This window comes from Lactuca saligna, chromosome 1 (genome assembly GCF_052625555.1).
Source record: "Lactuca saligna cultivar CGN05327 chromosome 1, ASM5262555v1, whole genome shotgun sequence".
Classification (NCBI taxonomy): domain Eukaryota; kingdom Viridiplantae; phylum Streptophyta; class Magnoliopsida; order Asterales; family Asteraceae; genus Lactuca; species Lactuca saligna.
The window spans coordinates 107,572,768-107,644,856 of record NC_136417.1 but is presented as its reverse complement, the minus strand read 5'-3'; the positions used below and the strand labels follow the sequence as shown (position 1 = coordinate 107,644,856).

Sequence of the window (72,089 nt, the reverse complement as noted above, 5' to 3'; positions counted from 1 at the left end):
CTTGGATGTTCTTCAACATGAGGGGATTAATCGGATAGGTATGAGACAAGATGATGATATAATCAACAGTTCCAGTAGTGCATACGAGACACTTTTATGTTTGGTTTTGGTGGATCCTTTACAAAGACATGGGTTTTGCAGGTATACGTGATTAATTAAAGGTTCGTTCAAGTTTATGGTAGCTTATACCAACTTTACAGATCATAATTTATCAATACACAAAAGTCAAAAGTCTTTTTTGGGACACCTGAAGAACAAGAAGCACTTGCTAAGTTGCAGAGGTTTAGTGATATTAAAATTAAAATTGAAACTTTCTATCTTCCCTTTTAATTACAATTTTTTTAATTATCAGTTATCACCTTCTGTTATGCCAGGCTGAATCAATGACTGGGTTGGGAAACCCAATATAGCTGGAAAGGAGTTGCTAAGTAAAGGAGTCCGAGCAAAATGGGTGATCATTAAAATGGGATAAAAGGTAACATTTTATAAGTAAAAAAGAAACAACAAATAGAGAGCTAGTTCTAATTCCACCTTTTTGATGCAGTGGACAAAAGCTTGGATTTTTTTTTGTCCTTTTCATTCAAGAGTCAGAAAAATGCTCAAAATAAAAACTATAAAAACTTATCATCAAAAAAAGGTAGTAGAAGAGTGCCCGCATACAGGGACAATGATTGCCCACTGCATCAAAAAGGTTTTTTTTTAGGCTAATTTAGTAATTCTAAACATCTGTCTTTTTGTTGTGTAATTTTAATTCTTATCAGTTATGGTGGAGATACCTGATGAAAAAAAAAAAAACAAGAAGAAAAACCTGCCACTTTTGAGAAGAAATATAAACCTCCTCCTAGAGAAGAGATCTCAAAATCCAGGTACATATATGTCTCTTTGGTATTATGTATATAATGCAACTTGATTTTGAAAAGTTAAAAATAAAAATCGGTTATACTTTCATTATTTTACACTTAACATAAAAGGTAAAAACAGAAAAGGGCAACTGTTTTATCAAATTAGCAGTAGTGGCTTATTTGAGGATGATTGTTTTTTGAACAATAAAAAAAGTATAGTTGTTTAATTGTTGTAGAAAAAAATAGTTTAGTGGCTAAATTGATGAAGCCATGAAGATGCTTTGCTTTTCTGTATTTAAGAAAAAACATGTGGTGTAGTTATTAAGAAATTAATGTGGTGTAGTAATTTTGTATCCATGAATATGATGCTTATGGTTAATGGGGTGGGGTTATGGTGATGCAGGGAAGAGAAGAGAGAAGCTCTAAGAGAAGCAAGAAAAGTTATAAGTACCAGAAAAAATGTTAGCTGTATGGGCATACCTATAGAGACGACGTGTCGTTTCTATAAGCGTATCTATAGAGACAACATGTCGTCTCTACAGGTACATCAACCACAACGACTTGCTGTTGCTATAGGATAACGACTGTCGATTGCATCTCTATCTATAGAGACCACCTTTTGTCTTTATAGTTGTATCTATGGACACGACAGGTTGTCTTTATAGTGGTATCTATGGAGACAACATGTTGTTTTTATACATGAAGCTATAGAGACGATTTGTCCTCTCTATAGATATAGCTATAGAGACCAGCAACTTGTAGCGACGAACCAAAATTGGAGGACATGTCATCTTTAAAGACAACCTATTGCAACGATAGTTTTAGTGATGACCAAAAGGATATGTTGCGACGGGGCTATGGAGACGAAAGCTATAGGGACGACTTGTCGTCCCAAACACCTATAGAGACGACGTTTGAACCTATAGAGACGACAATGTTCGTCCCTATAGGTCCCATTTCTTGTAGTGTGGCTGTTAGATGTCATTTTATGCATCTTATAGGGTGGTTTTCATTATTATTTTAGCATCATATTTTGTACATTTGCGTGTCATTTATTTAAATAATGTTCAGCTCATGTCTTTCGTTAGAATTCCCGTACTGCTCATGTTTTATGTTGATTTCACATAGTTCGAGTGGAGCAGTGCTTTGGGAGTAGTTGGATGCGCGTTTGGAGCTTAAAATGGAGCTTGGGACTTATGGAGTATGTTGAGGAATGATTTCAAGGTGATTTGGTCAAGAAACATTCGATTGAATTGATCACACAAAGATAGAATATGCAATCGAAAGTTAAAGGATGTTGCTGGCAGCTTTGACCCCCTGTCAGTGTTTTGACCATATCTCGAGAACCGTAACTCCGATTGACGCGATTCAAAATGATCTGAAAAGTAGATGAAATTTCGGACGTCATAGGAACAACCTGTGATCGCAGGTTGTCTCATTGCGATCGCAAGTTTGGTCGCAGGTTGCCTTCGAGGTTCTTTTGTACCCAAAATTCATCCAGAAGTGAAAACTCAATACCTGCGATCGCAGGTTGGCCAAAAAGTGTCAAAATAGCATCCTACTTCATTAAAACGACAACAGATGTGTTTATATCAAAACCTGCGATCGCATGTTGTCCCCTTACGATCGCAGGTGCATCGTTTTTGCTGCTAGCGTATAAAAAGACCCTGATAGCCTTCTAGTAACCAAAAGTTGATGATTCCAGAGGTTCCAGACGATGGAAATACGTTTTTGGAGCCGTTTCTTCTCTGATTTCATCAATCTCTGAAGATATGAAGACTGTGGATCATCTCCTTCAAGTAGATTAGTAAGATTAGTTGTTTCATGTCTCTTTTCAGTTGTTTTTATCAGATTTTAGCCATGTCTGGCTAAACCCTAGTTTTCAGTTCTACAAAGACAAGTACTTTTCATGTGATTGATCATTAGATCTAGTTTTTGATTTGTGTTTCTATCTAGATTCTTCAGTTTTGAGCTTAATGAATGTTTGATTTGAATTCTTGTTAGTCTGATCACCTAGCTAGGGTTTTATCATTCCAGTTAATCAGTTATAGAATACGTAATTGTTCTTTTCAATTTGTAAAAGTAACAAGTATCAGATTGGTTATGTTTTGGGATTTAACTCTGGTATAAACTGTAAAAATCATATCTTTACGCTTCCGAGCTTGTGAGAAGTATTGAGTATTGCTGGGAATTTTACAAAGAGCTTAATGAAACTTTTCTGATCTTAATTAAGAGCTTGTTTAATTGAACAGTAAAAAGTTAGGGTTGATTGAAGAGCTTGTTTTGATTAACTAATTTCGGTAAAAGAGAAATTACTAGAGCTTGTTAGTTTTTCTCAGTACTAGCTTAGATAGAACGCATCTCAAATAATCAGATCTGGATCAGTTACATGATTAGGAAAGTCGTAGCAGAGCTGAAATCGTTTTTATTATTGATTTTCATTTAGTTTAATATCACTGCATTTTATTTTTTAGTTTTTAGTTAAGTTTAAAATCCCCCTTTTATAATTTTTGTTTTGACTAGATGTGCCTGATGCAAAAAGACATTGACTTTTAGGCTGTGTCCCTGAGGATTCGACCCTGCTTTCCTGTGCTATATTTTTAGTGCAACCAACAGCGATAATTTATTTTCTTAATACGTGCGCGACAGCGTGTTAACAGTGGCACTGAGAATTGCTTTGTATTTGATAACATTGGTGTAATAGGAAGAAAGAAGAGTAGGATTTTGTGATAAACAAATCGTTGAAAGTATGTCTCTTTCTCTTCCATTTAACACTATTTTTTCCTGGAAGTGCCAGATAAGATGGGGAAAAAGGTACATGTTTTGTATAATTCTTTGACATGCTACCATATATAAAAACTTAACATCCACTTGTATCACAAAAAGGTGGGAAACATAACAAAAAAAGACAACATAAGAAGAGGTTGCATGGGGGGGGGGGGGGCAATTCACTTGCTCGTATGTAAATGAATTAAGCTAACAATAAAGTTAAGGCTAAATGCAAGAAATAGCAACATACTTTCATTTATTTGTGTATTATTGCATCTTAATTTTACGGAATCTAAAAATTAGAAGGTGTTTGGCTTAGCTTTTTAAATGATTTTTGACTTTATCTTTTTGAAAAAGTCCCAAAAGATGTTTGGTAAAAGGAAAAGGACTTTTGTAAACGACTTTTCCCCTAGAGTAATTTGAGTCTTTTTGAAAAGTCACGATTACCTGACCTTTCCTAACTTTTCACCAGCTAAAAATATTAAATTACCAATATACCCCTCATCTACCCTAAACATGTCTTTTTTTTTTTTGTCATTTTACATGTAAAAGTTAAACTAAACACTTTAACTTTTGACTTTTTCCCTTCAAAAGTTAATCCAAACACATTTTAAAAAATAACTTTTGTAAAAAGTTCTTTTACAAAAAGTCCTTTTACAAAAAAGACTTTTGTCCCACAAAAGCTAAACCAAACACCCCCTTAGAACCTCAACGCCATTTTTTAATGCACGCCCCCGAGTCCCTTCTTTCTCACAACTCACATCCTCGAAAGAGAACAGAGAACGAAGAACGACTCTCATCATCGACGGAGCCTATGAGAAAATTCGATTAAAACCCTAGCTTACCTTTTCTTGATATTTTATGCATTCGCTCATTGTCAAACCAACATTAACATAGTCAATTTTAGCAGAATCGAGAATAATTTTCACCATTGACGGGGCCTCCAAGAAAAATTGATGGTTTTGTACCCGTGTATTGGTTCAGTAGAGCATTATCAATGAGTAATGCTGATAGCCAGTTTGTGTCTCAACCCACTTTACATTAAATTTCTAATTTTGTAAGTTTTGAATTTCTATGATTAGATTTTGGTTTGAATTCCAAATGGATTTCCTTTAAAGTTCTTCCTTTTTTCATAATCGATGTCATCCTTGATCCTTAATAGGTTTACTTAATCTGGGTATTTTGTCTTATTGCTAAAAATTAGTACTAACGTTCATTTAAAGATGCCTTCAATGTGTATGATGTAATGCCTAAGAATAAGTTTCAATCTCAGATAAGGAATTTAAAGATAAGAAAGATGCATCCATGGATATAATTTCTGTTGGAGAAGAATGTTCAAGGAAAAAAGATATTGCTAAAACAACTGCTTCTCATGTTTGAGAGATTGACCGAAAAGCAAGAAAGTTGTGAAAATAGCGAATATGATGATAAAAGGAAGTTTTATAGCCTCATGTCTTTCATCAATAATTTAGGAGATATCAATCTCACCCAAAGAAGGCTAACGATATTTATAAGCCAATGGTGAGGTTTCTTTCTTTCTTTCTTTCTTTCTGGTTTATCAACTTAATTTCTTTTAAAGACTTCATTCTTATGATTTATGACTTTTGGGTAGTTCTTTTATAGTATGAGAATGATCAGGATGCAAGCAGTGGAGTGATTTGTTGATTGCCCAAATCATAGGAGACCTTGCATGCCCTCTTGCTTGGGATGGGATGATACATCATAGAAACTTAGCTCTTTCTTTGGTGTATTTTTGTAGTTTTTTGGCATAGTGTTTTGTTTAATTTGTATGATGATAAATGATATTGCTAAAACAACCTCTTGTCATGTTTGAGAGATTGACCGGAAAGCAAGAAAGTTGTGAAAATAGCGAATATGATGATAAAAGGAAGTTGTATAGCCTCATGTCTTTCGTTAATAGTTTAGGAGATATCAATCTCTCCCATAGAAGGCTAACGATATTTACAAGCCAATGGTGAGGTTTTTCTTTCTTTCTTTCTTTCTTTCTGGTTTATCAACTTAATTTCTTTTAAAGACTTCATTCTTATGATTTATGACTTTTGGGTTGTTCTTTTATAGTATGAGAATGATCAGGATGCAAGCAGTGGAGTGATTTGTTGATTGCTCGGATCATAGGAGACCTTGCATGCCCTCTTGCTTGGGATGGGATGATACATCATAGAAACTTAGCTCTTTCTTTGGTGTATTTTTGTAGTTTTTTGGCATAGTGTTTTGTTTAATTTGTATGATGATAAAAGATATTGCTAAAACAACCGCTTCTCATGTTTGAGAGATTGACCGGAAAGCAAGAAAGTTGTGAAAATAGCAAATATGATGATAAAAGGAAGTTGTATAGCCTCATGTCTTTCGTCAATAGTTTAGGAGATATCAATCTCTCCCAAAGAAGGCTAACGATATTTACAAGCCAATGGTGAGGTTTTTCTTTCTTTCTTTCTTTCTTTCTGGTTTATCAACTTAATTTCTTTTAAAGACTTCATTCTTATGATTTATGACTTTTGGGTTGTTCTTTTATAGTATGAGAATGATCAGGATGCAAGCAGTGGAGTGATTTGTTGATTGCCCGGATCATAGGAGACCTTGCATGCCCTCTTGCTTGGGATGGGATGATACATCATAGAAACTCAGCTCTTTCTTTGGTGTATTTTTGTAGTTTTTTGGCATAGTGTTTTGTTTAATTTGTATGATGATAAAAGATATTGCTAAAACAACCGCTTCTCATGTTTGAGAGATTGACCGGAAAGCAAGAAAGTTGTGAAAATAGTGAATATGATGATAAAAGGAAGATGTATAGCCTGATGTCTTTCGTCAATAATTTAGGAGATATCAATCTCTCCTAAAGAAGGCTAATGATATTTACAAGCCAATGGTGAGGTTTTTTCTTTCTTTCTTTCTTTCTGGTTTATCAACTTAATTTCTTTTAAACACTTCATTCTTATGATTTATGACTTTTGGGTAGTTCTTTTATAGTATGAGAATGATCAGGATGCAAGCAGTGGAGTGATTTGTTGATTGTCCAGATCATAGGAGACCTTGCATGCCCTCTTTCTTGGGATGGGATGATACAACATAGAAACTTAGCTCTTTCTTTGGTGTATTTTTGTAGTTTTTTGGCATAATGTTTTGTCTAATTTGTATCGGAAATAGAAAAAAATGTATAGGAAAAATAAGGAACTTTTGTTGAGTTGTAGAAAGGATCCCCTTTTATCATTATTAGGTAAAGATTGGACTTTTTTTAACACAAAAACCCGTGTACTTAATTACACATTTTGAGAAAAATAACAACTGATCATATTTTTTAAGGAAATTTTTAGAAAAGTCTCAATATTTTGAGAAAAGTTATGTGTTAGTCGTAAATTATTTTTTTTAATAAAAATCCATGTTCAACAACTCATCTACACATGTGGCATGTCAAGCTAAAAGAGATGTTGATGTGGTATGAATTATGACGTGGCAGAAGATATGGCATGCTATGTTAGCCCAATTCACAACCTTCATAAAAAAAACAATATTTTTCGGAGAAAAAATCAAAACTTTAAAAATACATAAATTTGTCTTATGGTTATCATTTCCTCTAATAAATTATATTTATTTTGGTTATTTTGAATACTAAATAAGGTTGTTGAAATAAGAATATAAATCATCTAATTTTCTGATTACAAGTTGAGAAAAAAATCAAAGAAAATAAAATTTGTTTAATGAAAAAGCAACAAACATACAACAATGAAAAAACATAACACACAATTCGCTATCTTCTAATTCAACAACAAAAGCAACGGTAAAAAATGGCTTTCAACATATTGTCGTCGATAACAGATATGGTCACATGGTAGTGTTTTTCATTGGTAATGATGCCCAATTAGAGAGGTCGATGTCATTTCACAATCCATATTGTGCAGTCTAATGACTATGAAAACTTGGATCTAATAATTTTTATAGTGGCATGGAAAAAGTATCACTAAAAGTATTCTACAGCGGCACAAAAAGATATGTCAATAAATGTCATTTGTGTGTAGCCATATGGCTAAAGTAGTTAGTCTATATAAGACTGAATTTCAGACCATAATAAGTTTTTTTAAAAGATACTCATGATTGATTCATTAGTTTATGATTTATATGGCATCCATGACTAAATAATTACTATTAGATACTAAAATTCAGTTATTTATAAGTGTTCATTCGAAAGTCAAAAAGTGCATATCTATTTAGGACTAAAATTCAATCTTTAAAAAGTTTCTCATCCAAAAGATAAATTTGTGTAGTTGTATCAATGACTGAAATTCAGTTCCTAATTTTTTTCATACATAATCAAAACTAGCACAAGTCTATCAGCGACCGAACTTAGTCCCTAATGTGTTCCTCTATTCGAGAATAAAATTCAATCCCTAATGTGTATCACACCAAGCCTAAAGTAGCGTAAACAAATAAGGGACTAAATTTTACTCTCAAATAAGTTTGGTTAGTCTCTAATGTTTCACACATTCAAATCAGTCCTATATTGTATCTGAGACTAATTCATCAGTCTCAGATGCATGGTATCCAAGACTGATGTAACAACCCAAATTTTCAAAATAAAATTTTCATTTTTAATTAATCTTACCATTATCCATAAACCATGAAATCTCAAAACAACTGTTTTCAAATCCACATTCATTACAACTTTATTTAGAAATATCAGATCGTCCCATACAATGTCAGTGAGAGAGTTCATATCGCGCCGTCAAGCCTTGCCCTTGCCCTTGGGCTCAGATGTACCTGAAACAAATCGAAAAACTGTAAGCTAATGCTTAGTGAGTCCCCCAGATCATACCCCACACACAATCTAATCCACATAACACATATCATATTAGCTATAAAGCTACACATATCACATAAGCCATGCATACAACATATAGGGAAGCCCTGGAAACCCTCCAGGGTCATACACTTAATTCCACGGGAACCCCCACGTGGCATTATCTGCCATGGGAACCCCCACATGGTCTTCTTGCCTTAGGAACCCCCACAAGGTCATACAGCCTTGGGAACCCCCACAAGGTCTTCCTACCAAACAAGACATAATGCAAACTATATAAGCAGGTATACTAGGATTTCATGGAAACTCTCCAAGGTCTTATATCAAATGCCACGGGAACCCCTACGTGGTCTTCCATGCAAATGTCATACTATCATAACGTATAATCAATCAACCATCCACATAACATAAAATGGGTTGGCCTTGGTGCCTTAGACCCATTGGTAGGGTGAGAAGACTCACCTTTCAGGTGCTGAACCGACAAGCGAGAATTAGATATGTACCACGTGCTCCTCCCACTCAGCTGTCTATAATCATTATGTGATTAACTTGTCATAATCCCATAATTACCCTTAAGGTAAACTCTAGTAAACTATGGTCAAAGTCAAGGTCACCGGTCAAGGTCAACAGTCCATGTTGACCTCAACTCGTCGAGTGCATCCAACAACTCATCGAGTTTATGACTAATTCATCTACTCGACGAATTACCTGTGTAACTCGTCGAGTCCCTCCTTGTCGACAACCGAAAACTCATGAGAATCGTAAACTCATGACAAAAGGAAACTCTTTACACCCAAAAACGGGCAAACCCTATTCGACTCGTCGAGTCAGCTAAGGGACTCGACGAGTTTCTTCAGTCTTCTTCAAGTTCATCCCTTTTTAGTGGGATCTAGGGTCCCAAACTCCAGATCCAAGTCCTCCTAATGCAGATACCATGTAAAGTTGCAAACTTTACGTGCATGAAGGTCCTTTAAGGCTATAACTTCAAAACTAGGCTTCTTACAAGGTTTTTGTGCATGGGAAGAGACCAAACTGCATAAAGGAAGAAACTTTATGGTATTTGAGACCTAAAGTGGTCCAGATCTGGAACCCTATCCTTGTTATAAGTCCAGATCCAAGTTTGACTCCATTTTGCACCAAAAATGGCCATTTACTTCCAAGAAGAGAGATCTAAATAACTAGAGGTCAAGGTTTCAACTTTATACCTTAGGACGATGGCCAATATGAAGTAGATGTGGGATCTACTGTTCCTTTCATTATGCTTCTTCTTCAAGCTCCAAATCCCTTCACAATTACTCCAAAATTGCTCACAAAGGCTATTTCTCTCACTTAAGAGGGGTTTACAGCCGAAAACTCTCTAGTCTAGGTAATAAGGTGCTAAGGGAGGCCATAAGGTCAGAATATGTTCTTTATATAGGGTGCAAATGCTTAAAAATTAGGGTTTCTCTTTACAGCTCCTACTCATCGAGTCGGCTTGCCGACTCGTCGAGTAGGTCTGGATCCCGCATCAACCCTTAACTCTCTTACTCGACGAGTTGAACTCCCAACTCGCCGAGTCCATGCACAAAACCTTAAACTTTAATAAATAATTAGGTAATGCGTGGAACAGGCATTACAAATCTCCCCCACTTGAACTAGAATTTGTCCTCGAAGTCTGTTGACCCAAATAAATCTGGGTAGTGGTCTCGCATCTTGTCCTCTGGCTCCCAAGTCCATTCGGAGCCCCTTCGTTGCTACCATTGCACATTAACCAAATTCACTTCCTTGTTCCGAAGAGCCTTAGTCTTCTTATCCAGAATCACAACAGGCTTCTCAATGTAGTTTAGGCTCTCATCCACCTGAATGTCGTCCAGAGAGACGACCGCGGCCTCGTCCGTGATACACTTCCGAAGTTGTTATACATGGAAAGCTTTGTGAATCTGACTAAGGTCATCCGGTAGCTCCAAGCGATAAGCTACCTTGCCCATCCGGGCTGTAATCCTGAAAGGGCCTATATATCGGGGCCCTAACTTGCCCCTCTTCCTAAACCTGATCACTCACTTCCATGGTGACACTTTTAGTAGCACAAAGTCCCCCACCTAGAACTCAAGATCTGATCGCCGCCGGTCAGCATAACTTTTCTGACGGCTCTGCGCAGCTCGCAATCAGTTGCGCACCTGCTGAATCAGCCCGGTAGTCTTGAGCACCACCTGGATGCTCCCCAGGACTCGGTGTCCAACCTCGTCCCAGCAAACTAGAGTCCTACATCTCTTGCCATACAACATCTCGAATGGAGGTCGGTCGATACTGGCATGGTAACTGTTATTGTATGAAAACTATGCTAGTAGGAGGTACGCATCCCAACTCCCTCCAAAATCCAACACACAGGCTCGCATCATATCCTCGAGTGTCTAGATCGCCTTCTCACTCTCGCCATCTGTCTGGGGGTGGTACGCTATACTAAAATGCAGTTGGGTGCCCAGTTCCTCTTGGAACTTCTTCCAGAACCTTGATGTGAACCGCACATCCCTGTCAGAGACTATTGATACTGGCACCCCATGTCTAGCCACCACCACTCACACAAATGTCTGCCAACTTATCGATGAATATATTTTCATAGATCGGAATAAAATGGGCACTCTTCGTGAGTCTGTCTATGATCACCCATATGGTGTCCACACCCCTTTCCATCCTAGGTAACTTCGTAATGAAGTCCATAGTGATCTCTTCCCACTTCCACATGCAAATGGGTAGCAGCTGAACCTTTCCATGAGGCTGTTGATGCTCGGCCTTGACCTTCCTTCAGGTCAAACACCGTTCCACAAACCAGGCGATCTCCCGCTTCATGCAGGGACACCAATAACTCAGTCTCAAGTCTATATACATTTTCGTATCCACTGGATGTATAGAGAACTTGGACTTGTGCGCCTCCTCAATATTTTCTGCCTCACTCCCCCAGTCACTGGTACCCATACCCGGCCACACTGTGTCAAAAGGCCACGACTATCCATAACAAACAAAGGATACTGCCCCCAAATCAGTTCTATTTTCCAATTCTCCTTCTTCACCCCCTCGACCTGAGCCTCCTTGATCATCTCCAACAATGGAGAGATCACAGTCATTCTCAAACACACTCCCCAATCGGATAACCCACCGCCTTGCTGCTCAAAGCGTCGGCCACCACGTTGGCCTTCCGAGATGGTATAAGATGTCACAATCGTAGTCCTTCAGTACATCCAACCACCTCCTGTGTCTCATGTTGAGGTTCTACTGATCCATCAAATACTTCAGACTCTTGTGATCAGTATAGATGGTACACCTCACCCCGTACAAGTAGTGCCTCCAAAATTTGAGGGCAAACACCATTGCCCCTAACTCCAAGTCGTGAGTGGGGTAATTTTCCTCATGAGGCTTCAACTGCCTCGAGGCATAAGCTATCACACGTCCTCTCTACATCAGTACCGCACCTAACCCTAAAATCGATGTGTCACAGTAAACCACAAAATCATCTAACCCCTCGACTAGCACTAGAATCAGAGCCTCACGTAACCTCTATCTCAGGGTCTCAAAAGCCAACTGTTGATCCATACCCCAACGAAATGTCACATTCTTCTTGGTTAAGCGAGTCAAGGGCACAACAATCTTGGAGAAATCATGGATAAATCTCCGATAATAGCCCGTTAAACCCAAGAAGCTACGGATCTCGGAAGCATTCTTCGGTACTTCCCATTTCTTCATTGCCTCAACCTTCGTTGGATCAACCGAAATACCCTACTGGTTGATGATGTGCCCCAAAAATTGTTCCTCCCATAGCCAAAAATCACACTTGGAGAACTTGGCATTCAACCTCACTGCCCTCAGGGTCTCCAATACCTCCCTCAGATGCTGCTTGTGCTGCTCCTTGGTCTTAGAGTAGACCAATATATCATCAATAAAAACGATCACCGACCGATCCAACATCGGTCTACATACCCTGTTCATGAGATCCATGAACACTGCTAGGGCATTGGTAAGCCCAAATGGCATCACCACGAACTCATAATTCCCATACCAAGTCCTGAAAGTTGTCTACGATATATCCTCATCCCGAATCCTCATCTGATGGTATGACGACTGGAGATCAATCTTGGAAAACCAAGACGCACCCTGCAGCTGATCAAACAAATCATTGATCCTCGGTAACGGATAACAGTTCTTCACCATCAGTTTGTTCAACTCTAGATAATGAATGCACATCCTGTGTGATCCATCCTTATTTTTCACAAATCAAATCGGAGCTCCCCACGGGGAACTACTCAGACGAATGAACCCTCGGTCTAGCAGCTCCTGAAAATGCGTAGATAACTCCTGCATCTCGGGCGGTGCTAGCCGGTATGGTGCCTTTGCTATCGGAGCGGCACCTGACACAAACTCATTGTGAAACTCTAGCTACCGCTCCGGAGGCACTTCTAGTAACTCTTTGGGAAAAACATCCCAAAATTCCTGTACCGCCGACACACTACCCACATCCATCGTGGTCTCAACTCTCGTGTCCGAGATGTAAGCCAGAAATCTCGTACATCCATGCTGCAGAAACCTGCTAGCTATGGGTGTGCAAAAAAACCGCAAAACCGAAAAACCGAGCCGATCCGGCCAATTCGAAACAGAAAAAACCGGAACCAAAATAAACCGAACCGAAAAAAAACCGAAACCGAAAAAACCGACTCTCTACGGATCGGTTTCTGTTTGTATATTTCGATATCCGCGGATACCCGAACCGAACCGTCATATATATATATATATATATATATATATATATATATATATATATATATATATATATATATATATATATATATATATATATATAGACTTAATAAAATAATAAATTGTATCATTTCATATGCCAAGTTTATTTATATGTATGGTATTTGTCTAGAACTAGAGAATATACTTTTTAACACCTTTCTAAATTTTCTACCTATTGTTTCTTTTAAAATGTATCGGGTGTCCCCGAAGGCACTCTTTTAAACTGTATGATATATGTTTTTTGTGTGTAAATTGGCTGAAATTGAGAAACTGTTTCTACATTCATCAAATAAACTGTTTTATTATGTGATTAGAAATATTATTAAAAGCAGAATAAATATTTTATATGTATATTACAACAACATAAATTAAACCCATAAAATATTCTTAACGAAGATAATATGTCCGTGATTTATTTTATAAAATGCTGTCAATTTCAGTGATGATTTAATAGTAGTTTGTATTTTTAATTAATGTTTACGGGTACCTGAGAATTGAACCGTGGATACCCGCCTTCATACGGTTTGGTTCGGTTCGTTTTTTGCAAAATTCGGTTCGGTTTCGGTTAGTGCATGTCAGGTATCCGCCCCATGGTCACGGTTCATAATTTTATTACTATCCGAACCTCATCTCCCCGTGAACACCCCTACTCCTAGCCCTCGCAGCCGAACAGAGGGTCGGCCCCTGTGAAGTCCTATCACCATGTATAACCAGTTCTCCCCTACTTGGGGTTTGAACCCTCACAAGTCGGTGCTCGCAATCGATCATAGCTCCATTGGCCCCCAACCAATCCATCTCGACAATCACCTTCAACCCTCGCAATGGTATTTGGACTAAGTCTACGCTAAATCTCTCTCCCAGCACATTCAAGGCACAGTCCTGGTGCACCCTCGCCGCACTCACAGTGCGGTCGTTTGCAATCTCTACCTCGAGCAGGGAATCCAAAGTTCCCGGCGCATCTCGGAACTTCTTGCTAAGTGTAAGAGACACGAACGATCGGGTAGCACCCGAATCAAACAAAACATGAGCCGAAATACCATTGACCAAAAAGGTCCCTATACATAAGTTCACTGCACGCATAAGCAATACAAATAAATAGTGAGCAGAGAAGAATAAACACGTACCAGCCAAAACTATGGTGTTGGCCTGAGTCTCCTCGGTAGTCAGCTGAAATGCGCGGCTTTTCACCGCTGGAGCATCCGCCTTAGCAGGGCGGCCATCTGTAATCCTTATCGTGGAGGGCACAGGCGTCGCCACCGCTCCTCCCCCTCCCTGCAACCTCGGACACTCAGCCTTTTTATTGCCAGTCTGGTTGCAGTGGAAACAGGTTAAGCCCTTTCTTGGGCACTCCCTGCTCACGTGACCCAACTGACCACACGTATAACACACCGGGTCGACCCCCGGCAAGCTCCCCCATGAGATCTTCCACACTTGGCACACCAGCCACGACCCTGCTGGCCCCTACTAGATGAATCCGAGGTCTTAGGCTTTTTGCCTAACCTACTCCTGCGTGTACCTACTCGGGCTTCCACTTAGTGCGGAATTCCAACTCCATCTCCCCCTCTCGTGCCTTCTCCACCATCTCATTCAGGGTTTTGCACCCTGTAAAACTCACAAACTCGTAGATATCATCCCTCAGCATGGAATGATATCTCGTACGCCTCATATCCTCATCCGTAGCGTACTGTGGGATCAATAATGCTCGCTCCCGAAACTTGGCGGTGATCTCCGCCACAGTCTCGGTGGTCTGCTGGAGCTCCTGGAACTCCCTCACCATCCGTTGCACCTTAATAGCTGGTGCAAACTCCAAATCAAATCGTCGAACGAACTCGGCCCATGTCATCTTAGCCACACCGACTGCTCCCACCTGACTAGTGACCTCGCACGCACCAGTCTCGGGCTCTGTCTCTCAGCATGCATGAAGCGAAACCCAATTTCTCCACATCCGGGCAAGAACCGTGCGTTGGACGTTCTCGATATCCCCCATCCAACATCGGCTAACAATGGGGTCCCTGACCTCGAAAAACTCTAGCGCTCCACACTTTTTGAACTCCCGAAACGAGGGAGTTCAGTCCTCGATTTGTCCTGCAACAATCTCAGCTCTGAATAACCTGAGCCTCTCCTCCATGATCTCCATAATACCCTCCTTGACTGTCCCAAAGATCACCGGGGTAGCGTCAAGGATACCCTTTGTAACCTCGACTGTAATGATCTCGCACAGCCTCTCATCAATGGGCGTTGCATCGTTGCCCAATCCGGATCTGGATCCTGATCTTGATCTTGATCCCCCTATCTCAAATCATGTCACCACCATGCTGAACTGGAATGTCATAAACCATAATAATCAGGATATATATATATATATATATATATATATATATATATATATATATATATATATATAAGGGAATCTTCCCACACCGGTCCTCCTTAAAGCTGTCAGATCTAGCATTGGCTCGAGTACAACTCCTATGCTTTCAGTAGTACAGGCCCAATACTACCTTCCACATCTACGTGTACCTTTCCCCAAGGCTCTACTTGATAACTCCATTTCGTCCTAAATAACCATACCCCATAAACTACCGCATATCTCAAATCCTAGGCTGCCGTAAGATTTGCTCTACTCACGTCAATCAGACCAATCATAACAGATTGCCTTTATGCATGCAAATTATACACATAAAAGGATCAAATAGACCTTCGAATAAAAGATTCTACCCTAGGACCACAACCAGATAAGGAACATGAAATAAGGCTAAATCAATCATTCTAAGGCTATAAGCTCCAAACCGTATACAATTTAAAAGCATACACATAGCAAGTTTGATATGATTATCACAACTCAAAAACATTGGTATAACATGGCTAACATATTTGGGAACTACATACTTGGCAGAGCTGATCATGCGCATTGCACTCTCCTCTTTTCCAGTCTCAAAAGTTTTTAACTTTTATTTTTGAAAACATTTTTACCATTTCCTTAGCTTGAGTCCTGACACACCCGAGAGTTTGCCCGAATCCCTCAAACCATGGCTCTGATACCGACTTGTAATGAACCAAATTTTCAAAAGAAAAATTTCATTTTTAATTAACCAAACCATTATCCATAAACCATGAAACCCCATAACGATTGTTTTCAAATCCACATTCATTACAACTTAATTTAAAAATATCAGAGCATCCCATAAAATGCCAGTAAGAGAGTACATGTCGCGCCATCAAGTGTTGCCCTTGCCCTTGGGCTCAGATGTACCAGAAATAAATCCACAATCTATAAGCTAATGCTTAGTGAGTCCCCCAGAGCATACCCCACACACAATCCAATCCACATATCTCCAACATGCTGCTCCCACTCAGTTATCTATAATCATAATGTGATTAACTTGTCATAATCCCATAATTACCCTTAAGGTTAACTCTGGTCATGGTTAAAGTCAAGGTCACCGGTCAAGGTCAACAGTCCATGTTGACCTCAGCTCATCGAGTGCATGTAGCAACTCGTCGAGTTTATGAGTAATTCATTTACTTGCCGAGTTACCTATGTAACTCGCTGAGTCCCTCCTTTTCCACAACTTAAAACTCATGATAGTCGTAAACTCATGACAACCGGAAACTCTTTACAACCAAAAACTCTTTACGACCAAAAACGGTTAAACCCTATTCGACTCGTCGAGTCAGCTAAGGGACTCGACGAGTTCCTTTAGTCTTCTTAAAGTTCATCCCTTTTTAGTGGGATCTAGGGTCCCAAACTCCAGATCCAAGTTCTCCTAAGGCAGATACCACGTAAAGTTGCAAACTTTACAAGCATGCAAGGTCCTTCAAGGCTATAACTTCAAAACTAGGCTTCTTACAAGGTTTTTATGCATGGGAAGAGACCAAACTGCATAAACGAAGAAAATTTATGGTATTTGGGACCTAAAGAGGTCCAGACCTGGAACCCTATCCTTGTGATAAGTCCAGATCCAAGTTTGACTCCATTTTGCACCAAAAATGGCCATTTACTTCCAACAAGAGAGATCTAAACAACTAGAGGTCAAGGTCACGGCTTTATACCTTAGGATGATGGCCAATATAAAGTAGATGTTGGATCTACTATTCCTCTCCTTTCTCTTTCTTCTTTAAGCTCCAAATCCCTTCACAATTACTCCAAAATTGCTCACAAAGGCTATTTCTCTCACTCAAGAGGGGTTTACGACCGAGAACGCTCTTCTATGGGTAATAAGGTGCTAAGGGAGGCCATAAGGGCAGGATATGTTCTGTATATAGGGTGAAAATCCTTAAAAATTAGGGTTTCTCTTTACAGCACCTACTCGTCGAGTAGGTCTCGATCCCACGTCAACCCTTAAGTCTCCTGCTCGATGAGTTGAACTCCCAACTCGTCGAGTCCATGCACAAAACCTTAAACTTTAACAAATAATTTAAGTTATGCTTGGAACCGGCGTTACAACTGATTAATCAGTTTATGATATTTTAGTCACAAAAGCACTTTTTTCTTGTAGTGCCTAAACACCATAATTTACGCACCGTGTAAATTTCTCAGAAACCCTAACATAAGAACCCATAATTTAGAAATGTTTGACTTTGAAAGAGATTTTGACTTAAAAGGCAATTTGGTCATTTAAAGGAATTTCATGAATTAAGAAGGTGTAACTTCATGAACCAACAACAGAAAAACTATTTACTAACAATGGAAAAATCATTAAAAAGACACGTGAAACAAAGATGTAGAAAACAGGAAAATAATGATAAAAGCGAAAATGCAAAAAAAAAAAAAAATATTCGAATTTGATCTCATAAAAAAAATAATTTTGTGAAAATGATTTCATCAAAAATAAAGTTGCAAAATATAAAAGAATTTGTAAACCAAATTTTTGGAAAGAAAGGTAAAAAAAGAATTTAACAAAATATATAGTAATCCTTTTTGTCTAAATTAAAAAAAAAAAAACCAGGTGGTGTCATCCGTCCTTAAGATCGAGGGTTCAAGTTCCGTTGTGTACGTAGGTGGATTTGATGTTAGTTTAGGAGTAGTTTATATATTTTATTTGCTGGTTCAAAAAAAAAACAATACTCGGATCAAATTTCAAATAGAAACTACAAATTGGATCATAATTGTAACTAAAAAAAAGTTGAATGACACCAAATTTGAAACAAAAAATATATTATTTTTTTACCTACAAACTCTCTATTTTACACTTATGGTCCCTTTACTTTTACAGTTTTTTCTATAACATATCACTTCATATATACTTTTAACAAATGTAAAAAAATAATTCATGTGTATAATAATAATTATTTTTTTAATTTTATTGGTTAAATATGTGTAATAATTATTATTTTTTTAATTTTATTGTTTGACAATTTAATTACAATATTAATTAATTATTTATAATAATATTTATTAAAAAATATACTTATATGATTATATATATATATATATATATATATATATATATATATATATATATATATATATATATATATAAATGGTTATATCAAATGTCAAATCATAGAGGGAAGGGATATATCAGAAAGAAGGGGCTATTTAACTATTCCCAAAAATAATTCATCTCTATATATGTATAATAATAATTATTTTTTAATCTTATTGGTAAAATATGTATAATAATAATTATTTTTTTAATTTTATTGTTTGATAATTTAATTACAATGTTGATTAATTATTTATAATTGTTTTTTATTTATAATAATATTTATTAAAAAATATACTTATATGATTGTATATTTAAAAATGTTATATATATATATATATATATATATATATATATATATATATATATATATATATATATATATATATATATATATATATGTGTGTGTGGTTATATCAAATGTATAATCATAGAGGGAGGGGATAAAAAAAGAGAAGAGGGGCGGGCTATTTACCTGTTCCCTTCATTTAATTTATCTTCCGCCAAACAATAAATATAAACATAATGGTAACTAAGAAAATAGTATTAAAGCTATTACTTATTTTGTCTCATCAACCTTTATAATTGTATATCTTGCTAGAATGTATAACCTGGTTGGGTGCAATTATAATATTAGTATTAGGGGATGTTTGGATAGGAAAAAAAATGGTGTTGATTGGTTATTGCTTATTTCCACCACAATAAACTAAGTTTAAGTGTTTTGATAAAATCTTTAAAAATCAGCTTATTTAGCTAAATAAGCTAATTTTAATAAGAATCTCCCCCTTCTTATGACTTATTATTTATTCCCACCATAAATAAATTAATAAGCAATAAATAATAAGCTAATCCAAACACCATAGGTTTAAATATACAAAACAGTTTAAATATACAAAACATGTAGACAAAGATTATAAAGTAATTTCCATAAGGTGGCTTTGGCTATATACAATATGGAAATAGTTGTGATTTTTTCTATCATTTAATAAATCGTGTATAATCTTATATATTATACATTGACTCTATGTTAAATTGTAAAATTCTTTTAAACATGCATAAAACGAGGATATAAAATATTATAAAAAAAAACTAAATTAACGAATAAAAAATCTTGTAAAAAGCAATTTTGAAAAACGAAGTTTAAAGAATATTATATTTCGAGAAAGAAAATGTTATAGAAATGTAAAAAAAATAATTTATAATTTCTTTTTGTTATAAAGAAAACTGAAAAAATCAATAATAAATTATAAAAGAGATTTCCAAAATTGTAATTTTCCAAAGAAAACCAATGTTTAAAGTTACATACATTTAAAGTTGAATAAAAAAAGATTTTGTAAAAGCATAAAAAATATCATAAATAAATGCATAAAAACAAAGATGTAACATAGTAATTTGGTAAATTAACACGTGTTCATACCTTTTGAATTTGATACGTTTGGTTTTCTTGCGCCGGATGCGGTGGAGATTCTTAGTAGAGTACAATAAATCATGCATATCAATGTTATATCCCATAGATCTATAAATATAGTCTTCAAAAGAATTGATTATACCATACAAAAATATTTAGCGGTTCAACATGTTGCTCGTTTGCCTTCTCATTCGTTGTACGATGATCACTAACATGTATTAATTACACGTGAAAAAAATATTATGTTTTAATGTAAAACAAACTTGTAAAAAACAAAATTGTAATAAAATATATAAAAGCATGTAAAATGTATTTTATTTGAAAAAAAAAACAAAGGTTTAAAATACATATACAAAAATCTGAAATTAAAGTTTGGAATTTTTCTTTAAAAAAATCGTACTAATATCATAAAAACAAACAAAATTGGTAAAAGTAAATGAAAGTTATTACCAATAAGAAAAATATAAGTTGTAGGTACAAAAATTTTAAACTAAAATAAAATTGGATCTAAAATCTAAAAAAAATAAATTTAAGGACTTCGATCCGACATAAAAAATGTTAAATATCAGTTAAACCTATAATAACAACATTGTAAAACCAAAATTCATGAATAAATTTAAATTTTAAAGTGAAGATGTAAAATACTACTTAGGGGACTTGGACCCGGATCTCGGCTGGGTATATGCGGCTGGTAAAATCCGAATACATTATATTTTTTGATCCATGTAAAAAAAACGGACTTACACTAAGAAAAATAAAACTCAAACACGTGACTTATTAGCATAGAATCAACATTCAACAAGCACCTTACGATTGAGTTAGGATAAGGCAGCCAATGTTAATGTTCATCCTGCTTGATAATATATTAAAGGGTGTTTGGAATTGCTTAAAAATGGCTTATTAGCTTATTTGCTTATCCAATATAAATAAGTTGACAATGTGTTTGACTAAGTAAAAAGTGCTTTTAAAAAGGGTTTTTTTGGTAAAGAAGAAAACGCAGTTTTTGAAAAGCAAGAGAATCATGGCTTTTTAGGGCTTTTGGCTTCTTAAAATTAAAATTACCGTTATACCCCCACCCACCCTAATAATCGACATTTATTCTTCACACCAACCATTCATCTCGTTCTCTTCCCTATGTGTTTCTCTCCCTTGTACATCGTTTTCATCGGTCATCCGTCTCCGGCCGATCTCAGCCGATCTCCAAGATGAAATCAATTTAATGACGATGGGACTCTTTTTCCTAGTTTTCCTGAAAGTAGTTCAAGTAAAAGGAAGAAGTCTAAGAATGTTTCCAACAGCCGTTCAACCAAGAGTAAAACTTCAATCTATGAGGAAAAAGTAGATGCTTTATTAGATGTCATAGCAACAAAAAGTACACAAACTTTTCCTCAAAATAATCCCTCCCCAACAATAGCAAATTGCATGACCGTTGTCATCAAGTTTCCAGGTTTCATTGAAGGTTCCCAAGAGTATTCACAAGCATTGCTTGTCTTCACCAAAAAACAAAACCGTGAAGCTTTTATGTTTCCAACTAGTGATGATGCAGAGATGGAGTTTCTTAAGTTACTACTGAAATAATGATTTGTGATTTGACATCATGTCTTATTGTTTGATGTTAGACGTTATGTGTTATGTTTTTATGTGTTAGCCATTCACATGATGTAATCGAGATGTTATATTATGTGTTATTGTTTGTCGTTATGAATCAACATTTTATATTATGTGTCATTATTTGTCGTTATGCGATCGATAATTTTATATTATGTGTTAGTGTTTGACAATTTTTTTTTGTATGTAGGATGGATAGTGATGATTCTAATTCGTCTGACGATAATGAGGAATGTTGGGTGGAAGAGGATAGAGAATTCGAAATGTTATGTGGGTTAGCTCTGAAAGGGATAATACTAGCTTGTAACATACGTAGGCCATGTCACACTTCAGCCCGCACCAGTCACATATTTATTAATGAAGTATTAAATGGCCATCCTAGACGGTGTTACGAGATGTTTAGACTGCATGTACCGGTTTTTAGACAATTATGCATAGATCTTGCTACAAATTACGGACTGCAACAAACAAAAAAATATCTATTGAGGAGTCAGTAGGAATATTCTTGATGACTTTGGCCCATGGATGTAGCAATAGATTTGTGCAAGAATTTTGTAATCATTCCGGGGAAACGATTCATAGGCATTTCCATACAATTTTGACAGTCGTGCTTAAGATGAGTGCTGACATCATCAGGCCAGCTGTGAACTATAATGATGAAGTTCCCGAATATATATTAAACAATCCTCGATATTATCCAATGTTCAAGGTATTATCCAATGTTCAATTACCTCACCAAATGATTTATTTATAATATCTTTTTGTATTTGTAGGATTGCATTGGCGCTATAGATGGGACACACGTTAGGGCATTGGTTCGACAACATGAGGAAGCAAAATACATTGGTCGAAAGGGATATGCTACACAAAATATAATGGATGTTTGTGATTTTAACATGTGTTTCACATTCGTGTGGGTCGGATGGGAGGGGACTGCACATGACACAAGAATTTTTAATGAAGCCTTACAGAGATGGGATCTTCATTTTCCGTTTCCAACGGGTGGTTAGTATAAATTTTTATTAACACGAGTTTTATGTTTTTAATATTTGTTTGAAACGAATAACAAATGTTTGTTTTTTACAGATAAATATTATGTTGTTGATGCCATATACCCAAATACCAGAGGTTATTGTAGCACCTGCTTCCCAGTACGTACTTCTTGTAATTTTGAATTCTTAATTCTTGCATTTTTGCCTTGGACTCGGCGAGTTGAAGGACTACCTCGCCGAGTAGGAGCGGGATGGGATACGGGGTCCGAGCCATGGACTCGGCGAGTAGGCCCTGTTTGGGTAAAAACCCTAACCCGAGCATTATCACCCTATTTAAACACATTAACTCGGCCCCTTGTCCTTAACACTTCCAGAGAGATGTAGTAAGAGTCCATAGCCCCCCTCATTGTGCTTGTGAGTGAGTTCTTGCTTGGTGAAGGGAATTGGAGCTTAGAAGAAGAAAAGAAGAGTTTGAAGAGTGCAAGAGAGGGAGTAGATCCGAAATCTACTTTGGGGGAAGTTTGCATTCAGGTAGTAAAGTCTCTACTTTGATCTTTAGTTCATTAGATCCCATTTTGTCCCAATTTGGTGGTTTTCAAGCCCTAAAAACAGCAAACCCCATGTGTTTGTGCTTAATAATCCGAAACGACTTCAGATCTAGACTTTATGAATGTGTTAGAAGCATAAAGTTGTTGTGGTTGAAGTGATTGAGGACCCCATGGAGTTCATGACCTGTTTAAGAGCTTGGAATTGCATTTTTGAGCTTATAGGGCCATGCATGCACGTAAAGTTTGCAACATTACGTGTTAGGCATGCCCTAGGAACATAGATCTGTGGTTTTGAAGAGATGCATGTCTCAGATTTGGCTCATATGGGAAATGGGTCAAGGGACTCGGCGAGTCCCAAAGTTGAACTCGGCGTGTTCCATGAAGATGGCCTTAGACTCAGCGAGTTGGATGAACAACTCGGCGAGTCTTATGAAGATTGCCTGGTACTCGACGAGTTGTTCTTCAAACTCGGTGAGTTGCATGAACTGTTATTGAGTACAAAGGGTTTAAGTTTCAGAAGTCCAACCCTTCGTGTTTGCACGTAGGATTTGCAATCTAACGTGTTCCGTTAGTCCCAAAAACCCCAGATCCTCATAAACGATGTTCGGATAAGGATCTGGATGCGAGTGGGGAGTCTGCTCGCATGGACACGGCGAGTTGTTCATGGACTCGGTGAGTTGTTCATGGACTCGGCGAGTCGGATCGCGAGCCGGTCCTATCGTCCCGAGTAGTGAGTTAAGGACGATTCAATGAGTGGGAAGAAGGGACTTGTAGAGTGGAACCGGGTTAGTGGAGAAGGACTCGGCGAGTCGGTACCATGACTCGGCGAGTCCAGTCAACTAGAAGTTGAGCTTGACTAAGGAGTTGACCTTGGTTAAAGGGAGGGTCAGTCATCTGACCTAAGAGTGTGAATGAGAGGCTAACCTATGTTTATGATTTATAGTCGGAGGATTTCTGATTTAGCAGTCAGGCGCTTAGCAAACAGACTTCAGTAGTTACTTTCGAGGTGAGTTACCTTCCAGTAGCGGTGAGTCTACGGCCACAATGTCGGCCCACCAGTAGGAGTTGTATGTTAGATGATTGTCTTTGTGATATCATCTAGGTTTGCTACTACCTGATATGTTTATCTTGTAACACCGTAAATTCCAAAACAATTTTTTGCATTTTATAAAAACACAAATCATTTAACATTCATAAAAACATTAATGTTTGAAATTCAATCCATGCTATATTAAATTCTCAAGATCTGATAACATAAAAATCCCGTGTGTGTGTACTGATCAAGCCGGTGCCTTCCCACGGTCATCACTAGTACCTGAAACAGATAACACCAACACTGTTAGCACAAATCTTAGTGAGTTTCCCCAAAATACCACACATAACACATATTAGCCACTCGATGCTATAACTCTGTGGGTCCGTGGACCCTACTCTGTGAACCCTCTGGTTCTAACTCTATGAACCTTCCGGTTCCAACTCTATAAACATGCAAGCATAGATCACATAGAAATAATGCAGTACGACACATAACATACATAGCATACAAATACTCTATCACATAACTCTGGTTACCCACTCAAGGTAAAGTATAGTGAGAAGACTCACCTCGCGTATCTCGCTAACTCGCAAATCCCGGAAATCTCTCGCGCTCGATCCCCCGAGCTATAATCCTCCTATAACACAATATATCTTTAATTAACACTTTCACAACTAAGGTTGACTACCCCTATCAAGTCATCACCGGTCAACTCTGGTCAACGCTCAACAATCAACTTTGACCGGACTCGACGAGCGCATTAGAGCGACTTGGCGAGTCTATACGTGCTCACTAACTCCCTAGGATCCTCTCTTGACTCGTTGAGTACTTCCCTGACTCGACGAGTTCCACCTGGCATGAATCGCGGGGCCACCATGACTCAACTCGCCGAGTCTCAAGAACAACTCGATGAGTTCCAGCTTGACTCAGTCCACCCGTCAACCCTCTCTGACTCTCCCTGACTCACTGAGTCAACCCCTTAACTCGGCAAGACCACTCGCTGAGTGCTTATGGACAATCTTGATGCTACTCGTTGAGTCTGTTCTTCGGACTCGGCGAGTCTATGCCATGCATGAACTCGAACTCACTCCTAAGGTCAGATCCGTTCCAATAACACATAGATCCAGTCCTTCCAAGCACATACATCACGTAAAGTTACAATCTTGGTGCTCATGCAAAGATCCAAAGGCCTTATTTGATGATGTGGTCACTAGAATGCTATTCTAAGCTGATGGCCTCCATTAACAGTCATAAAGCTTGAAGGAAAAGGGTCTCTGGACCTCTTTGGGTCCAGATCTAAAGCACCAACACAGGAGGAGGCCAATTACTCCATGGATCTTTCCACAAAGAAACCCTAACTCTAAGATTTACACCAAGGACTGAGAAAGGAACAAATGGTTACCTCAAATGAAGTCTCTGAGCTTATAGCACCTTCTTCGGTCTCCTCTTGCGTTGATCCTCTTCTATGTGCAAAAACACCCACAATAGTCAAGGATCTTCCTCTTCTCTCTCACAAATTGCTCAAAGACTCTTTAGGGTTCTCTCTGGGGTTGGTGGCCACAAATGACGGCCATAGGCCCCCTTAAATAGGTCTCATACCCTGGAAATTAGGGTTTCATTAAACAGCATGGACTCGCCGAGTCCGGACGTGAACCCATGCCCAAACCACGATCATACTCGGCGAGATTGAGCTCCAACTCGCCAAGTCCCCTCACAAATCACCAAAAATTATAAGAATAAATAATACCTGGGAATCCGGGCTGTTACATATATGCTGGCATGATATGTTATATGTGATAGTGGTAGTAGGAGGGGAATAGTCCCCAAGTTCGGTCGTTAGGACCGAAGGGTAGATCAGACATTCTAGATATGTCTGATAATATGTTAGGTTATGATATATGCGATAGTAGCAGTAGGGGGTGAAATAGTCCCTGAGGATCGGTTGTTAGGACCGATGGGTAGTCGGCACCCCAGAATGGCTTGACATGGGTAGTCAGTACCCCAGAATGGCTTGACACGGGCAGGTCGGCACCCCAGAATGGCTGTACCGGGTAGGTCAGGCAACCCAGAATTGCCCGACAGTATGTATGATATGTGATTATATGGTATGTGGTATGTTGGGGGAACTCACTAAGCTTTGTGCTTATATTTTTCAGTTTTGGTTTCAGGTACCTCTTCTTCACAGGGGAATGAGTTGGCGCGGTAGCGGCCCATCACACACACGCCTTGTATTCCGAATTATGAGATCCTCCTAGGAATTTGTACTCTGACTTTATTATGTTTTTATGAAATGTTTTTCAAGACATGTGATAACCTTTATTAAATGATATGATCAGTGAACGTTTTATTTTTAAGGTTTGCTAAGAATATGTTTTAAAAATAAAATTTTTGGCTCGTATTTTTTGGATGTTACAAGTTGGTATCAGAGCCCTGGTTTGAGGGATTCGGACACACCTTCGGGGGTGTCTGAACTCAAATCGGGGGATTAAAAGATTTTAAAGAAGAAAATATTTTCTAAAAAGCTAAGTAAAGAGTTTTAAGAAGGAACGAAGTGTGTAATGTGCGCGACCAGCCGAGCTCAAGTAACTATTACCCAAAGTACCCATACAAGCTTATGTTATGTTTATCAATTTCAGTAGAACAACATGCTAGTATAGGACTAAGGATCTAGGAGTGATGTCTTATGTGCCTGCTTTATGTGCTTCAGTTTATGAAATAATTGCATGCTAGAATTGAGTAGACAATAGTAGCATAGCCTGACTAGGTTATGCCTCATAGTATGAGCTTACCATTGTATGCTAGTGCAGTTCATGTTATGAGGATAGAGTTGCTTGAGATTATTTCCTTTTTGTTCGAATGTTGCTTGCTTTGTGTTATGAGGGCTTCGAGTGATGGGAGTTAACTGTTAGGTGAATACGTTGAAGTCACATGTGATCAGGGTTGAATAATCTCAGAGTGTTGGAATTAACCCTATTGCGTAGCTCTTGTTTGAGTCCTAACCGTAGTAGGGATGAGTCCCTTACTCAAAGGATTATCCGAGCCTCATTGCATGTGATTGTATTCAGGTAATGGCTAATTGGCATTGCAAAGAGACCTTCAGCAGCTGAGGAATGGGTTGGATGGAGTCAGAGGTTTCCTAGGGCAAGCCCAGGATGAGTATATCAGTGATCAGTGGTAGTGAAAGGGACCTAGTGGAGTCAAGGCAGTCTTTAGAGAAGGTAAGGATAGATGTGGAAGGTAGTATGGGCCCGTACTACTGAAAGCAGAGGATCCGTACCTGAACTTGTAGTCGGTGTGATCCCTCCATAGGTATCAATATCGCTAACAATTATTATTTATGTATTTCAGAATGGTGGTACTACGCTCGAGACCAACAGTTGGAAGTACGGGAGAGGGATCGGGTTCGGGACCAGGTTTCGAGCCAGTAGATGAGGAGCTACGTGAGTTCATTGCGTCAGAGATCACTAGAGGCATCCTTGAGTCGACCCCCATTATCTTTGGGTCGATCAAGGAAGGGATATTGGAGTTGATGCAGGATTGCCTCAGGGCATTCAGGAGAGACATGGCATCTGGCCAATCGGGATCTCGCACACTGTCCTTCAAGGACTTCAGGGGCAGTGGTGCACTGGATTTTCACGGGGCGAAGGACCCCATAGCTGCCAGATGATGGATTGCAGACATTGAGTCTGCACAGATGATTAGCTTCTGCCTTGAGGGGCTAAGGTGAGGTTTGCAGCAGGGTGTTTACGAGATCGAGCTAGGGATTTGTGGGAGTCTGTGGGTGACTCGTTGGGAGCCTTGGGTGTCGAGGCTATGACTTGGTCGGACTTCGCGACCAGGTTCCGGGAATAGTTTGCGCTGGTAGTCGAGCTTCAGCAGCTGGCCAATGAGTTCTTGGATATGAGACAGACGACGAAGACTGTGGCGGAGATCACTGCCAAGTTCCAGGAGAGGGCGTTGCTGGTGCCCCAGTAAGCGGGTGATGAGGATATGAGGAGGACCCGCTATCATGACATGCTACGAGCTGATATTCGGGAGCATGTCAGTTTTTTAGCTTGCCCTACCCTGGACTCTATGATTGCCAGGGCAAGGGAGAGGGAGATTGATCTGGAGCACATCCGAAAGAGGAAGATAGAGGAGGCATAGACAGGAAGGGCTTCGGGGAAGAAGCCCAAGGGACCAGATGATAGGCCGAAAGGCTAGTCAGGACCGAGCCGCTGCAAGAAATGCGGCAGGCCTCATGAGGGGGCATGTAGGCTGGGATCATCGGGTTGCTATAAGTGCGGCAAGATGGGGCATTTCAGCATGGATTGTACCGCCCCTGCACCTGTGATTCAGACATCAGAGTTGCTATGTTTCCACTGCAACCAGAAGGGCCACAAGAAGGCCAATTGCCCCCAGTTGACAACATCCGCTCTGGTTAAGGTGCCAGCTCCAGCTACCCTGCGGATTACAGATGGCCGGCAGGGCAAGGCAGAGGCCCCATTAGTGAGGAGTCAGGCGTTTCAGTTGACTATCGAGGAGGCACGCGCCGCAATCGATATGGTGACGGGTATGATTCTTTCCCTCTCTCTTATTTTTATGATGTTATGATATTGATATGTGCTCTATGTATATGCGTTAGGATCGTTCCATGTGAACGGTATCCCTGTTCAGGTGTTGTTTGACTCGGGAACCACCCGATCATTTGTTTCCCTTGCGCTTAGCAAGAGGTTTATTGAGTCTTCGGGCATGTTGGATTGCCCTTTAGAGGTAGAGATTGCCGATGATCGATCGGTGCGAGCATCAACAATATTCAGGGATTGTGTTCTAAGGTTATTTGAGGAGCGTTACTTGGTGGATTTGGTTCCCATTCCGTTTCCGGGGAACAAGGTGATTAAAGACATGGATTGGTTAAGCCCTAATGGGTCGGTGATAGATTGCGCACAGCAGCTAGTGCGGATTAGGACCCCAAGTGGGGGAGATTTGGTGATCCACAGTGAGAGGCCATAGCGTGGACCCATAGTATGTTCAGCAGTGAGAGTTAGGCGCTACCTTCAGTAGGGTTGCACGGTATATGTCGCGTACGTTATGGATACCCGGGATGCGGGTAAGGCAATGGTGAGCGAGGTTCCAGTGGCACGAGACTACGATGATGTGTTCCCGGAGGAGCTTCCTGGAATACCTCCGGAGCGTCAAGTAGAGTTCAGGATCGACCTAGTTCCTGGTGCAGCTCCGATAGCCAAGGCACCCTATCAGTTGGATCCTCCTGAGATGCAGGAATTGTCTACACAACTGCAAGAGCTGCTAGACAAGGGATTTATTTGACCGAGCAGTTCACCCTGGGGAGCCCCAATCCTGTTTGTGAAGAAGAAGGACGGGTCGCATCGGATGTGTATAGATTACCGGGAGCTGAATAAGGTAACGGTGAAGAACTGTTACCCACTCCCGAGGATCAATGACCTCTTTGACCAGTTTCGGGGAGCATCTTGGTTCTCCAAGATCGATTTGCATTCAGGTTATCATCAGATGAGGGTCAGAGAGGAGGATGTACAGAAGACCGTGTTTCGGACGCGTTATGGATATTATGAGTTCGTGGTGATGCCGTTTGGGCTCACCAATGCTCCTGCCGCGTTCATGGTGATGGGTTTTGGCTATAAGAACATCCTATGTGCTCATACAAACCCTAATGCTTGGATCTAGGTTTCTCTATTGTACATGTAAGTTATCCAAGACTATAAACTGTAGATCTAAAATATGATAATTAATATAATATATAATTAGGGTTTAGATCATACCTTGATTGTTATGTAGCAATAAGAATCCCACTTCCTCCTTGTATTGACTTTAGAAAGCTTAGAGTCACAAATGTCACTCCTCTAATGGTTCACAAACACCAAGAGCAAGAGGATAAAGAGGAGAGAGGATGGAGGCTGCCCAAAAACGTGTGAAACCCTAGAAGGATGCTTAGCCACGTTTTTGGGTCATAAGGGATGTATATATAGTGAGGCTATTAGGGTTATCTAACAAGGAAACCCTAATTTGGATGCTTAATCCCTAAGCAACCCATGGATTCCTTTCCTTAAGAGCTTTGGACGATTTCTCATGGGTTTCCCCATATAATTCGTCCACTCCTTAATACAAGGCAATCCATGGCCCAAATTGCAGTTATCTTATAATTACAATTCTAGTCCCTTAAGTTTAATTAATCTCTTTTAGTCACAAAACTAATTACCAATTAATTCTTGACTAATATTAATTAAACAATATGATTTCTCCTTTAATATATTATTCTCATAATATATTAATAAATCATATTTAATCCTTTCTCTCCATAATTCATCCTATCAAGTTGCTTTGGTGAAGGCAACCCAAAAGGACCATGCACCATCGGGTCAAGTACATACCAAAATAGTTATGGACTTAGACACTAATCCAACAGTCTCCCACTTGGATAAGTCTAATAACTATTCTGCGGATGACTTCAGTTCCTGATCTGCAATCGTAGCTTTCCAAAGCGGCTGTCAACTCTTATCCTATCAGATACGCATGTCCTTTAGATAGGAGATCATATATTCCTCCATTCTAGATATCGTATAATACATGATTTCTAATCATTCTCTCTGTACCATTTCTCGGCTTCCGATTTATGACGACTGACTAATTGAACAAATCAAATTAGCCCTAGCCCGGCTGAGCATTTACGTTTGTCATCACTAAATCATCAAGGGTCCCAAAGATATCTCTTTTATCCTACTTTGGATAAAAGGAACAGATAAACTTTGATACAATGCTTGCTTGTACTCACTCACCGAATCACACATAACAACATGTTTTATAACACCAAGTTACTAGTGCGTTTTCATATTATCAATGTGCAACCGATTTGCAAGATACAACTCACACATCTCAGTTTCAAGAATATAAGATGTTATTGTCTCACCAATCACTCGTGATACAATCCATGGAGTGATCCAAGTGAGCGTGGGTTTAATCCAATGCTCAAATCATATTCGTAAGCACTCATGAACGTTGCAGCAAACATTTGCTTATGTCTAATACTCTTTTAGACAATCCACACACCAATTCACAACAGTCTTCATTCATACCTACTTCCAACATATGAATGACTGTGGCCCGTTCGAATAATTTGACTCTTCTTAACCAATTAAATTATTCAGGAAGTCAAAACATGCAAAGTGAAATACAAGAATAATACTAATCCCATATGGCCTCAAACCTTTGAGTATAAATAAAACACCTTTTATTTATCACCATATCGATTACTCATTATTTGTCGTTTCGGGTAATCAACTTCTTACTTGAATTATTACACTTGTCCCATGCTCTTTAGCATGCACACAATGTTTACCTATGGTTCTTACTTTGTGAAATAGATCAAATTGAACACATTTCCAATCATTCTCATTTCACAACTCCAAATCCTTTTTCATATGTGTAAGAATATCAAATTCTTGCCACTTATAGAATATGCTAGATTCTAACATTTTATGCAATGATCCTTTCGTAATGTCACTGCACAAAAGTCACAAAGACTATTGCCAATGATATTACAAAGTCCTCTATCGGAGGTTGTTACAAGACAATTCCTTAGATATGATGTCTCTAACTCAAAGTACATCCTTTTGCATAAAAGTTTCTAATCTACACATAGATTTTCAATATTCAATTCCCAATATGGACACGTTTCCATATTTTCCATATGATAACTTATTCTTAGTAGAATCTTATCTATTCGTAATAATGTCGATATGGTCCATCCAATATGGAAACATTTCCATATTTTACATATGACAACTCATTCTTAATAGAATCTTTTCTATTCATAATAATGTCGATATGGTCCATTCAATACCATGCTTCCAACTACTCACAAGCAACCAATCCTCGTCGAAGTTTGGATTGTCCTTTGATAGTTGTTTAATTATTTTAGTCAGAACGGATTCTAGTCCCTTTTCCCTCTGAATGCGCTAGACATTTGGAAAATTTTAGAATGGTCAAATATTAAAGCATTTGTAATCGATCCTATACCCAAAGCGTATGGGACACGATGCATAATGTTTTATTTGCTATGTTCTCAAAATTCGAATTGTGAAAAGGAATGCCGTAATCATAATCGAAATTTTCAGAACACACTACGTTTCTTTGACTAAGTTATTAACATTCCACAACCTAAGCCTTTAGATTTGAAATGAAGCTTAATATTCTCTCCCTTAATTATAGCAAAAGAACTTTACAACCCTTACGACTTTGCAAGGTATAACTCTTGTTTTCTATAATTAATATTGCCAACTTGCAATACGTGCCTTAATAATCATACAATCATAACATTTATGCTCCCACTATCATGATGATTATTATAAAACATACACTTATGCTCCCACTAGCTTCGACATGTATTCATAAACATCTTAACTTTCAGAAAAACAATACCTATTGAATTTCTTAAGTCCATATTTCTAATACTTAATGCTTTGATAATCTTTTATCAAGGCTTCTTGAACTTATACTCCTTTGCCTTAGATAGTTCATACGTGTGTCTAAACAATTAAGACTAATTGCCAAACCTCACAACTCAAATCATGGAAAGGGATATCGTAACCATAATCGAATTCGAGAATGCAATTTTACAATCACTATCTTCATAAAATCTTTCTTAGTGAAAGCATTTCCTCACAATCATTTTCATGAAGGAGGAAATCTTATGACACTTAGATTTAAACGTTGTATGTGTTCCTATCCACGTGAATTCGTTAAAACCAATGTTTATGACAAATTCAAACTCATATGGACCGAACTTTCGTAATCTTGATTTCTTGCCTTATGGTAGCACAGCTGCCCACCATGTCTTCCAAGTAGTTAAGCAACTCACACTTTCCTATCATTGTACCTTTCATTGATTAAGGTGCCTTGCCTTTTATGCATTCAAAATGAGAACTCATAGAACTCACATGCATAATTAACTCAATTGGAACAGCACAGAAACAAAATAATGTCAACACGATAGGTTGTAAACCTCAACTCGTGTGCTAGTGATGATCAAATATTCAAGATTCTCTTGTCATATAAGATTCTCTTGTCAATAACCATTTCTTGACAAACAAATATTCAAGAGTTAGCGTAGCTTTTATCAAAACACTTCATAAATTGGTCCTAGTTGGTCTTTGTCTTATCCAAGACATCCTAAGTTTCCACATTTGATGAATGTTATAAACCTTCTTAATACTTTTGAATTATTGCCACAACCTTAGCTTTAAGACTTGTTATTGGAACGAAGTATGATTGACTTCTTGATTTAACCATTTCTTCAATTCTTTATTCCTCTTCTTAAACATACAATTGTACTAAGATTCACTTAGAGGATCAATTGAGATATGGTTCTTAATCATTAAGTCCTATCATAAAGCATAAAAGCTACTCTCCCTACTTCTTAGAATGGAGAAACTTTTATCTTTCTGCCTACTTGATTCTTCTTATTCGTTTTGCTATTGATTTAAACCTTTTTAATCAATTCCGAATTATACTTAATCTTATAAGTATAATCATATTTACTAAACTTTTAATAAATCATGACAAATATCTTGTTACTCTTATGGTGGACTTGATCAACACGCAACTTTGTGTACTCGATCTCCTAGTCCTTCACTTGACACTTTGTCAATGAATTAGTCTAATTTCCAAATATGAAATTTCTCATTCATCATGCAACCAAGTTGCGTGATTCCAAATTTCTGTCCAATTGAAACTTGGGTGATGAGAAACTCTCCTTATTTGGTAAATTATCGACCTTTCCATAAACATCATAAACAAGAATCATATCCACTCGTTGTAGAAATATGCAAACATCAATTTTCATAACGATTTCATTGCAAGGAATTAACAAATAAATAAATAAGTCAAACCAAAATTTATTTTATTTATAAAAGCAATGGAAACCATTTGTCCTTACAATGAAAAATCCATTGAAAACTATGTATTTCAAAAAGAAAATTTCTAACAACTCTAACTGTCACACCCCAAAACCGGAACGACGGAAACGTTCTGGGGTGGATGACGTCATGTCCAAGTATCACAACACATGCATTATGGTAATCAAGGTACAAAAAACATTGCATTAATAGTAATAGTTTTACAAGGTAACATTACAACAATTTAAAGTAATACAAATAATAGAATAAATACAGCATGGTACTAAGCTATCTTCAACAACAGCTCCGGGGATGTACCTGTTTAATGCTAACCTGAGAATACATGTTATTTGAAAAGCGAGTATCAGCATTTTTACAAATGCTGGTGAGTTCATAAGCATTTAGTGACATTTCATTCAAATAACTTAAGAAAGTAATATTTTAAGAGATTTCAGTGTATTAGAATCCTTTCCAGAAAATCCTATATTTTCTTTAATAAAAGCAGCCTTCTACCAAGCTGTCAGTGATGTGGGGTAAAAAGTAGTTTTCCCTAAATTGCTATCATTATCAAAATACTGAATTTGATTGTTGAGGAAAGCAACGACATTAGGGAATATCATATGCCTCAGCAGTGAGGACTGCTGACTAAGGCAAAGAACCATAGACTCCAGGAAAGTATCAAACAAACGACACGCCTGGTCCAGTCTAACAAGTGGAAACACAGACCCCAGAATGTACCAAATGAAGGGTACAACTAGTAGGGTCTAAATAGTGAATACAGACCGCAGACAATATCTAATGAAAGATACATCTAGCAAGGTCTAGAACGGTGAACGCAGTGAATACCGTGAATACGGTGGATTCTGTGAATACAATGGGTACAGACTGCAGACAACATCAAATGAAAGATACATATTGTAAAGTCAAATAGAGAAAACAGACCCCAGACAATATCACATGAAAGATACATCTTGTAAAGTCAAACAGAGATAACAGACCCCAGACAGTATCAAATGAAAGATACATATTGTAAGGTCAAACAGAGATAACAGTGTGACTCTGAAAATGAATTACCAGCATACAGTGTAGATTGTTGATGAACTATTGTTACCTTAAGGCCATGAATTATAAGCGTCTTTATAATGTGACATTTGTCACCCCTTGGCTTGGTGAGCCGTGGACTGTAGCTAGCAGTTAGGGTGCGGGGGTGTCAATACCGTATAGATCTATACACACAATGTCCGCTCTCCCTACAGGAGACTCTGGTTACCAATTAGACGATGGAGAAGGCCGCGTCCCGAAGATGCATCCCAATTAGTGGGTAATGACTTCCAAACACTGGGTAGTGGGTTTCTAATGTAAGTGCTGATCTAGAGGTAGAGACTCTTAACTGAATTTACTGAAGAAGACTCGTATGTCTATGCTCGTGTACATAATATATAACTAATGAATCGAACGACCTTCAGACGGACATCCGATCCCACCAGACCACATCCCAACGAAGAAAAGGAAATAGGGCGGACAAGCCTTCCTAGGTCCTTCAATCATTATTTATATGCATCTATAGAAGCATAAACATACGTCTAACTACGCTTGAGTGTGTATCATACAGTGAAGTATAAGTGTACAGTGGAACATCCTAGTCGTGAAGTATAAGCGTACAGTGAAACATAGAGTCGTGAAGTATAAGCGTACAGTGGAACATCGAGTTGTGAAGTATAAGTGTATAGTGGAACATCGAGTCATGAAGTATAAGTGTACAGTGGAACATCCGAGTCGTGAAGTATAAGCGTACAGTGGAAAATAGAGTCGTGAAGTATAAGCGTACAGTGGAACATCGAGTCGTGAAGTATAAGTGTACCAAGTGTAAGTGTATCACGAAGCAGAGACGGCAATAAGTGAAGTAAGAACGTCTATTAAGTATAAGAGGCTACAAGTATAAGCGACACAGAGACAAAAATCCGGTATAAGCGTATCGCGAAGTGAAAGCGTTATCGAGTAGGAATTTAAAATAAGTAAAAGTGAAGCAGCAGTAACAAGCAGTAAAAGTATACATCGTGAAAGTGAATTTTGGTGAAAAACCTTTATACTCGGGAAAATCACAATTTGTATTCTTTTGCAAAAACATTTTTGAAAGCCTTTGGAAATCCTTCATAAATCAGTTTAGAATGAATTTAGATAAAACAATACAAGTAAAAGTTATGAAATAAGTAAGAATCATTATAGTGTCCCACTCGGTAAAACAGTGTAAAGTGGTAAAATCTTGTGCATGCGGGTTATCAATCATATGTGATTGACATGATAACTGGCATGTTTAACTTGTATTCCCCCCTACAAAACATTTAAAAACATTAAAAGGTTCATTCAGGGGTATGAACTCACCTGGTGTAAGTAGGTCCGACGAAGGTGCTGTTTGGGCGTTCGGTGTCACGCAAGGACTTGAACACACACAATGACCTATTTTAAACATATGGTAACATATTTTTACATGCAATTAGAACATTTAATACTAATTAAACAAATATACGTGCTCACAGGAGCGGAAAACACTTTGGCTAAGTGTTTGGGTGTCCCGGGTAGCGTTTAAGGGTGCTAAGGGTCTCCTATCAGTTGTGGAACTTTCCTAAACTCAAATATCAAGTGTGTGAATGGGTTTAAAGCATTAACATGGACCAATTTGGATTTTACGGCCCAACTCAAGGGAGTTTACGACCATAAACTCCCAAGGGTATATTCTTGGGTGTTTTATGCTTCTAGCTTGTTCATGGAATTTTTCTAAGGACTTTTCATAAAAGGCATGAGTGGGTTTAAGGCTTCTAAGGGTATTTTCTATGAGTTTACAACAAAGGAACCACTCATAAGGGAGTTTACGGCCGTAAACTCTCATCCTTAGAGTTTTGTGAAGTTTAAAGCCCCTAATGCCTTTCTAGTGATTTCTAATGAAGTGTGATGCTATTTTGGAGGGTTAAAACTATCATTTGGATGTGTTTTGGGGAGTTTACGGCCTAGAAAATTGCTTGGGCCGTAAACTCCTTTTTACCCCCATCAATTCATGTGTTTAAGTCCTAAAATCCTTCCTAGGATTTTATAAAAATAGACTAAGGTCATTTGGGGGGCAAAAACCACATTTTGGGCATGTTTTGGGGAGTTTACGGCCTTGGTATAGACTTGGGCCGTAAACTCCTTTTTATCCTTCATTTTGATGTGTTTAATTGATCCAAACCCCAAATACTAAGTCCCTAAATTATGTATGAAGTCTAAGGGTGGTTTGGGAGTGTTTTTGGGGCATTTTGACATGGTTTAGAGGGGTTTACGGCCTAAGCATGTGCTTGGGCTGTAAACTCTCTTTTATACCCTCAATCTTTGTGTTTTGATGTTTAAACACTCCTAGGCTAGATCCCAAATTAGTTTCCAAGCTTAAGGACAAGTTTAGAGGCATGTTTGGCACCTTTTTAGTGGTTTACGGCCCTATAGTGTTCCTGGGCCGTAAACTCCTTATCCAATGCCTTCTTGGATGGTTTTTGGGCTATAACTACAGCTAGAAATGTTTAGAACAAGCTAGGGTAAGCGAACTTACAATTTGGAAGCGTTTGGTTGCGGATTCGGGGCACAAACGGGTCTAGAGAGAGAGTATAGAGAGAGAGTGTAAAAAGTCTCCAATAGACTCCACTCACCCTTATATAGGGTTTTAAGTCAGGGCTCAGTGGGGTTTTACCCGATACTGCCGTTAAATGGGGCTTTTGGTCACACCCGATTTAGTGGTCGTAATAATAAAACTTGACATTTTCCAAATAAATGGAAATGTGTGTCCTGTGTTTTTATTTCCTTTCATCACGACTTAACGGCATGCTTATTGCAACCAAATGGAATGTTTACTAAATTGATGCCCTCTAAGTAACGGAACTTTTATACAGTGGAATATTCCGTTAATGGTAACGGAGAAATGTAACGGGGCAACTTGGGTTGTCACATCATCCCCTCGTTAGAGGGAATTTCGTCTCGAAATTCAGGTCTAGGCAAGGAAGTAGGTATGAATGGCCAAGTAGAGGTAAGATAGTACTTCCTATGTGGTTGTCCTTGCATTCCCAAGTGATCTCTAGTCTGTGTTTGTTATTTCAACAGACCCTCGCATACGGGATGCGAATTCCGTGTCGTGTAACTAGTGGGTTCCAACTGGTGTATTTATAAGGTTAGGGTTCTCGATGGATTCTATCAAGATGAGTGAGGCACGAAGAGTGTTGTCAGGAAATCACTTATCAAGTCAAGTCTAAGAAATGGGTCGTCCGGGTGTGAATCCTGTGGTATATCCGAAGGTAGTAACGACCTGAAAAAGGTTGGACCATGTCCCCATGAGGATTTTCGGATGGTCCTACACTCTCAGAAGGGTAGAGCTTTTCAGTACTAAGAACATAGTGTACTTCTATGGCAAGACCATCATTGGCGTGATCACCATTCCGAAGTTCCTAACGTTCTCTCTCGTACTGGTAGTGTAGTCCTTTAGGTTGGTTCTTAGAAATCTCGAGGGGTCTTTGGTTTCGTGTTTTCTGTCAACAGGCTGATAGAGAATTTCTAGATCGTCGAGTGGGTTGCGTGACTATGGTTATTCGTTTGCTATAGAGTGTCTATCTCGCGCTTGCGCAAAATGAACCTGCACTAACGAAGCTTGAGATACAGAAACCCTGAGGGTCGAGGAGATAGGGTTTCACTAGATGAACGTTGGACTATCTAAGGAGGTAGTTCCATTATCTCTGTGTGAGATAGTATTCGTGGAACACCTAATGGTCCAATGAATCTCTAAGATTGTGGTTTATCCTAGCATGGAAGGTGTATGTTCCTGCATAACCCATCGACTAACACCAGGGCTGGTGTCAAGCCTATGATCTCTTCAGGATCCGGGTCATGAGATTTAAAGCAGCTACTTTCGCACTTGACCAAATGTTCTTGGCTGCAAAGGTTATCCTGTGGCTCTCGGTATCCTAGTGCTCACTTCGGAAAGTGTAATTCATCGTCTACCGGGCGACAACGATTTCCTCCTTGCGAGTGGGTGGAGTATGATAGGCACTACCTGTCTGTAACAGGGTGGGAAAGGTGCCTGAGTAGTTAGGGCATCTACTGCAACTACTCTTCCGAAGGTTCTGAGTTTTCTCGATCCAGGTCTAATCTAGTGGGTACATGGTTCATCACTCGGAACTTTACTTGCTCAACCCGCAGTGATTCTCTTGACTTCGGCTCCTATGTTATGGAATATGGTGAAAGGGTTTTGCTAAGAGGTCAGTGGTAGAACTCATGGTTGGCTTAACCGCCAGTACTTGATGTATGCCAGCGTATACCTGGTTATAGTGGTCAGCCTCGTGAGTTCTATTCTCTGGGTTCACGAACCTGATGTGCGAGGTGCGGAGGATCTCTCGGGGGATTCTAAGAGGTATGCCTCGGATGGTCGTCATTTCCTAAAGTATCTGCAGTGTTTTTCGCTTCGGTGTTTATCTGACTACGAGGGGTCGGTCAACAGTGTATGGTATCTTCCCTTAGGTACTTCGGAAGGTTTGAGATAACAGGGACGGTTGACAGATCGCATTAGGTTTGATTATTTGTGTTAGGTTTAGGTTCGGAAGAACCTTTATTTGCCGACATGACTATGGGGAAAGTTCTTTTTACACAACACTTAAGGATATACACACGGTTGCACAAAATCAAACCATGATCAATAGAGTCGTCGAAGTTCGCACACTCCGACATGATATAAAGTGAAGATCGATAGATTCATGTGCCGAACAGGCACACAAGTTCGAGGCGTCTCGGGTTTTGTCCTATGTATCACTACCACGGATACTTGGACCGGTAGAGTCGACGCGGAACTATAGAGAGTTCTAAGTGTTTCCGAATAGAGTATCTTTTCATGAACGGATTTTCACGAGGCATTTCTATAATCGCCTCACATATACTAGTCATCTATATTTAAGGTGGGGAGGACTTTTGACTGAGCGACCCCGCCCTAAATCCACAACCAAACGAGGAACAGGAGATGAGGTGGCATTTGGTCACTCTAGGTCTGTCCATCTTAAATATACATGGTCGTAACGTATATGTTTAGCCACTATAGTTTTACCTAATGAATTTTAAATTTTATAACAGTGCTGCGACTTTCGCCTTACTGGAAAGAATTTGCATTTGAATTAGTCTTTTATTGTTCTTAGCTTAGTTATCCTAGATCGAGAGACGTACCAAAATATAATGAGTTCCTTGCCGCTTCTCCCTAAGCAGTAGTGTCAAGCTTCTTCTGTGTCTTTGTCTTTCCCTTCGGTTGGGCAGTCCTTCTTGAAGTGTCCCATTTTACCACATAGGTGGCAAACTGTACGGGTTGCCACATTGGTGATTGATGTAATGAACTCAACCGGGGTTCTTCAGACGCGAGCAGTATGTCCTAACATGTGGCACCTAGCATAATAGAGTTCCCGGCAGGCACCATGATGATGGTAGCTGCACTTGCTGCAGTGGGGAAGGTCTCCTAGATACGGTCTTCTTGGAGTCGGGAGGGAAGGGTTGACATGGGTATAGGCTGCCTCAGCTCATTGCCCATCGGAAGGTCCTTGATCCGAGGTATTTCCCTCCTCAATCTTGATCTTTCTCTTCTGTGGATTTGAGTGAGGTTCCTGGGTGGCTGGGTATGCAGAGGTTGGTTGTTGCTGTCCACTACTAGGATCAGAAGTCCCGCTAGTCACCTTGCTAACATCGGCGTTGTTAGCATTCAGGTGAGCCATGACAGCTGCTACGGCTGCCGAGACTGCAGCTTGAAACATAGCTTCATCGAATAGGAGAGTAGGTTTCTTGCTTGTGGATTGGTTACGCTTCTTCGGTGGCATGGTTTTTCCTACACGGAAAGGAATACAAGGTAATGAGAGACGATGGTTAACCCTGGACATTTCTGTCCTGAACGTATTAGGCATAATATTTTACCCGTGTCTTGGGTATTGGTTATCTGTGTGTCGACCTACATCCCTATGATGTAGTCCTGGTAATCGAAGTGGGTGTATGAGTATCAGAAAAAGGCCATAAAATGCGAGTCATTCCTACTAAGTTACCTTTATACTGAGAAAGGTTTCACTCTCCGGCCTAGAGAGATTTGAGAATAGTTCGGAACGAAGATGTGGAAAGAGAGGCTCATGAGGGCTTATGGCTAAACAAACTCACAGAGGTGTGGGGATCCGTTCTAAGTATATTACTGGCAACGGGAACAAAGCGATTTACCTAACACATAGCGTGAGCAGTGTAACCACTAACTCACTAAGTTGTATTATTTTATGGGTGTGTTAGCGTGACGAACACGAGGAAAAGACACTTCTTGGGTTCCACGTACTGGCTCCCTCGGTCTGCCTCGTATCTTTGACTAGAATCTGCGTTGGTTTCCTTCGGGTAGTTACCTAAGATTCTCTTCGCATATGGATATATTGAATTTCTACTCCGCCTTCCTTCTGACTCCGACTATGGGTGTCATCACTTCATGATGGGTGAATGGAATCTCGGAAGTTTAGGTGAATCTCTTCACTGGTGTCCCTAAAAGATATAGGCACTTGGTGAATTCGATAGTCTCGCCCTAGTTCATTTATTTCCGAACTGGAAATCTTCTCAATGAACTTCTTCGGGGTCACCATCAACTCTTCTGCTATGCACTGAAGTGGGTAGGGTTTTCTACAGGGTTCGTGCGAGAATGGAAATGTCTAAACAATCCTAAGAGATTATTAACATTTCACTGTGTGATCCATATCGAGTCCTGCTATGATTACACAGGGTGTACAAATCATATATAGCTTAGATCCGATAGGCCTTCGAATATGTGATACTACTCTAGAACCACATCCCAACGAGGAAAAGGTAATAGAACGAAACCACACATTCTTAGCCTATGGGCTCCTTATTATATATAACCTTGGGAGTCTACCCTCTGTAGTTGTAGGTATCTCAACAAGGATCCTTTTAGTTTATTCACGCAAGGTTGTTTATGATTCCTAAAATACCCCTATGGTATTTTAATTCTTGTTTGTTTTCTTATCTTCTGAATAGGAATTCTGGGATTAGTGTGGATCTTTTAGCGTTCTAAAATACTCCTATAGTATTTTAACTTTATGTTTGGCTCTAACAACCCTAGTTGGTAAGTTTCAGACCTGTTGCACACCACCATCACTCCCGAGCACACGTTCATCACACCTCGAATAATGGTAGTTGATCAGGTTACATTTATTCCAACCTACGACTACATAACTGCCCAGGTTTGACTATAGGGTTCAACATCCGAAGACTTTTATTATTGTTCTTCCTGTGATACTTTTGTTCAAGTGCTTAGATTCTGGATGTTATTATACTTTGGTAAAATATGGTTATATTTTAAAGTATAATTCTTGGTCAGAGTGTTTTATCCCTTTTGTATTTATAGGCTGTATATCTTTAATGAATTGATATACTTAGCTCACTATAAACAATGCTCTGATACCAATCTGTCACACCCCAAAACCGGAACGACGGAAACGTTCTGGGGTGGATGACGTCATGTCAAGTTTCACAACACATGCATTATAGTAATCAAAGTACAACAAAACATTGCATTAATAGTAATAGTTTTACAAGGTTACGTTACAACAATTTAAAGTAATACAAGTAATAGAATAAATACAGCGTGGTACTAAGCTATCTTCATCAACAGCTCCGGGGATGTACCTGTCTAATGCTAACCTGAGAATACACGTTATTTGAAAAGCGAGTATCAGCATTTTTACAAATGCTGGTGAGTTCATAAGCATTTAGTGACATTTCATTCAAATAACTTAAGAAAGTAATATTTTAAGAGATTTCAGTGTATTAGAGTCCTTTCCAGAAAATCCTATATTTTCTTTAATAAAAGCAGCCTTCTACCAAGATTGTCAGTGGTGTGGGGTAAAAAGTAGTTTTCCCTAAATTGCTATCATTATCAAAATATTGAATTTGATTGTTGAGGAAAGCAACGACATTAGGGAATATCACATGCCTCAGCAGTGAGGACTGTTGACTAAGGCAAAGAACCATAGACTCCAGGAAAGTATCAAACAAACGACACGCCTGGTCCAGTCTAACAAGTGGAAACACAGACCCCAGAATGTACCAAATGAAGGGTACAACTAGTAGGGTCTAAATAGTGAATACAGACCGCAGACAATATCTAATGAAAGATACGTCTAGCAAGGTCTAGAATGGTGAACGTAGTGAATACCATGGATTCTGTGAATAAAATGGGTACAGACTGCAGACAGCATCAAATGAAAGATACATCTTGTAAAGTCAAACAGAGATAACAGACCCCAGACAGTATCAAATGAAAGATACATCTTGTAAAGTCAAATAGAAATAACAAACCCCAGAGAGTATCAAATGAAAGATACATCTTGTAAGGTCAAACAGAGATAACAGTGTGACTCTGAAAATGAATTACCAGCATACAGTGTAGATTGCCGATGAACTACTGTTACCTTAAGGCCATGAATTATATGGTAACCCGGGATGCTCGTAACCATACTAACCGACACTAGAGTACCATACGCCCTACAAGCGTCTATATAATGTGACATTTGTCACCCCTTGGCTTGGTGAGCCATGGACTGTAGCTAGAAGTCAGGGTGCGGGGGTGTCAATCCCGTATAGATCTATACACACAATGTCCGCTCTCCCTACAGGAGACTCTGGTTACCAATTAGACGACGAAGAAGGCCGCGTACCGAAGATGCATCCCAATTAGTGGGTAATGACTTCCAAACAGTAGGTAGTAGGTTTCTAATGGAAGTGCTGATCTAGAGGTAGAGACTCTTAACTGAATTTACTGAAGAAGACTCGTATGTCTATGCTCGTGTACATAATATATAACTAATGAATCGAACGACCTTCAGACGGACATCCGATCCCACCAGACCACATCTCAACGAAGAAAAGGAAATAGGGCGGACAAGCCTTCCTAAGTCCTTCAATCATTATTTATATGCGTCTATACAAGCATAAACATACGTCTAACTACGCTTGAGTGTGTATCATACAGTGAAGTATAAGTGTACAGTGGAACATCCTAGTCGTGAAGTATAAGCGTACAGTGAAACATAGAGTCGTGAAGTATAAGCGTACAGTGGAACATCGAGTCATGAAGTATAAGTGTATAGTGGAACATCGAGTCGTGAAGTATAAGTGTACAGTGGAACATCCAAGTCGTGAAGTATAAGCATACAATGGAACATAGAGTCGTGAAGTATAAGCGTACAATGGAACATCGAGTCGTGAAGTATAAGTGTACCAAGTATAAGTGTATCACCAAGCAGAGACGACAATAAGTGAAGTAAGAACGTCTATTAAGTATAAGAGGCTACAAGTATAAGCGACATAGAGACAAAAGTCCGGTATAAGCGTATCGCGAAGTGAAAGCGTTATCGAGTAGGAATTTAAAATAAGTAAAAGTGAAGCAGCAGTAACAAGCAGTAAAAGTATACGTCGTGAAAGTGAATTTTGGTGAAAAACCTTTATACTCAGGAAAATCACAATTTGTATTCTTTTGCAAAAACATTTTTGAAAGCCTTTGGAAATCCTTCATAAATCAGTTTAGAATGAATTTAGATAAAACAGTACAAGTAAAGTTATGAAATAAGTAAGAATCATTATAGTGTCCCACTCGGTAAAACAGTGTAAAGTGGTAAAATCTTGTGCATGCGGGTTATCAATCATATGATATTGACATGATAACTGGCATGTTTAACTTGTATTCCCCCCCTATAAAACATTTAAAAACATTAAAAGTTTCATTCAGGGGTATGAACTCACCTGGTGTAAGTAGGTCCGACGAAGGTGCTGTTTGGGCGTTCGGTGTCACGCAAGGACTTGAACACACACAATGACCTATTTTAAACATATGGTAACATATTTTTACATGCAATTAGAACATTTAATACTAATTAAACAAATATACGTGCTCACAGGAGCGGAAAACACTTTGGCTAAGTGTTTGGGTGTCCCGGGTAGCGTTTAAGGGTGCTAAGGGTCTCCTATCAGTTGTGGAACTTTGCTAAACTCAAATATCAAGTGTCTGAATGGGTTTAAAGCATTAACATGGACCAATTTGGATTTTACGGCCCAACTCAACGGAGTTTACGACCGTAAACTCCCAAGGGTATATTCTTGGGTGTTTTATGCTTCTAGCTTGTTCATGGAATTTTTCTAAGGACTTTTCATAAAAGGCATGAGTGGGTTTGAGGCTTCTAAGGGTATTTTCTATGAGTTTACGGAAAAGGAACCACTCATAAGGGAGTTTACGGCCGTAAACTCTCATCCTTAGAGTTTTATGAAGTTTAAAGCCCCTAATGCCTTTCTAGTGATTTCTAATGAAGTGTGATGCTATTTTGGAGGGTTAAAACTATCATTTGGATGTGTTTTGGGGTGTTTACGGCCTAGACAATTGCTTCGGCCGTAAACTCCTTTTTACCCCCATCAATTCATGTGTTTAAGTCCTTAAATCCTTCCTAGGATTTTATAAAAATAGACTAAGGTCATTTGGGGGGCAAAAACCACATTTTGGGCATGTTTTGGGGAGTTTACGGCCTTGGTATAGACTTGGGCCATAAACTCCTTTTTATCCTTCATTTTGATGTGTTTAATTGATCCAAACCCCAAATACTAAGTCCCTAAATTATGTATGAAGTCTAAGGGTGGTTTGGGAGTGTTTTGGGGCATTTTGACATGGTTTATAGGGGTTTACGGCCTAAGCATGTGCTTGGGCCGTAAACTCTCTTTTATGCCCTCAATCTTTGTGTTTTGATGTTTAAACACTCCTAGGCTAGATCCCTAATTAGTTTCCAAGCTTAAGGACAAGTTTAGAGGCATGTTTGGAACCTTTTTACGGGTTTACGGCCCTAGAGTGTTCCTGGGCTGTAAACTCCTTATCCCTGCCTTCTTGGATGGTTTTTGGGCTATAACTACAGCTAGAAATGTTTAGAACAAGCTAGGGTAAGCGGACTTACAATTTGGAAGCGTTTGGTTGCGGATTCGGGGCGAAAACGGGTCTAGAGAGAGAGTATAGAGAGAGAGTGTAAAAAGTCTCCAATAGACTCCACTCACCCTTATATAGGGTTTTGAGTCGGGGCTCAGTGGGGTTTTACCCGATACTGCTATTAAACGAGGCTTTTGATCACACCCGATTTAGTGGTCGTAATAATAAAACTTGACATTTTCCAAATAAATGGAAATATGTGTCCTGTGTTTTTATTTCCTTTCATGACGACTTAACAGCATGCTTATTGCAACCAAATGGAATTTTTACTAAATTGACACCCTCTAAGTAACAGAACATTTATACAGTGGAATATTCCGTTAATGGTAACGGAGAAATGTAACGGGGCAACTTGGGTTGTCACACTAACATAACTATCTAAGCTCCAAATCTAATCTTCAAGTCCATGCAATCAAGATCCATTTCTTGTGATTAGATTCATCTTGCTCTTTCACCAAGCTTCCTTTCTTTTCACTGATCCTGCAAAACATTCAAATGCAATCTTATCACATCATGTATTAAGAATCAATGAATAGGAACTTAACGGAGTTAGATAGTGGATTTTACCTGAAGCGCAGCCATACTCTTTGACTCTCCCATCTTCTGGACTCTTCAGGCTCTTTGGGCAGACTTGTATCCAACGCCCTTTCTCTTGCCAGCAAACGCAGATCAGTTCTCCTAGAACATCCTCGGAAGCATGGTCGGTTGACTTTCCCAACAAATACGCTCCATTGCTTCGCCAAATCATTTCTGATTCAGCAGCAATGAGCATGTAACTTAGGTCAATGAGGTTGTCGTCATGATCCATCATATAATACTTTTTTTGAACTCACTATATGATTCAGGAAGTGACTGCAAAACCCAATTCACAGCCAACTCATCCGGGAATGACACACCCAACATTATCAACCTATCAAACTTACATGGTTCCCTCACATGTTACAATCACCTATTCGATGTGCCGGTAAACCACAGACGCTCCACTGAACTATGACAAACATTGAGTCACCCTTTGCTACCTTTTCTTAGAACCATTTAGTGTGCTGGTAAACCACACACGCTCCACTAACATCTCCGCAAGGGCACAAAGTGTAATTTCATGGAATTACATCAATTCACTTTTGCCTAAGTAACTAAGATAGGGAACTCATCTGGGAATTACATTGAGCGCCCAGTCGCCATCCTGAACCGGAAGTCGAAGGATCTTAGGAACATGAAGGTGGAACTCGTAAAAGTGTAATGGCAGCATCAGAAAGGATCAGAGTGGACTTGGGAACTGGTGAAAGAGATGATGGAGCACTACCCCGAGCTATTTCAGGATCGAGCAGTAGACTTCGAGGGTGAAGTCTGAAATAAGTGGGGGAGATTTGTAGCACCTGGTTTCCGGTACGTACTTCTTGGAATTTTAAATTCTTAATTCTTGCATTTTGGCCTTGGACTCGGCAAGTTGAAGGACCAACTCGCCGAGTAGGAGCGGGATGGGATACAGGGTTCGAGCCGTGGACTCGGCGAGTAGGCCCTGTTTGGGCAAAAACCCTAACCCGAGCATTGTCACCCTATTTAAACACATTAACTTGGCCCCTTGTCCTTAACACTTCCAAAGAGCTATAGTGAGAATCCTTAGCCCCCCCCCCCCCCCCCATTGGAGCTTAGAAGAAGAAAAGAAGAGTTTGAAGAGTGCAAGAGAGGGAGTAGATCCGAAATCTACTTTGGGAGAAGTTTGCATTCAGGTAGTAAAGTCTCTACCTTGATCTTTAGTTCATTAGATCCCATTTTGTCCCAATTTGGTGGTTTTCAAGCCCTAAAAACAGCAAACCCCATGTGTTTGTGCTTAATAATCCGAAAGGACTTCAGATCTAGACTTTATGGATGTGTTACAAGGATAAAGTTGTTGTGGTTGAAGTGATTGAGGACCCCATGAAGTGCATGACCTCTTTAAGAGCTTGGAAATGCATTTTTGAGCTTATAGGGCCATGCATGCACGTAAAGTTTGCAACTTTACGTGTTAGGCATGCCCTAGGAACATAGATCTGTGGTTTTGAAGAGTTGCATGTCTCAGATTTGGCTCATATGGGAAATGGGTCAAGGGACTCGGCGAGTCCCAAAGTGGAACTCGGCATGTTCCATGAAGATGGCCTTAGACTCGGCGAGTTGGATGAACAACTCGGCGAGTCTTATGAACATTGCCTGGTACTTGACGAGTTGTTCTTCAAACTCGGCAAGTTGCATGAACTGTTATTGAGTACAAAGGGTTTAAGTTTCATAAGTCCAACCCTTCGTGTTTGCACGTAGGATTAGCAATCTAACGTGTTCCGTTAGTCCCAGAAACCCCAGATCCTCATAAAGGATGTTCGGATAAGGATCTGGATGCGAGTGGGGAGTCTGCTCGCATGGGCTCGGCGAGTTGTTCATGGACTCGGTGAGTTGTTCATGGACTCGGCGAGTCGGATCGCGAGCCGGTCCTATCGTCCCGAGTAGTGAGTTAAGGATGATTCAGTGAGTGGGAAGAAGGGACTTGTAGAGTGGAATCAGGTTAGTGGAGAAGGACTCGGCAAGTCGGTGCCACGACTCGGTGAGTCCAGTCAACTGGAAGTTGACCTTCACTAAGGGGTTGACCTTGGTTGAAGGGAGGGTCAGTCATCTGACCTAAGGGTGTGAATGAGAGGCTAACCTATGTTTATGATTTATAGTCGGAGGATTTCTGATTCAGCAGTCAGGCGCTTAGCAAGCAAACTTCAACAGTTACTTTCGAGGTGAGTTACCTTCCAGTAGCGGTGAGTCTACGGCCACAATGTCGGCCCACCAGTAGGAGTTGTATGTTAGATGATTGTCTTTGTGATATCATCTAGGTTTGCTACTACCTTATATGTTTAGATGTTGGCATGATATGTTATATGTGATAGCGGTAGTAGGAGGGGAATAGTCCCCAAGTTTGGTCGTTAGGACCGAAGGGTAGATCGGACACCCCAGATATGTCTGATAATATGTTAGGTTATGATATATGTGATAGTAGCAGTAGGGGGTGAAATAGTCCCTGAGGATCGGTTGTTAGGACCGGTGGGTAGTCAACACCTTATAATGGCTTGACATGGGTAGTCAGCACCCCTGAACGGCTTGACATGGGCAGGTCGGCACCCCAGAATGGCCGTACCGGGTAGGTCAGGTACCCCAGAATTGCCCGCCAGTATGTATGATATGTGATTGTATGGTATGTGGTATGTTGGGGGAACTCACTAAGCTTCGTGCTTACAGTTTTCAGTTTTGGTTTCAGGTACCTCTTCTTCGAAGGGGAAGGAGCTGGCGCGGTAGTGGCCTATCACACACACGCCTTGTATTCCGCATTATGGGATCCTCGTGGGAATTTGTACTCTGACTTTATTATGTTTTTATGAAATGTTTTTCAAGACATGCGATAACCTTTATGAAATGATATGATCAGTGAACGTTTTATTTTTAAGGCTTGCTAAGAATATGCTTTAAAAATGAAATTTTTGGCTCGTATTTTTGGGATGTTACAGGTATCTTGCTCCATATAAAGGAAATAATATTCATTATCATTTACCGGATTTTCAACGTGGACATACTGCTGCTATGCGTGAACCTCGTGGACCGAAAGAGAAATTTAACTTTTACCATTCATCATTGCGAAATATCATTGAACAGACTTTTTGAGTATGGAAAGCTAGGTGGGCGTAATTAAGAGGCATGCATGTTAATTACAAGTACGAGCACCAAGTGAGTATTGTGATTGCATCGATGGCAATCCATAACTATATTAGAAAGACCGATAGGTTTGATGAAGCATTTAATAGGGCACAACAAGAATCCTACATTCCTGCACACAATCGTACTAGTAGTGAAGGTGACGAAGAAGGTCCAAGTACACATCACTTGAGTAATGATAGCTCGTATATGGCAGCGATACGAGATATTATTGCGCAAGATATAATGGAATTTCGGAGATGAATGTAATATGACGTAACATATGATATCTTTTATGAATTATTAAGCATTTGTAATCTACTTTTGTATGAACGTAATTTTAATATTATATGGTAAACAAAATCTTTAAACAAGTTATATTATATACTTTGTAAAAAAGATGTTTAAAAAATGTTGAATATGAAAACATGTCCTTTTTGGTCATTTTACAGGTAAAAGTTAAGCCAAACATTTTTTTAAAAAACAACTTATTGGCTTTTTAGCTTTTACCACCTTAAAAGTTAATCCAATCACATTTTTAAAACAGCTTTTAGAAAAAAGTCATAAGCCAATAAACACTTTTCTAAAAAAACACTTTTAAGTATAAAAATCACTCCCAACCACCCTCTAAGAAAACTTGTGAACCGAAAAACATTCTCGTCTCTTGTCGTCTCCCTTCCTCGTTGAGTAGCCGTTTGTTTGAAGACCTACCGCCGTTCGCTTTTCTAATTTTCAGTCATCCTCAATTCCGGTGTAGTCGCCATTAGTTCGTCTTGTATCATTGCCGCTTCAGACCTTTTTGTCATCGCGTAGGTAGGTAACTATGAATTATGAAAGCACATTTTACGTCTCATATATACTCATTTTGTAGTAACACTAAATTTCCTGGTGAGGTTCCGTTTCTGTAAATCTTTCTGAACTATTGAAGCTAGATTGTAAGACATCTCAATTTTCGTGAAGTACTTTTGGGTGTTATATTCCAAACTTAGGATTTTGCTAGAGCAGTGTTAGATTCTAAATCAGTGAAGTCATGGTCTAATTAATTCCTTGTCAATTTAACACCTACGATGTTCATCAGCAAAGCTTATGCAATAGAAATCTATTGCGATTGAGTTAGGATAAGGTGCAATGGAAAGGTTTTGCTTTTGCAATAGATTAATACATATATTTGAAACATGTGACCTGGTCTTTTAAGGTTTTGCTTTTTTTAGAGCTTATCTATTTTTGAGCGAGCCATTAAGTTTTTGTCAGTTTGAACAAATATATAATGGTGTTTGTGGCTTGTTAATTTAAAAAATATAACATTTAAAAAAAAGCTCACTAATGCTGATATTTTATACTAGATCTAGTGATAAATAATTTCATATCTGAAAAGCTTTTTGTTGCTAATTTGGGGCTCTTTAAACAATCATGTCACTTTTTTTTTATAAAGATATAATGTTCTATTGTTGAGGTTCAAATTGTTAGATGAGAGTTAAATTGCATACAATATTGATATAAACATATTAATTCAAATAGCCATATATATGCTCTTTGTTTCTGAATCATATTAATTCACACATCAAAGTTGGAGGTGCATCAGTCTAGTTTATTAAACACCTCAGTTTTTATTTTGAAGACTATAAGATGTTATTTTAGGGGTTTAAACTGTTTGATAAGAATTAAGTTGCATAAGGTATTAATACTTTTGATTTTATTTAGAGTGTAGAGACATTACATATGTGTTAGTGTGCAAAGTTTTCCATGAATGACTTTGTAATATTTGACTTTTGTAAAACCCACTTGCATGTGGAGTATTACCCTTGTGACACATGAGAGATAAAGAGTGAGAGAGAGACATGTAAACACCTCTATATAAGGTGGATTCATACCACTTGTAGAGGTGTGCTTGAGAGATGTAAAAGTTGAGTGTGTAAGTGTGTTATTTATGTAGTCTAGATCTAGATCATTTTTGTGTAACACCATATACGATCAATACATCTCTTGAACACCCAAATCACCATTTTCATTGTGCAATCTTTAATTCCGCATTCCAAATCACGTTCTTATGTCACTACCATTGGTATCAGAGCGGGTCTTCAAGATCAAGGTGATTTTTGAAGAACGGTTCTTGGTTTGGCAACATTTGTCACAATTGAAGCATTTTTGGTGAGTCTCTCTCTATGATCTCCCTTAATTTTGTTGGATTGTGTGTTGCGTTTTTAATTTTTGATCGTTTGATTCGTTGGATCAAATTTTTCTTGAAAACCCCATTGACGATCCAAAAAAAAAAAATTACGACCAATTCTAACTAAAAACAAAATCAAATTTGCGTCTACTGTTCATTGATCCAATATCTAAGACCAAACTTCAAATTTGATTCAAATAGTTTTTAAACCCAAAGCTTTGATCCAAATTCATAAATCCTTTACTGTTCATCAATTCGTGTTCACTCCAATATCTACTTACTGTTCATCAAACACGTTTTAGCCCAAAGTCACAAGTAAGATCCAGTTTGTATGAGTCTACACGTTTTTGTTCATACTTTTGACTTGTACACACGCATCTTGTTCTTGTACTATTGACTCAATGTTTTTCATGATCGATTGTTCTTGTGTTCTAGTTTTCATTTCTCGTGTCGTTTAATCAATCAATATTATTTGATAATCTGAGGTTATAAATCGATTTCATATGATTTGTGATATGATGATATCGATTGTATTAGAGCTATATTTGAGAAATCGAAGATTGGATTTTTGATTTGGATGAATATGATGTTGTTGATAGAAGAAAAATGGGTTTGATGTTTATCAGCATATGCAATCGATTTTAAAATGGTCGATTTGTGAAGGAAAAGTCAAACACAAGTAAAAAGGAATCAAAGTCGATTTTGTTACTTGATACGTTGAATTAGATATTTTGAGCAGATTGATTTTTGATTTGAAATCGATGTCGAGTGACAAGTGACGAACTGGAGTCTAAACGATTTCGAATAATTTTAAGCTATCGATGTCAAGGATCAAATGAGATGAATCGGTGGTTTGGATGGAGGAAAAACGAAAGTCAAAGCATGATTGATTGAAGAATGATGATCGATGATTTTGGTTTGGCTGTTAGGGCTTCGTTATCTGATCGATTTGAAGTTGACTCAATTTGAAGTTGATAAGTCAAATTCATGTTTTTGGTGTTTTGTACGAAGACTCGATGTCTGGATTTTTGATCTTCATTGAAGTTGTTTGATGAATGTACGAAGCAATCGATCTGGGAACGAAGAATTAAAACTCAAAATTGATTTTGATATGTTATCTGTGTTAAGAACGAAGAATTTAAATCAAGCACTGGGAATAAAGATTCAAATGGTGCCGTTTGTGTAAAACATACGAAGTGAAAAAGATTTCGTAGAAGAGATGAAATTTCGTACGTTGTTGTGAATTTTTTCATTTGATTGGGGAAGATGAAGTTTCGTACGAAGGGTGGAGAAAGATTTCGTATGAAGGGTGGATAAGATTTCACACGAAGGGTTAAAATTTATGTGTTTTGAAAAAGAGTGTAAATGTTACGAAAATGGATCCTAAACTTACGAAAGATTAACATCATTAATAATCCTTCGAATATTGAGACAAACCCTTCGTATTTTTGGTAAAAACATTTCCTATGATTTGTAAAGAAAAAGGAGAAAGTTTCGAAAACAGCCCCTAACCTTTCGAATGTTTGGCAACTTTGACATTTTGGGGTAATCTATGTATGTTTAGAGAACAAAAGGCTTAACTTTCGAAAATAGTCCCTGAGGTTTTGAACATTTGGCAGTTCATACCCAAATTCGAAAAAGGATAGATTTTGATGAAAATTGAAGAATATGCATTTCAATCCCCTACAGTTTACGTAATTTGACACTTTCTACCCACCTTTCGAAAACGGGGAGAGTTTTGCATTTTTGGTTGTTTTGGGAGCACCGGGTCACTGTAGAATTTTGAAATTGACAATTTCTACCCATTTTTGAGAAATTTTGTCAAAGGCAGTCCGTGAACAAAGCTAAAAATTGAAGATTTTTTGATTTTTCGGATTGAAGCACAAAGTTTATGCCACATGTTAAGGGGGAGTTTTGGCAAGAAAAATTTCGAATGGAGCACATTCTATTTCCTTGACGATTTATAATCAAGTTTCGATGATAAAAAGGGGGAGAAATTTATATGGAAATTCGAACTTGAATTTTTCATATTACGCGGATTTGAAGACCGAAGTGATCTTGAAGTTTTGAAGCTTACGAAATGATGCAATTGGAAGTTCGTAAATAATTTATTTTTGAAATGGGTTTGGAATAATTGAAGATTTTTGGGCTGTGCTTTTGTGCTCAACTTTTGGTGATCAATTTGGAGTTTGAGATGCTCATGATCATTCGTTGATGCTCGGTTTGTATGGTCTCACATCCTGGAGCCCAAATTGAAGAATCATGGAAGAATAGAAGATTGAAGTTTTTTTTGACATGTGTTACCCTTGAGGCTCGGATCGCGTAGTTGCTCAATTTTGGAAGAATTGAAGTGGGTCATTCATTCCTAACTTTGAGGGGGAGAATGTTAGGGTGCAAAGTTTTCCATGAATGACTTTGTAATGTTTGACTTTTGTAAAACCCGCTTTCATGTGGAGTATTAGCCTTGTGACACATGAGAGATAGAGAGTGAGAGAGAGACATGTAAACACCTCTATATAAGGTGGGTTCATACCACTTGCAGAGGTGTGCTTGAGAGATGTAAAAGTTGAGTGTGTAAGTGTGTGTTATTTATGTAGTCTAGATCTAGATCCTTTTTGTGTAACACCATATACAATCAATACATCTCTTGAACACCCAAATCACCATGTTCATTGTGCAATCTGTAATGCTGCATGCCAAATCATGTTCTTATGTCACTACAATATGGGATCTTGAGATTGAGGCACAAGTAAGGAAAGTGTGGGATCTAAAAGCTTCAAAACACACTATTTACTTTTTGATGATGTCTGGAGGTAACTGGGTTTCAGTGGTTGTAGGGAAGGGTGAAGGCTCCTCAACCCATTACTCATAATGGTTGAATTCCATGAGATTTCAGAAGGATCTTCATCTTCTTCATTAACTCATGGTCGTGGATATGATGTACTTTTAAGTTTCAGAGGTGTTGACACTCGTAATAGTTTGACTAATCACCTTTGTAATGCTCTCATTCATGCCAACATCACTACCTTCTTAGATGATGAAGAGATTGAAATAGGGGTAGATTTGAAACCAGAATTGGAGAGTGCACTTAAATCATCCAAGGCTTCTGTTATAGTGTTGTCCAGGAACTATGCTGCTTCCACATGGTGTCTTGATGAACTGGTGTTGATCGTTGACAAACGTAGGCCATCCAAACAAATTGTAATTCCCATCTTTTATCATGTGGAGCCCACCCATGTCAGGAAACAACAAAGTAGCTTTGGAGATGCAATGGATAAGCATAGACAAAAGATGGCGGCAGAGACATATGAAAATAAAAGAAGTTAATGGGCTCAAAAGATGGACAGATGGAATAAGACACTTATAGAAGTTGCTGATTTAAAAGGGATGCATGCAAATGGCAGGTAACTACTTTCTAACCCATATTTCCTTACTCCGTTTATATTGATAAATTAGTGCATGAAACTCTATAGCATCTTTTCCTTATGCATTTCAATATGTTTCTTCATAATCATCTAATAGTTATATTTTTTGATGTGTTTAAATTTGGATAAATCTTAAAGAAATGCTTGAATTTGATTCTAATCTTTGCAATTATGTGACTACATAAGTTAATTCATATAGGCGGGTTAACCATTTTGCTAATTTTAACACATTTCTTATGCATTTATTATTTATCACATATAAATTCATTTATAATCCATTTTAGTGATTTTTATATGCTATCAATTAATAAACGAAATTTTGAATGCTTTTATTTTTCTTTTACTATTTTTAATATGTTATTATGATAAATAAATGTTCTTGTAAGTACTAAAGGCTAAGTTATAACTATTGACTACATTTTGTTATGATTCATGCAATACTACATCGATATTTAAGTTTGGTGGTTTTGAAGAAACACTGAAATTTTGGTGGCCCGTTAACGAAATCTTCAATTACATTGGTGGCTCTTGTCTTATTACAGATAATAATTATGACTTTGCACATTATGGGCTTATATGGTTACAAGTGCAAATACGATAATCTTTATGATTTTAAAAACTTAATTAAAGAATAGCTTAATACGCTATGATTTTGATTTGGATATTTAAATCTCCAATATGGCATTATGTTAGTTTTTTGGATTGTCTCTTTTGGTTCTTACTAAAATCAAATTCCAGGATAGAGGTGGAGCTTATTGATAAAATTGTTAACGACATCTTCCGTAAATTACGAAAACCCTCAAGGATTCCACTGCCACAACTTATTGGGACGGAAAATTCTAGTAAATTTGTCACATCATGGTTGAAAGATGCATCTTCACATACGACAAATCTACTCACTATATTGGGTCTGGGTGGGATGGGGAAGACGTCTTTAGCCAAATATGTCTATGCATTACATTTTCATAAATTTAACACAAGCAGTTTCATTGAAAATATCACTGGGAGATGTGATGAAAAATTTAATGGGATTCTTGATGTACAGAAACAATTCTATGATGACATTTTAAAACAAAGTTCAGTTCAAGTTCATGATGTTTCTACATACACCTCAATGATAGAGAATGCAGTAGCTCATAAAAGAGTGTTTCTAGTTCTAGATGATATTGGTAGTCTTGACCAAATAGATGCATTACTTGGAAGCAAAGGTTTTCATCCCAGAACTAAAATCATGATAAGAACAAAAAATGCATGGTTGACAAAGAGTTGTGCACTTTTCAAAAAGAACATTAAACCCAAGTATGTGGAGCACAATCTTGAAGGCTTATCTATGATTGGATCAAAAAAAATGTTGTGTTATCATGCATTTATGTGCAATCATCCCAAGGTAGGTTACAAAGAGGTGTCAGAAAAGCTAGTAAATTATTGTGAAGGACATCCAATGGCTCTTAAAGTTTTGGGTAGGTCTCTATACACAATCGTGACGTAACTTATTGGGAGGGGTACATAGATGAACTAAAGAAAGAAAACGTTCCCCCCGTAAGTAATGCATTGAGAATGAGCTTTAACTCTTTGCCATTAAAAAATGATAAGGACTTGTTTAAGCATATCGCTTGTTTTTTTTGTTGGAATGGATAAAGATGTTTCCGAAACAATATGATAGGCATGTGATATAGAAACCAGATCTAGGATCACAAATCTTAGTTACAGAAGGAATAATGAATTGATGATGTATTAGTTGGTTCAAGAGATGTGTAGATTCTTAATATGTGAAGAATCACCTTACAAGCTTAGGGAACGAAGTAGATTATGGTGTCATGAGGAGACATTCAAAGCGTTGAAACAAAAAAGGTAATAGGTCATGTATATTTGTTCTAATCATCTTGTATTTTTATATATATGGCTATGACATTCTAAAATATTTTTGCATACCCCTTTCTTTTTAGGGTACAGAAAATGTTCTAGGCCTCACCCTTGACATGAGAATGCTTGTGAAAGAGAAGTTACATGGATCACTTGAGTTGAAAACAGATGCATTGAGTAAGATGGATAGGCTAATGCTTCTACAACTCAATTATGTGCAAATAATTGGCTCTTACAAGAATTTTCCAGAAGAAATTAAGATGGTTGTGTATGCATGGGTTCCCTTTGAATTATATACCATTGGACTTACCAATGGAGAATTTGGCTGTTCTTGACTTATCGTATAGCAATATTGAATCGTTTGGCATTTGTTGTAGCTATCCACAACGATTTCATAGGATGCTAACGGTAACTTATCTCCATTTATTACTTTTCCATGTCAAGTAGATAAATTCACTACTATGCTAAATTTTCTCATAGGACACTAACAATAACTTGTTTTCGTTGACTGATAGTTTTTCCTTCTATTGACTAGTACTAAAGTACTTAGTCTAACTCATCGTTTATGTGAAAGTATCACAAAATAAAGTAAACAGGAAAGAGTATATGATAGTCTTCTACCAAGACTTAAGTGTTTTGTAAGTAAAATGATAGTTTTTTCCTTTCTATTGACTAGTACTAAAGTACTTAGTCTAACTCCTCGTTTATGTGAAAGTAGCAAAAAATAAAGTAAACAGGAAAAAGAACTAATGTAAGTGTTGTCACTGGGTACTAGGACTAACACAACACCGCAATAAGCGAAAAGTATAACCTAATGAACATCCGAAGATTGTCCAGAAAAAGTATTAATGTAAATGTTATCACTGGGTACTAGGAGTAACACAATATCGCAATAAGAGAAAAGTATAACCTAATGAACATCCGAAGATTGTCCAGAAAAAGTATTAATGTAAGTGTTATCACTGGGTACTAGGAGTAACACAACATCGTAATAAGCGAAAAGTATAACCTAATGAACATCCGAAGATTGTCTAGAAAAAAGTATTAATGTAAGTGTTATCACTGGGTACTAGGAGTAACACAACATCGCAATAAGCGAAAAGTATAACCTAATGAACATCAGAAGATTGTCCACTTGTAGTCTGTAGCAGCAGGTGGGTGGAAGGGTTAGTCTTGATATCGATGTACCTAATATAAATAGTAACCTTAGACCTCTGTAGATGGTCATCTACCACTGGTGCTAATCAGTGGGATTCGGAATGGTTAGTCCCACCTAGATATCCCATTGAACCGGGATAGGAAAGATATTTTACACAGAAAGTACTAATAAATCATCCTCATGAACCGAGGTTCAAGTATTCGTGTAAGTATACACAGGTAATTGTATCTACGTAAAGGTATTCATGTAATGTGTTCGTGTAAGCGGATTCATGTATCATGTAAGCATATGTAAAGGTACTCATGTATCAGATAATGTACTAGTAAAGACTCATGAATAAACTGACTCTTGTGTGATTCCTTGTAATAAGAATAATGTTTGATATCTTCTAACTATCCTTATGATAGTTAACTGAAAGGTGATTGGTTGTTCAAGTTGGTTTATACACTCTTACTACCCAAGAGTGTTGGAAACTAAATGAAGGGTGAAAACTATAATCTCTAACATATATATGAACATATGCGTATAAGTATAGTTTGGTTCAAGAAGGTAAAAATGGTTTTGTAGGACATCTAAGAATTTTGAAAAATAATTAACAATGACTGGATGTCATTTTAATAAACATTTCAAAAGTAATACATTTGATAACAAAGCTTTTTTAAGATTTAAAACCATTTCATGCATCACATTTTGTAGTATGTGAAATCTGCTGATTTCAAACACAGTTATAAAATACATATAAATGATTTAATAACATGTTGTTTTCTACTTGTATTCCCCCCCCCATTTAAAGCGTTTAAAATCATTTAAAACATTGATTAGGGGTATGAACTCACCTGTAGATGGTGGTTTGGATGAACTGGGCGGTGTAGGATTGTTAGGTGTCAAGTGAGGACTTGTACACACACTATGATCCTAATGAGCATATAATCACACATATATGCACTCAATTTGTCTTAAATTACTAATTGATAATGTTAAGACATCCTAGAACATAATAAACACTTTATATAAGTGTTATAAGCCCTAAGGATTGCATCTAAGTTATTATGGGACAAGGTACTTGGGTTTAGGGTTCCAAAGGAACCCATACTTGAGTTTAATCTCCATATAACCTCACACATGGAGTTTACGGTTGTAAACTCTTGAGTTTACGGCCGTAAACTCCAAGACTTAATGTCCTTGGTTGTTTTGAGGTGTTAAATGATCCCTAGAAGCATTCCATCTTTGTGGGTTAATTCTTGTAAGTGTTTAGGGCATAATTTCACTCCTTTGAGGAGTTTACGGCCCTAAGTCCATTTCCTTTGGAGTTTACTGCCATAAAATCCCCTGGAATGGTGTTTTTGATGCTTTCAACTCTCATGTACATGTAGTATAGGTCTTAGACTTTCATCTCAAGCATATGAAGGCCTTAGGCCCACTTTGGTTCCCTTCTTTCATGTTTACGGCCCAAGATCTTTATTAGGGCCGTAATCTCCCAAAAAGATGGGTTTTTGATGTGCTTTAGTCCTTGATTTAAGTGGGAAAAATTCCATGTAAATGTCCAAGGCTTTAGGTGTCTTAAAAACACACTTTGGTCCATGATTTTCGAGTTCACGGTCGAAGATCTTCTTGGGCCGTGAACACCCAAAACTTGGTGATTCTTGGTTGTTTTCATGTCCCAAATACACCTATATATGAGTCCAAGGTAATTTCATATCATGGGGGAAAGGCTAGGCTTTGTTTCAGGAGTTTACCGCCCAAGAACACCTTGGGGAGTAAACTCCTAAATCTAGTTATTTATTTATCTAATTCATGTTATAAACACATAATAAGCTTTCTAACACTACTAGAGAGAGTTACTCAGGTTTTGGTATAAAAACCCAAAGATCCATGAGAGAGAAAATGGCTTTTCTCTAGTTGAAAATGCGAATAATGAATGAAATTAGTTAAGAATTCTATTTATAGTCCTGAGATATTTTTGGCAGAAAATATTTTTATTCCCGAAATGATTTCTAATATAACAGAGTGTTGGAATAACAGTGTTGCACGAAACCCTAGTGCATCCACTCTCCTGATATTTCCTAAAGTTTAAACCCTGAATTATTCAAACTTATCCGAAAAGTCTGAAAATTTACTGTGACTGTTATAACTTATATTGAAGTGATATTGTTTGTTCCAAATGGAAATTTCGGGTTGTCACATCATCCCCATGTTAAAGGGAATTTCGTCCTGAAATTAGAATTTAGGTAAGGAAGTAGGTACGAAAGATCGAGTCGTTATGTGAACTTCCTAATCGATTGGTTCTCGCGCTCCTAAGTGAAATTGGGTTCTAGGTTGGTAGCCCAACGAACCTCACTAACGGGCGATGGCGCTGCTTCGTCCGCTTGACCACTCGGTTGAGCATCACAACGGTTCTAATACGAAGGCGAGGATGTCGTTAATCTCGATTTCTTCGAGTGGGCTTACGAGAGTCCTAATGGAAAGGTATTGTTTAAAAATTGAGATGCGAAGGGTAACATGTACGTTACTGAGTTCGCGGAGTAGATGTAGTCGGTGAGATGCATGACCGATTTTGGTAGGAATCTCGGAGGTCCTAACTATATTGGATTTAGCTTTCCACGCCTTACGAAGCGTATTTAAGCCATTCTCAGAGTGAGGTTTCTTAAAGAATTTGGTCTCTCACTTGGTATTCCAAAGGTTCTTTCTATTGCTTAACTTCCCAGTCAAGGGCCACCCCTCGCTAGGTCAAAGTCAAAAGGGTTTCTGAAATTTGCGAGGATTTCTGGTTGGACTATGATAGTAGGTCTGTAAGACCTAGTATTTGGAGAATTTTCCCGTCGGTGACTACGGTGCCGACAAATTACCAACGGTTTTGGATAACTTGCCAAAGTACTCAAGAATTTCCACATCACTAATAATGTGTCTTAGGAAATCTGACTCTTAATTCCAAAACTCATGTTCAGAGAACTTTGCGAAAAGTATCTCCGAGTGTAATGTTTCCATGGGTTATTTCTTACTACGAGGGTAGATAAGTAAGTCATTTCATGGAGAAATGACGAACTGATCCCAGTAAGAAAGACGTACTCCACTCATTTAGCTCATGAATATTGTGGGCGTATTGGTCCTATCCGAGGGGTATCACTACGGACTTGAAATGTCCGCATCGAGTTTAGAGGATAGTCTTCAGGACATCCTTCCGTATCACTTGAACTGGTGATATTCGAATCTCAGGTCCATTTCTGAAAGTAACTCTTTCCCTATGTTTTCTCAATCAACTCATCTAAGCGAGGCAGAGACAACAATTTCTAAAGGAAATCTGAATGAAGTCTTCGGTCGTCGAGGTACATATGATGCACTCCGTCGACTTCTGGTAAGAATACGATCGGAGCTCTCAAGGGTGAGAAGCTTGGTCTTCTAATTCTATTGTTGAGTAGTTTGTTGTGCTGTCCACGCTGTTCTTGTATCTTCCGTAGGTGTTTAGACTGTAAGGCGATATGGTTATAAGAGTGATATTGGGTTCTAAGTTTGTTCCTACGCCAATGCAATTTACTCGTACTCTTGGACAGACTCCGTCCTGAAGTTCATATTAATTCATACATGGTTCAATGATCACAATTTTGTGTATACGAGTCGTATATAATTAAGGTTGAAAAGATAGTCAAATAACTGATTCTTCCTTAATCTCACAAACGATCGAGGGATAAGAAGTTAAAGTGGAATCATCAATTCTAAACCTGTAGAACATTGATTATATATCACTCTCATGTATACATGCTTCAGTGATAGATCTACCGTATGAATCATGGAATTGAACTTGACGTATTGCACAAGTAATACTGTGGGGATTCCTTCGGAAAGGAAAAGAACTATAAGGTACTTCTTGCACGAGTACCTCGGTGTTCTGATATGACGGCTTCGCTAAAAGATGTTTACTGAGAAAGAGATGTACGTATGGAGCTGGTATTTCGAGGATCAAATTTACTCGAGTCGTATGATAAATTCGGAAACATATGGAAACTAAAGATGTTAGATTGGAACATTAGGCGTTACAGACAAAACACAACGGTGCAACCATTAACAGAGTTACAATACTTTTACAGTAACTATAGGAATACTGCTGCAAACAAGGTATACTACAAAATACAAGTATACGCAGCACGAGAGTCCCTTAACGGACGGAATCTCGCAAAAGATAAGACTCTAGTTGCGCTAGTCTTGGGGATGGTTCATAAGTCTGTTACAGTGAAACGCCTAAATTACATTAACGTGGGTCCGGAGTAGACTCTCCTGCGGCGGCGGTTGGTAGTAGACTTTCATCTGTGCCAGCAATTGCTGCCCCTGGGCAGTTCTTTTTGTAGTGACCCACTTTGCCACAACCGTAGCAAACCTGGTTCACACTAGTGTTTGGCACTTGAGCGGCCTGAGCTGTTGGCATCCTGCAGACACGGGCTGTATGCCCCTTTCTGTTGCAGTTAGAGCACTGCATCTCGTGGTGGTGGAAGTTGCACTTGGTGCACTTCCGAAGGGTTCCATCATATGGTTTGGCTGGTTTAGGGACAATTGGGATGCCCGAAGGGATGGTAGTAGGAGGTACTGATGTTGTAGCGGTGAAGGTCATTACTGGTGGTTGTTTCTTATTCGCTCTTTGAAGCGACTTGTCCTTAGGTTTAGCCCAAGACTTCCATTTGTTACTCTTGGCCTCGGGATTCAGGGTATCGTGGTAGTTTGTTACTTGTTGAGGTACTCGATCGTTACTTGGGGTGGAATGATTGTTAACAATCCCGCTAACACTTGTGTTGTTAGTGTTCAGGTGGGTCAGAACAGCTGACACGGCAGCCGAGACTGCAGCTTGAAAGGTAGTTGCATCAATCTGAAGAGTTGGTGTTTGGTTGATGGGCTGATCGTTTTTCTTGGGCGACATTATTCTAGTACACCGAAATAATTGAATTTGTGAGCGAAAATGGTTGAACCTAGACGTAGTTCGATCGCTCATGTGAAGAATAGAAGTATGGTCAAGGTTCGACCAACATCCCTATGATGCAGTCCTACTATAGAATGGAAGTATGTTAACAAAGGTTTAACCTACATCCCTATGATGCAGTCCTAGTAAAGATCGGAAGTAAGTTCTTACGACGGTCTCAAGATGTTCGTTGTTCGCACCGAGGTATCGTTGGTTGGTGAATAACATGATCCAACCATTAAAAGAGACATGAAGATGTCTCCAGAGTTAAATTACTATAGTCCAATGACTTGACTAAAGCATGTTTCAAATAGACTCAAATGAAAGTATGATAAGAGTATTTGAGTAAAGAATGACACAAAAGTTAGCCGACTGTCAATACCTTTGATATTCATGACGTACAAGTTCTAGAAAATGACCTTGTAAAAAGGTCTTACATCATATCCAGAGATGATAGTTCTCGACAGCATGAAGACTTAACCAAAAGTACTTACAGTACAAGATAGTTTCATAGAAAATGCCACATCGGGCATAGACAGAAACACGATTCCTTTCTAACAAGGAATATAAAGTAAAGTATCTACTACTAGCAACGGTCATCCCTCTGGTGAACTCTCAGTTCAGCCAGTTGGCGTTCCACATCAAGTAGGTGTCGTTCGTACACCCTCTGGCATACTCGAAGTTCTATGACTTCGACTCGTGATTCAGCTAGTGCTTGCAACAAGGTTTCATGGTCTCTCTCAGACCTCTCACGAGCATGTTCAAGGCGACTGGTGCGAAGAATATGCATTCCTCCATTTGTATCTACTTCTGCGATACGTTGTAGACCTGTCATGCCCTGAATTTCGTTTCGGGAAACTCTACGAATCAGAATTGGTAGAACTCTGTCTGCTGAGCTCCCTTCACTTACATTGTAGAAACATTGGTCTCCATTGAACATCATAGGTTGATCTTGATCTTCGCTCCATGTTTCCATACATTCCTCCCATGGAGGCGTCGGGCCAAGAAAAGTCGGACGAGGGTTAGGAATTGGAAAGGGAGATGTCTGAGGTAGGTTCTCAACCTCGGGTTCGGAGATAGCACTGTCTGAGAGGTCTTCAACATGGTGATCATTCAGAGGGATCGGATGATCATTATTTGGTTCTTTTCCAAACCATCCAACAATAAAATCGTTCGGAAGGAACAGGTTGCCGTGGGGATGGAGTCCATCCATGTTATCTACGTGACAATTTGGGGTAAGAGCATAATTATTAGACGGACTATCTAGATAATTATTTAGGAAATCTTCATTAGTTACGTCGCTATTTGTAAATTGCATACTAGTTATATGTAATCAACACATGATAGACCTTCGAATAAGTGACCTTAACTCCAAATTCACAAGGAATAGGGGTAAAGCAAAAATTTCACCACTTCTAAGTCTATATCATCCTAGTTACGTATAACTTTAGTGTATCCACTTAGCAACTATGAATTTGGTAATGAAGATCCCGCTTTAGTTCTCAAGTATAAAGTACTTATAGTAACACAAAACACCCCTATGGTATTTTAGATTTACGTTCTGTTATAATGTTCTCATTGTGGTAATGTCAGTAAGTTTTTAGACTTGTTGCCATATCACAACCATTCTTGGGCATGTGCTAATCACTCCTTGGAACATCATAGTTGATCAGGCTATGCCACTCCTAAGACTGACCATACATCCCTAGGTGTCACACTCTGAAAACCATAGGCGGAAACATTTTCGGGGTTGACCCCATGTTTAAGTATCAAATCCAATGTACATAGTAAGTAAGTAAAACAACCATTACATTAAATATAGAAAAGTTTTACATTTATTTCAAAAGCATAAGTCATACAAGTGATACATATTATATATGAAGAACACGAAACGAGTCTTCTGAGAACTCCGTCTTCCTACAAAAGGATCTTCGGGTACCTGTCTAACGCTGACCTGAGAATACAAGCAGTTTAAAAATCAGCATAAAGCTAGTGAGTTCATAAGATGTTTGTTTTTCTAAAAAATGTACGAGTTCCTTTAGTTTTCTAAAAAAGTGATTTTTCCAAGAAAATCCCATATTTTCATAAATGTTGGTTACCAAATCCGAAAAGTAATGTAAACGATGTATAATGAAAAAATAATTGTTCTTGTGAACTGTAAAGTTTACTTATCTAACTTGTTACACTTTTCTGGTTACGTAATATGGTTACTCAAGAAAATCCTATATTTTCCTATATGTGTGTGTGAACTGTTACTGATTCTGTGTGTACAAACTGTTACCTGTTCCGATTATGTTCAATGTTATCCCCAGGAAAACCCCATGGTTTCCTGAATGTGTGTGTGTACTGTTACTAATTCCGATTATGTTCAATGTTATCCCTAGGAAAACCCCATGTTTTCCTGAATGTATGTGTGTGTAACGTTACTGATTTTGTGTGTGCTAACTGTTACCAATTATGTTTATGTTCAATGTTATCCCCAGGAAAACCCCATGTTTTCCTGAATGTATGTATGTGTACCGTTCCTGATTCTGTGTGTGCTAACTGTTACCAATTCCGATTATGTTCAATGTTATCCCCAGGAAAACCCCATGTTTTCCTGAATGTGTGTATGTCTCCTGAAAGTCCGATTATCCTCAAATGTACATTAGTTTTATTACGTACATAAAACTAATAATTAAGGTAAAATGTTAATAATCTTGATTGCGAGTCCTTAACCATACTCAGACTAGATATGACTCGGACCAGGGCCAATATCCTTTTTATGACTTTCGTCACCCTTGAACCTTTCGGTTCGTTTGTAGCTAGCAGCCAGGTGCGGGATTGTCAGTCCCGTATAGATCTATACACTCAAGTAACGTTCTCCGTCCTAGAGATTCTAGTTACAGGGTTATTCCTCCACTCTCTGGTGCCAAGGAAGTGTTACAGAGGACGTGTGTCCAATCTTTAAGATTACTCTTTACTCCTCGTACCTAGGGAAGTAGTATCTATGACTAACTATGTTCTAACGTGCCTGTCCTTTACGCTCGAGCCTAGGTGTATTATTAAGGATGTTACAAATATTCTATGTTATCTAATGGCGACTGTCCTTTACACTCAAGTGTTTTCTATCAATATAAGTGTGAACAATCAAATGTGAAGTATAGAACATGATAGTGTATAATAAGAATTGAAAATCGTTTTGAACAACAACTCTGCGAGATAAAACAGTTTGGTAAAAATGTTTTCAATTCTTAAAAATGTACAATTATGAACCCATTTAACTGAAATCATGAGTTTAAGTACAAGATATTCTTGTACTCTTGCTTGTATTCCCCCCTGAAAACATTGAAAAACTACTGAAAAATAGTAGGGGTATGAACTCACCGGATGCGGAAATGTGTCGAATAGAATGCTAAACGTCGAATCGAGGCTTGATAACGCACGAGGTTCCTTTGTAATATGAAATGGTATAAAAATATATCTAATTAGATTCATAAACTCTAATTAGATATGATATTACACTCCAATGAACGAAAACACCTCAAAACAAGTGTTTGGAGTGACCCGGGTGACATCTACGGACGAGTATTGATGCGTGGGACTTGGGATTTGAGTTTACTCTTCAAGAGTAAACTCCCTAATGAGTTTTCGGCCTTATACACCACTCACACATGAGTTCACGGCCGTGAACTCATGTTGGCAAGGTTTATGGTGCTTAAACAGTCAATGTCACTTGGGAAGAGTTGGAAAAATTTTACCTAAGGCATGGGAGTAATTAAATTCACCAAATGACCTTATTTAAGAGAGTTTACGGCCCTAGCATGGAGCTTATGGACGTAAGCTCCCATACCCCCTTAGATTGTGATTTTAAAGGCCTTAGATTAATCACATTTGATTCCTATAATTTTTACATGCCGTGAAATGAATTTGGGGCACCAAATGGCACACAATTAGGAGTTTACGGCCCTGGAGCACATGCTATGGCCGTAAGCTCTCAAATGAAGAGTTTTGTTATGTTTAAGGTCCCCAAACTATTTTTGGTTGGTTCTATGATTTATTCTAAGGCTTTTGGTGAAGTTATATTGCTTTCTAACATGTTTGAAATGAGTTTACTCCCATGTTTGAAGTGTTTACAGCCGAAGCACATACCTTGGCCGTAAACTCATGTAAATCCCTCAAAATCCACGTCTAAGGTGTTCTAAGTCCATTTCATGAAGTCATGTAGCCATATCTAAAGTCTAGTTATGGTTTGGAAGGGCTTTATTGTTCAAAAACCCCATTTTCATGTGTTCATAGCCAAAGGCTGTTCCATTGCCGTAAACACATGTTTATGGTCCTATGCCATGATTTGAACGCGAAAATGAAGGCTAAGGATGTTAGACTAAGGGCTAAGATGATTACCTTGGTGATTTGAAGCCTAAATTTGATGTTTTTGGACCTTGAATCTAGTTTGAGGAGAGAGGTTAGAGAGATGGTTGTGAGATGAAGCAAAAGCTTCAAATGAAAGCTTGGATCACTTAAATTGTGTCCAAGTTCAGGATACAGAGGAATTCTAGCCGATACCGGTGTTAGACGGGGCTTTTGGTCGCACCCAGCCAAATTGCCATAACCCGATATGGTCGATTCTAAAATGTTTCGATCACTAGAACGGGGTGTTAAAATAAGTTCTAAAGGTATTAGGATACCCATTAAGTCATAATATAATTTCCACATTAATGGCTTAATTAAATGTCGGAATTGGAAACAAAATTGGAAACGACGATTGAATAATCGAAATGAATCACGAAAAGGGTTAGAAACAGTGATACAAATTTCGGGTTGTTACATTATCCCCCCGTTAGAGGGAATTTTGTCTCGAAATTCAAAGATTCGAACACAGATCACGAAGTGAAAAGAGATATGAGGATGAATCTACTGCTTCGGGTCTTCATGCTCCTAAGTGGAATCGGGTCTCCGCTTGACATTCCAGTGAAACCTCACTGTCAGGATGTGGCTTTGTTACACACGGTTAACCTCTCAATCCATGATCTCAATTGATTCATCCATGAAGGTTCGGACTTTCGTTGGTTTTGATCTCATGAAAGGGGTTACTAAGGTTTTCGTCAGGTCAGCACTTCTTACAAACAATGATGTGGAATACCAGATGCTTGCTACCGAGTTCTGAAGATAGCTCGGAGAGGGCTATGGAATCGATTCCTAACGAGGATCTCGAAGGGCCTAATGTTCCACGAGTTAAGTTTTCCGCACTTCCCAAGGCGTACTATGTCTTTCCGGAGTAAGACTTCCAACAAGTGGGTACATATTCAGGTGGCAGAGTAGCTAAGGGTCCGATGGTTCTAAAAGAAACTTCTACGTGAGTCTACGATTATAGCCGATGGGACCCAAGAATTGACGGGTTTCTATGGGTATCCCAGTGCTGACTAATTCTTTATTGCCTTAGCTTTTGGAAAAGTTTACAAGTATGATTGCTTTGCTTATCTACATGACCAAGAAAATGGTTTGACCGAAGGGTACCACTACTACCTTGTAGTGATCGTATCAAGCCCTGATTGCTGTTTTGGACACATCGTCTTCACTGGGGTTTTCGGGCTACGGGGTAATTCCAGGGATTAGGTCGATGCGAGACTTGACTACGCGTTCGGAGAGAATTTTCAAGAATTCTTCTGAAACAGTATTGGGGAAAGAATTGCAGATTTCTCATTTCTCGATGATCACATGGACGAGGAATACATGGGAAAAACCTTTTAAGCTTTGATGCACTAAGATCATGAGAGTCGGATCAGGGGAAAGTTAAGACGAATGACTTTCTCGAAACTAGGAATAACAACATGAATGAGGCTCGTTCATTACATGCTAAAGGTGACATCAAAGCATTACATAACAAGTTTGCCAATAGGTCGAACGAAAAAGAATAATTGTTCAGATTGAGGATACAATCTACGGATACGACATAAACGTTCTCGTTCTCACGTGATAACCATCTCGATGGTATACATTTTCAGTTACTCACGAACGACAGGGTTTAAAAGATGTTCAAATGGATGGTTAACGAATTTCTTTTGGTGCTCGAATCGAAAAGAATCACAGGCATACAATTTTTAACTAGGGGAAATATACCTGTGGCAATGGTGGGATCAGTGGCTGTCTCCTCTTGTCTTATCGCTAGAACTCTTCCGGTGTTGCCAGGTTTTACAGCCTTGGGGCAATTTCGCTTGAGATGTCCAACTTCTCCACAACCATAGCAGGGACGACCAATGCCCGCTCTGGAAGTTTGACTCGTTGATTGAGTTGGTGTCTTACAGTTTTTCACCATGTGACGTTGCATGCCACAACTGTTGCAAAATACTTCTATACATGGACCGGAAGGAAGGTGATGATAGTGATGGGTTTTAGACCTATGAACATCCTATGTGCTCATACAAACGCTAATGCTTGGATCTAGGTTTCTCTATTGTACATGCAAGTTATCGAAGACTATAAACCCTAATTCTAGCATTCAAATAATCATATTAACATGAGAATAGGTTTATAATGTTACCTTGATTGTTATGTAGCAATAACAATCTGAAATCTCATTGTATTGACTTTAGAAGGCTTAGAGTCACAAGTATCACTCCTCTAATGGTTCACAAACACCATAAGCAAGAGGATGAAGAGGAGAGAGGATGGAGGCTACCAAAACTCGTGTGAAACCCTAGCAAGAAGCTTAGCCACGTTTTTGGTCCTTAAGGGATCTATATATAGTGAGGCAATTAGGGTTATATAACAAGGAAACCCTAATTTGGATGCTTAAGCCCTAAGCAACCCATGGAGCCTTTTCCTTAAGGCCTTGGATGATTTCATATGGGCTTCCCCCATAGAATTCGTCCACCTTATAATATAAGGCAATCCATGGCCCAAATTGTAATTATCTTATAATTACAATTCCAATCCCTTAAGTTTAATTAATCTCTTTTAGTCACAAAACTAATTACCAATTAATTATTGACTAATATTAATTAAACAATATGATTTCTCCTTTAATATATTATCCCCATAATATATTAATAAATCATATTTAATCCTTTCTCTCCATAATTCATCCTATCAACTTGCTTTGGTGAAGGCAACCCAAAAGGACCACGCACCATCGGGTCAAGTACATACCAAAATAGTTATGGACTTAGACACTAATCCAACAATCTCCCACTTGGATAAGTCTAATAACTATTCTGCGTATGACTTCAGATCCTGATCTGCAATCGTAGCTTTCCAAAGCCGTTGTCAACTCTGATCATATCAGATACGCGTGTCCTTTAGATAAGGGATCATATATTCCTCCATTCTAGATATCATATGAGATATGATTTCAAATCATTCTCGTTGTACTATATCTCGATTCCCGATTTATGATGACTGACTAATTGAACAAATAAAATTAGCCCTAGCCCGACCGAGCATTTACGTTTGTCATCACTAAATCATCGGGGGGCCCAAAGATATCGCTTTTATTCTGCTTTGAATAAAAGGAACGGATAAACTTTGATACAATGCTTGCTTGCACTCAGTAACCAAATCAAACACAACAATATGTTTTATAACACCAAGTTACTAGTGCGTTTACATATTATCATTGTGCAACCGATTTGCAAGATACAACTCACACATCTCGATTTCCAGAATATAAGATGTTATCGTCTCACCAATCACTCGTGATACAATTCATGGAGTGATCCAAGTGAGTGTGGGTTTAATCCAATGCTCAAATCATATTCATAAGCACTCATGAACGTTGCAGCAAACATTTGCTTATGTCTAATGCTCTTTAGACAATCCACACACCGATTCACAACAATCTTCATTCATACCTACTTCCAACATATGAACGACTGTGGCTCGTTCGAATAATTTAAATGTTCTTAACCAATTGAATTATTCAGGAAGTCAAAACATGCAAAGTGAAACACAAGGATAATACTAATCCCATATGGCCTCAAACCTTTGAGCATAAATAAAACACCTTTAATTTATCACCATATCGATTACTCATTATTTGTCGTTTCGGATAATCAACTTCTTACTTGAATTATTACACTTGTCCCATGCTCTTATCATGCACACAATGTTTACCTATGGTTCTTACTTTGTGAAATAGATCAAATGAACACATTTCCAATCATACTCATTTCACAACTCCAAATCCTTTTTCATAAGTGAAAGAATATCAAATTCTTGCTACTTATAGAATATGTTAGATTCCAACATTCTATGCAACGATCCTTTCCTAATGTCACTGCACCAAAGTCACAAAGACTATTGCCAATGATATTACAAAGTCCTCTATCGGAGATTGTTACAAGACAATTCCTTAGATATGATGTCTCTCACTCAAAGTACATTCCTTTGAACATCCTTTTGCATAAAAGTTTCTAATCTAGACATAGATTTTCCATATTCAATTCCCAATATGGATATGCTTCCATATTTTCCATATGACAACTCATTCTTAATAGAATCTTATCTATTCATAATGATGTCGATATGGTCCATCCAATATGGAAACATTTCCATATTTTCCATATGACAACTCATTCTTAATAGAATCTTTTCTATTCATAATAATGTCGATATGGTCCATCCAATACCATGCTTCCACCTACTCACAAGCAACAAATCCTCGTCGAACTTTGGATTGTCCTTTGAT

The 72,089-nt window shown here is 38.4% G+C and overlaps 2 protein-coding genes and 1 pseudogene across 2 annotated transcripts; all 3 read left to right on the top strand.

Moving 5' to 3' along the window:
- The first annotated feature begins 22,066 nt into the window (after positions 1–22,066).
- LOC145010376 (uncharacterized) lies at positions 22,067–50,132 on the top strand. Its single transcript, XM_078968929.1, is given in 4 exon segments — positions 22,067–22,345; positions 22,410–22,641; positions 22,723–22,764; positions 49,684–50,132. Coding segments are annotated over 4 exon segments (1,002 nt in total).
- Positions 50,133–54,906: 4,774 nt separating this feature from the next.
- Positions 54,907–55,362, top strand: LOC145010369 (toll/interleukin-1 receptor-like protein pseudogene; annotated as a pseudogene).
- A 12-nt stretch (positions 55,363–55,374) lies between these two features.
- On the top strand, positions 55,375–57,658 carry LOC145010361 (disease resistance protein RUN1-like). The gene is made up of 3 exons (XM_078968919.1): positions 55,375–55,439; positions 56,199–56,847; positions 57,407–57,658. Exons 1-3 carry the CDS (start codon positions 55,375–55,377, stop codon positions 57,656–57,658), a joined length of 966 nt encoding a protein of 321 aa, XP_078825045.1.
- Positions 57,659–72,089: the final 14,431 nt, after the last annotated feature.

Excerpts from the sequence above, each read along its gene's own strand:
- LOC145010361 (XM_078968919.1), top strand. The coding sequence starts at position 55,375 with ATGGACAGATGGAATAAGACACTTATAGAAGTTGCTGATTTAAAAGGG. Across the intron at positions 55,440-56,198 it reads GGGATGCATGCAAATGGCAG|GATAGAGGTGGAGCTTATTG; the intron begins GTAACTACTTTC and ends ATCAAATTCCAG. Across the intron at positions 56,848-57,406 it reads TTATGTGCAATCATCCCAAG|GGTACAGAAAATGTTCTAGG; the intron begins GTAGGTTACAAA and ends CTTTCTTTTTAG.